Raw genomic sequence first — 69,274 nt, 5'->3', positions numbered from 1 at the left:
TAGACAGAGAACCTAGTGGAGTAGGGCAGCACGGTAGCACAGTGGTTAGGCAACAGTTGCTACACAGTCCAGGGTTCCAGGTTCAATTCCCGGTTTGGGTCACTGTCTGTGTGGGGTCTGCAGGTTCTCCCCATGTCTCTTGTGTTTCCTCGGTGCTCGGTTTCCTCCCACAGTCCAAAGATGTGCAGGTTAGGTGGTTTGGCCGTGATAAATTGCCTTAGTGTCCAAAAAGGTTAGATGGGGGTGACGGGGTTATTGGGTGGAGGCCCTGGGGTGGTCGAGGACAGGGCACTCCCCCTGACATCTGGGCTCAGGTGGTACTGCCGAGATGCCGGGGCAATGCCAGTGGTTGGGCCAGGGGTGTTCCTTGCAAGGCAGAGGAGGGCGAGGGGTGTGGGAGGTTCCCAGGATCTTCCCAAGGTTTGGGAGGGGGGGGCCAAAATCGTGGGGTGGAACCTAAAAGGGGACTGCAGAAAGATTGGAGCTGACGGATAAAATGCGCCCGATCTGCAATCCTTTAAGTGCGGCCTCGGCGGTTAAAACCACCCCACACTGAGGCCAATAGAAAATGCAAAGGGGCCCGTTGGATAACGGGATGTTTCTCAGCACTGCACAGGCACCGGAGTACGGTGACTAAGTAACTTCATTGCAGTGTTAATGTAAGCTATACTTGTGGACAATAAAGATTATTATTATTATATTAAATTGGCCCTAAAGGGCAGCATGGAGCAGGTGGGTAGCATACATGCTTCACAGCTCAGGGTCCCAAGGTTCGATTCCCGGCTGGGTCACTGTCGTGTGGAGTCTGCACGTCCTCCCGTGTGTGCGTGGGTTCTCCTCCGGGTGCTCCGGTTTCTCCCACAGTCCAAAGATGTGCGGGGTTAGGTGGATTGGCCATGCTAAATTGCCCGTAGTGTCCTAAAAAGTAAGGTTAAGGGGGGGGGTGTTGGGTTACGGGTATAGGGTGGATACGTGGGTTTGAGTAGGGTGATCATTGCTCGGCACAACATCGAGGGCCGAAGGGCCTTTTCTGTGCTGTACTGTTCTATGTTCTATAACGACAAACAATGAAATGCAACAAAATAACCCATAATAGCTGTACCACCCCCAGACCGTATCGACGCATGTATCCCATCCCCCAGCCCCCCCCCCCCCCCAACCCCAATGAACAACAAAAGAACTTAAAATAAATTTAAATTAAATAAACAAACATAGTCATTGTTCCCCCCCCCCCCCCCCACATTTTCCCTCCCCCTTCCGCCCCTCCCCCCCGGGTTGCTGCTGCTACTGTCCCCGTACCCTATCGTTGAGCCAGAAAGTCGAGAAATGGTTGCCACCGCCTAAAGACCCCTTGTACCGACCCTCTCAGGGCGAATTTGACCTTCTCTAGCTTAATGAAACCCGCCATGTCATTGATCCAGGTCTCCACGCTTGGGGGCCTCGCATCCTTCCATTGTAGCAAGATCCTTCGCCGGGCTACTAGGGACGCAAAGGCCAGCACACCGGCCTCTTTCGCCTCCTGCACTCCCGGCTCCACCCCAACCCCAAAATCACGAGTCCCCATCCTAGCTTGACCCGGATTCCACCACCCTCGACACTGTCCTCGCCACCCCCTTCCAGAACTCCTCCAGCGCCGGGCATGCCCAGAACATATGGGCATGGTTCGCTGGACTCCCCGAGCACCTGACACACCTGTCTTCACCCCCAAAGAATCTACTCATCCTCGTCCCAGTCATGTGGGCCCGGTGCAGCACCTTGAATTGGATGAGGCTAAGCCGCGCACACGAGGAGGAAGAATTAACCCTCTCCAGGGCATCAGCCCATGTCCCGTCTTCGATCTGTTCCCTCAGTTCCCCCTCCCACTTAGCTTTCAGCTCCTCTACTGACGCCTCCTCCGCCTCCTGCATAACCTTGTAGATATCAGATATCTTCCCCTCTCCGACCCAGACCCCCGAAAGCACCCTGTCGCTCACCCCCCTCGCGGGAAGCGAAGGGAATCCCTCCACCTGCCGCCTAGCAAATGCCTTTACCTGCAGATACCTGAACATGTTCCCCGGGGGAGCCAAAATTTCTCCTCCAACTCCCCCAGGCTCGCAAACCTCCCATCAATAAACAGTCCCTCAGCTGTCTGATGCCCGCTCTGTACCAACCCTGAAATCCCCCATCAATGTTCCCCGGGACAAACCTATGGTTCCCCCTTAACGGAGCCTCCATCGGGCCCCCCACTTCTCCCCTATGTCGCCTCCACTGCCCCCAAATCTTGAGGGTAGCCGCCACCACCGGACCCGTGGTATACCTTGTAGGAGGGAGCGGCCACGGCGCCGTTACCAGGGCCCCCGGGCTTGTATCTCCACAGGACGCCCTCTCCATCCGTTTCCATGCTTCCCCCTCCCCCTCCATTACCCACTTGCACACCATCGACACATTGGCCGCCCAATAATACCCCGAGAGATTGGGTAACGCCAGCCCCCCCCCCCCCCCATCTCTACCCCGCTCCAAGAAGACCCTCTTCACCCCCGGGGTCCCATGCGCCCAAAGGAAGCTCATGATGCTGCTAGTAACCCTTCTAAAAAAGGCCCTAGGGATAAAGATGGGCAAACACTGAGAATGGAACAAGAACCTCGGGAGACCTGTCATTTTGACGGACTGCACTACCCGCCAACGATAGCGGCACCATGTCCCACCTTTTAAATTCCTCCTCCATCTGTTCCACCAGCCTGGTAAAATTAAGCTTATGGAGAGTCCCCCAACTCCTGGCCACCTGCACCCCCAGGTATCTGAAACTCTTCACTGCCCTCTTAAATGGGAGTCTCCCAATTCCCTCCTCCTGATCACCCGGGTGTACTACAAATACCTCACTCTTGCCTAAATTTAACTTATAGCCCGAGAAACCCCCAAATTCCGCTAACAGCTCCATCACCCCCGGCATTCCCCCTTCTGGATCCGCCACATACAACAGCAGGTTGTCCGCATACAGCGATACACGATGTTCCTCCCCACCCCGCACCAGACCCCTCCATCTCCCTGACTCCCTCAACGCCATAGCCAAAGGTTCAATCGCCAGTGCAAAGAGCAAGGGGGACAGGGGGCACCCCTGCCTGGTCCCACGGTAGAGCCTAAAGTACTCCGATCTCCTTCCATTGGTAACTACACTTGCCATCGGAGCCGCGTAGAGCAGCCTCACCCATTTGATGAATCCCTCTCCGAATCCGAACCGCGCCAGCACCTCCCACAGGTACCCCCACTCTATCAAACGCTTTCTCCGCCTCCCCCTCCACTGCCGGCATCATAATAACATTTAGCAGTCTCCGCACATTCGTGTTGAGCTGCCGTCCCTTGACAAATCCTGTCTGATCCTCGTGTATCACCCCGGGCACACAGTCCTCTATCCTGGTGGCCAGGATCTTCGCCAGCAACTTAGCGTCAACATTGAGGAGCGAGATAGGCCTGTATGATCCACACTGCAAGGGGTCCTTATCCCGCTCAGAGAGATCAGTGCCCGCGACATCTATGCCTCATTGAAAGCTCGCACAAACATGGGGCCCACCAGATCCGCATACTTTTTATAAAATTCCACCGGGAACCCGTCCGGCCCCGGCGCCTTACCTGACTGCATTTGTCCAATCCCCCTGACTAGCTCCTCCAACTCTATCGGCGCCCCCAGCCCCTCTACCAGCTCCTCTTGAACCCTTGGGAACCATAGCCTGTTCATGAAGCTCTCCATCCCCCCTCTCCCCATCGGAGGTTCTGACCGGTACAGTTCCTCGTAGAAGTCCCTAAAGACCCTATTTACTTCTGTCCCCTTCTGCACTACATTCCCACCCCTATCCGTCACTCCACCAATTTCCCTAGCCGCATCTCGCCTGCGGAGCTGATGCGCCAACATCCTGCTTGCCTTCTCCCCATACTCATATACCGTGCCCTGCGACCTCCTCCATTGTGTCTCCGGCTTTCTGGTGGTCAACAAGTCAAATTTGGCCTGCAAACTACGCCGTTCCCCCAGCAACTCCTCCTCCGGTGCCTCCGCGTATCTCCTGTCCACATCCAGGAGCTCCCCCACCAGTCTCTCCCTCTACTTCCTCTCCCTCCTTTCCCTATGGGCCAGGATGGAGATCAGCTCCCCCGGATCACTGCTTTCAGAGCCTCCCAGACCATCCCCAACCGGACCTCCCCCGTTTCGTTGGTATCAAGATACCCCTCAATACTTCCCCGGACCCTCCTACACACCTCCTCATCAGCCAGCAGCCCCACATCCAGGCGCCAGAGCGGGCACTGGTCCCGCGCCTCCCCCATCTCCAGATCAACCCAGTGCGGAGCATGGTCTGAAATCGCTATGGCCGAATACTCTGCATCCTGCACCTTCGGGATCAATCCCCTGCTCAGGATGAAAAAATCTATTCGGGAATAGACCCTATGGACATGGGAGAAAAAGGAATACTCCCGCGCTCTCGGCCTCCCAAACCTCCAGGGATCCACCCCTCCCATCTGGTCCATAAACCCCCTCAGCACTCTGGCCGCCGCTGGTCTCCTACCCATCCTTGAACTGGACCGGTCCAGTGGGGGATCCAGCACTGTGTTAAAGTCTCCCCCCATGATCAGGCCCCCTGCCTCCAGGTCCGGAATGCGACCCAACAAGCGCCTCATGAAGCCGGCATCATCCCAATTCGGGGCATATACATTAACCAGCACCACCTTCTCTCCCTGCAGCCTACCCTTCACCATAATATATCTGCCGTCCTTGTCCGACACCACCTCAGCCACCTCGAACGCCACCCTCTTCCCCACCAGGATCGCCACCTCCCGGTTCTTCGCGTCCAATCCTGAGTGAAAAACCTGCCCCACCCACCCCTTCCTCAGACGAACCTTGTCCGCCACCTACAAGTGGGTCTCCTGGAGCATAGCCACATCTGCCTTCAGCCCCTTCAGATGAGAAAATACCCTAGTTCTCTTAACCGGCCCATTCGGCCCCCTCACGTTCCAGGTAATCAGCCGAATCAGAGGGCAACCTGCCCCTCTCCCCCGCCGGCTAGCCATAGCTTATCGACTGCTCGCCACAGGCCAGCTCGCCCCGCCTGACCCGTTCCCCATGGCGATAACGCCTCTCCTCTACCCCCCCCGGCCCACGCCAGCTCCTTCCTGGCCATTCCAGCAGCAACCCGGTATCCCCCCCACCCCCCCAGGCTAGGACCCCTCCTAGCCGCGACGCACCCTCCATGGTACTTCCGTGAGTCAGCTGACTTCTGCTGACCCGGCAGCTCCTGCCAAAACCCATCTCCTCCCGGCATGGGGTCATCCCCCTCTTGCCACACCTCCTTGGCACCGCTTCAGCGCGGGAAAGAAAACCAGTAGAGGCCACGCCCCCACCTCCAGCTCCGCCCCCCCTGCCCCGCTGCGCGGACAACCAGAGGAAATCCCGCGCTTTCACACTGCCACACCCCACCCTTCTGACGCAGCTCCTCAAAATCCAGTTTCACCCCAAACCCCGGCCCCGTACAGAAGAGAACAATAAAGCACATACCCCCAACGTTCCCCACATACCCCACACCCATACCCAACAGACAAACCCACCTGGAAACAGAGCAAAAAGAAAAGCAGCATAAAAAAAACATGTGTCAAAATTGAAGAACAGCAACAGCGAAAACAGCAACGGCCATAGTGTGTCCCCAGATCCTAGTTCGAGTCCAGTTTCTACGCCTGTACAAAGGCCCATGCCTCTTCCGGGGACTCGAAGTAGTGGTGCCAGTCCTTATATGTCACCCACAGACGCGCAGGCTGCAGCATTCCAAATCTGACCTGCTTGGCATGCAGCACCGCCTTCGTCCGGTTGAACCCGGCCCTCCGCTTTGCCACCGCACTCCAGTCCTGGTAGATTCGCACTACCGAATTCTCCCACTTGCTGTTCCTCTCTTTCTTGGCCCAGCGCAGCACATACTCCCGGTCACTAAATCGATGGAACCGCACCAGCACCGCCCGCGGGGGTTCATTTGCCTTAGGCCTCCTGGCCAGCACTCTGTGGGCTCCCTCAAGCTCCAGGGGCAAATGGAAGGACCCCGCTCCCATCAACGAGCTCAACATCGTGGTCACGTACGACGGGAGATCTGACCCCTCCAGCCCCTCCGCCAGGCCCAGGATCCTCAAATTCTTTCGCCTCGTGCGAACGTCCAGCTCCTCCAAGCGGTCTTGCCACTTTTTGTGAAGTGCCTCGTGCAACTCCACTTTCCCCACGAGGACCACAGCCTCCTCCTCCCGCTCAGCGGCCTGCTGCTGCAAGTCCCGGATAGACACCTCCTGGGCCGCCTGAGCCCCAAGCAGCTTGTTGGTAGTCGCATTCAGGGAGTCCAGCAACTCAGCCTTCAGCTCCGCAAAACAGCGCAGAAGAGAGGCCTGCTGCTCCTGCGCCCACTTCCACCAGTCCTCGGGTGTTCCGCCGGCCGCCATTTTGTCCTTCTTCCCCCGCTTTTCTTGGGGAGCTGCTGCAGCTTTTTCCTTTGCCCCACTCCGGGTGAGCACCATAAATTATGGGGAATGCTCCTCTAGACACCTTCCCCCACCGGGATTCGTCGAGACAGCGCCGTTTGGGGCCCTCAAATCGGCCCAAAAGTCCTTAAGTAGCGGGAGCTGCGGTGCGGCTTAGCCGCAACTGCAAAGCCGATTTTCTGACCGCTCCACTCCTAGTCCAGGCCATCCACCGGTGGAGAATCTGAGAAGGAGTGTTCCCACACGGGGAAAAGTCCAAACAGCACTACTATGAGCCCTTAAAAGAGCCCCAAAGTCCGAAAATAGTGGGAGCCACTGAACGTGCGGCTTAGCTCCGCATCACCGCTACCAGAAGTCCGTCTCCGCTTCTTCAATGGCCTTGGTGAGATCTTTTCACAGTTCTTCCCTCTGCTGCTAGAATTCAGCTTTCATAAACGCCCTCAGGTCAGCTTGAGATCTATAAGCTGGCCCTTCCCCTGGTAGCATGCTTGCAGAGGCTTTTGTTTGCTGCTGCTTCAGACAAATCTTGCACTGTTTCTGAGGGTCTGATAACCAAGAAACATCCTATTCCTGGGGGAAAATACTCCTTGAACATTCACCCAAGCCTTTTCATCGAAATTCCAACACGTGCTGCCCAAAAAAGAGCTCTTTTCTGCAACCTTAGGCAGGAGCTGCCTCTGTGTGATCACTCACTCCATGATGCACACCGGAAATGCGTTCTGTAAAGTTTTTGATAAATTTTATGAATAAAGTATATTTTTTGAGGGGTGGGGTTGTAATGGGACAAGCAAAAGGAACCAAGAAAACAAAAAAAAAGTATTTGGAAAGTTGGGAGGAAGTGATATCTGTGAATGGCAGACATGCATCATCATCGGGGAAAAGGCATGCAAAGTAATTGAGAGAGGTAGAAAAAAATCAGTCAGAAGAAGGACATGAAATAAACATTCCAGAATGGAGGTGCAGGAAACAGACAAAGTAGAAATGAAGAGAAAATAACTTGGTAGAAAATAACGCCGGTACAGTCAAGAGTCAACGTCTGAGCTATGACCACTGCTGCACCCCGACCCCCAGGCTGGGGAGTGCGAAACACTGTCCGAGTCACAGTGAGGAAGTCGGAAGGGAAGTCGCCTGTGGATCGGATCTTCTTCGTGAAGCGGGTACTGATCGACTGCTGCGGGTTTCAAGCAACAGATATCTTCTGCTTGCAAGATTTCCCCAACAATGGTTATTTCGATGTCACCTTCAGGAATGTTGCTGATTGCATCAAGTTCTTGGATGTGTTTAAAGAAAAAGGCAACCAGAGCCCCCTGTCTATCCTGACTGTGTTCACGCTACCATCGCAGAGAAACCGGGTTGTTACGCTGCACACGTACAACCCCCACGTCCCCGTGTCTGATGTGCTTACGTTCCTCGCCAGGTACGTCGACTTGAAAAGTGACAGCATGCAACTAAAGGACACCTTTGGCATCTGGACAAGCGAGCACCAGGTCAAGGTAACCCTGAGAACGAACGCCAATGGAACCATCTTGCACCCACCCTCCAGTTTCGCCATTGGAGGAAACCGAGGCTACCTCTACTACGGGGGGCAGCCACGAGTATGTCACACCTGTGGCAAAGCGGGGCACCAGGCCGCCAACTGCAACGTCACCTTCTGCAAAAACTGCAAGCAGGAGGGGCACATGACAAAGGACTGTAAGCAAGACAAGAACTGCAACCTGTGTGGGGAGGCCGGCCATCTCTACAGGGACTGCCCAAAACGTGGGGCAACCTATGCGCAAATCATCAGCGGTGGAGTCAAAAAGGCAACCACACAGGAGGTTCAGGCACCCTCCATCGACAAAGACACCACACCACAGAATGCCGAAATTCTACAGAAAGGCCCTCAACAGAATGTGGATGCCCCAGCACAGCCTGACAAAATAACCCCACTCCCATCTGGCGAGGAACACGAGACAGCCGAGGATGGAACAAAGAGTGAAGAGCGCTGGGAAACGGCAGGCACAAGAAAAGCAAAGAGGAAAATGAAAAATGAAACAAAGAAACCCCTGACGGGGAATGGTAAAAAGCGGCAACTCAACAGCGCCGTCAACTCCTGCGATGAAGGCGAGCAATCTAAGAATAGGCCTCAATTAAAGAGGCAAAGCACCAATGTGGGAGGGGATGCACAGTACCCCCAGACCACAGACAGGAAGGAAAACAAAACTCGACCAGAGCACCAACCTCTGGACGATGGGAATCGGCCTACAACCCCAACACCCGCTGCCACGCCGGGCACAACGGCTACACCCCTACCCCCTCTACAATGCACATCCATCAGGTTCAAGGCCACACTGAGGACAATGGCAGCTTCCTAAACCATGAAACGGTGAAGCATTTTGAGAACACCACCGACATGACGGGGAACTTTGAACAGGTGGAACAACCAACTGGAATGGACTCTGAAATCTGAGACTGGTAAATCTACTCTTTTTAAAACGGGTTTTAAAATTGCATCAATTAATGTGCGAAGTATTAAAGATACTTCGCGGTGTGTAGCCACACTCGGCTACTTAGAAAATGTAAGAGGGGGCAGCACGGTGGCCTAGTGGTTAGCACAACCGCCTCACGGCGCTGAGGTCCCAGGTTCGATCCCGGCTCTGGGTCACTGTCCGTGTGGAGTTTGCACATTCTCCCCGTGTCTGCTTGGGTTTCGCCCCCACAACCCAAAAATGTGCAGAGTAGGTGGATTGGCCACACTAAATTGCCCCTCAATTGGAAAAAATAATTGGGTAATCTAAATTTATAAAAAAAAAAAAGAAAAAAAAGAAAATGTAAGAGCCGACCTACTGTTCCTGCAGGAGTGTGGAATTCCACACCTCAGCAACTACAGGCGCTGGTCGAGCTGGTGGTCCCATGGGCCATCCATCTGGTCAGGAGGAAACGACTGTCGTTCCTCCGGCCTGGGTATTCTGCTACGGGGAGGCAATTTCACCATCTCCGACGTTAAGGAGGTGGTGGGGGGACGCCTCCTAGTAGCAGACGTCAAATACAAAAACACCCCTATCAGACTTATTAACGTGTATGCCCCAGCCGTAAAAACTGAGAGACTGGCTGTCCTTCAGCAACTACCACTGCTGTTGGCCACCTCCAAGCCGGTCATCCTGGGCGGTGACTTCAACTGCATCATCGATGCGGATGGACGATCCGGCAGAGCTGACAGCAAACTAGACGCTACGTCCAGACTCCTGATGGAAACGGTAAAAGATGCAAAGCTGCTCGACGTCTTCAGCAACCCTGCAGACGGAGCGCAGCGTAGATACACATGGTCACGGCCAGATGGGTCCGTCCGTTCCAGAATAGATTTCTTTTTTGTGTCCCGTGCTTTCACGGTCAGGCCCACCGACATCAAGCCGGTGTTCTTCTCTGACCACTGCCTCCTACTGGCTGACTGCCACCTGCAGGAAAACCAGGGGGTGGGCAGGGGGACATGGAAGCTAAATGTAAAGCTGTTGACCCCAGAGAACCTCCAAGAACTCAAAAGGGATTACAAAGGTTGGAGAACCGTGAAACCCCTCTTTGAGTCTCCACATCTCTGGTGGGAAGCAGTCAAGGGGAACATCAAAAGGTTCTTCATCCTCAAGGGCGTACAAAGGGTGAGAGAGAGACGAGGGGTCACAACCAGGCTCCAGAAAAGCATGCAAAACTTGCTCCAGCTGCAGTCGATGGGGGTTGATGTCAAGGAGGATCTCCAAGAGGTGAAGAGCCAGCAAGCCTCGTTCTACACCTCGGAGACCTCCAAGGTTATCATCCGCTCCAGAGTCCGCTCTGTGGAGCAGGATGAAAAGTCCTCACACTTCTTCTTCCAGAAGGTACACAGGGACACCTCTGTGATCAGCAGCCTGAAGGAAGAAGATGGCTCTGTAAAGACATCGCAGTCTGACATACTGAGGATCAGTCAATCCTTCTGTGCCAGACTGTATGATCTGAAGCCAACAGACAGCACTGTTGCTCAGGCCTTCCTGTCGTCTATCACGGAGGTCTTGGATGACAATGAGGGAGAAAACCTGGACAAACCATTAACTCTGGACGAGCTGACAAAGGCCGTCAAGTCCTTTGAGACGAGTAAAACTCCCGGAAGCGACGGCTTACCGGCTGAGTTGTATTTGGCTCTGTGGGACTGGATGGGCCCAGACCTGCTGGAAGTGTACAAGAGTATGCTTTTGGAAGGCAGCATGTCAGAATCCATGAGAAAAGGCATCATCACCCTCATCTACAAGCAGAAGGGTGAAAGGGAAGAAATTGGAAATTGGCGACCCATTTCACTGTTAAATGTGGATTACAAAATCCTAGCCAAAGTCATCGCCAATCGGGTGAGGTCTGCTCTGGAGTCGGTGATCCACCCTGACCAGACCTGTGCTGTACCCGGCAGGAAGATCTCTGACAGCCTCGCGCTGCTCAGGGATACGATCGCCTACGTGCAGGACAGGAGGGTGGACACCTGCCTCATCAGCCTTGATCAGGAGAAGGCTTTTGACAGAATATCGCACACCTACATGATGGATGTGTCTGCAGGATTGCTGAAGACGTCGAGCAGCTTGTCGTCTTTTACCGTTTCCATCAGGAGTCTGCACGTAGCGTCTAGTTTGCTGTTGGCTCTGCCAGATCATCCAGCTGCATCGATGATCCAGTTGAAGTCACCACCCAGAATGACCGGCTTGGAAGTGGCCAACAGCAGTGGGAGTTGCTGAAGTACTGCCAGCCGCTCACTCTTTACGGCCGGGGCATACACATTAATGAGTCTGAGTGGGGCGTTTTTGTAGTTGATGTCTTCTACGAGGAGGCGTCCGCCCACCACCTCCTTAACACCGGAGATGGTGAAGTTGCCTCCCGCAGCAGACTACCCAGGCCAGAGGAACGACAATCGTTTCCTCCTGACCAGCTGGATGGCCCATGGGACTACCAGCTCAACCAGCGCCTGTAGTTGCTGAGGTGTAGAATCCCACACTCCTGCAGGAACAGTAGGTCGGCTCTCACATTTGCTAAGTAGCCGAGTGTGGCGACACACCGCAAAGTATCTTTAATGCTTCGCAGATTAATGGCTGCAATTTAAAATCCCATTTTAAAAAGGTAGATTTACCCGTCTCAGAGTCCAGAGTCTATACAGATGGGTGTTTGAGGTGTTCAATGTTCGCCAGCATGCGGTGGTGCTCGCAAACTTTTGCACAGTTGCAGGGCTGAGGAAGCTGTCCTGGTCCGCAGTGTGCCCGTGAACTTGATGGATTTGAATTGGGGGGGGGGGGGGGGGGGGGTATTGTAACCCTGCTGACCGTCGTGGCAGTCAGTGTGTGTTGGGGTTGCAGGCCGGATTCCGCTTGTGTTGTTGCTGCTTCTTTGTTTCTTTGGCTGGACTGTGACCTTGTTTTCAATACGCGGCATTTGGTGGCCGTTGGTGACATTGCTATTCCCATCGATGAGAGGTTGGAAGAAATTGTGGACAGGCGAGTGTGGTTGCGACTTGTTGAGTGTAAGTGGGACTGTGATTGTCAGTTGGTGGCCTGGTGGTGGGGATGCCGCTGCAGCCATAGGTGAAAGGTTGAGCATAAAGTATACTGGCGTTAGGCGTAAAGCAGAAGCTGAGAGCAGCATAGAGATGCAGCAATGGGAGCATAAGTGAAAAAAGACAAAGTTGCAACTGATATGTGCAATCTATTTTTTGAGTTTGAAATTCCCCATGGAGGGGTGGTGTGCACCATTCATGGAGGTACTGCAATACCAGGTTGATGCGTGGAATGGACAGAGCAAGCCCCTATTCCATTTCCCTGCTCTAAAAATCAATTTAATATATGGTCGCCAGATTAGGGACGTTCCAGATATTAAACTGAAAAGAACAGAACCTACACTTGATCTTAGCCAAAAGGCCGAGAAGCGATGCCCTATAGTTTTGAGTTGCCCAAGTGCCGTATGCCTTCCCTCTTTTACAGCAGGCTGACACCATTCAAAGCCTTTTCGATGTAAAAACTGACACTTTCATTCTTGAATTATTGCTCTTGGCCGTTCTTATTGGGACAGGAGATTCACATTGACAGAACTTGCCTCTCTCCCCCTTTTTTAGCCGACTGCATGACAGTTATGTAGATGACCAGGTCGCCACCAATCAGATGGGAGAGGGCGGAGCCTATCCACAGGCACGTCACTGTCACAGGCGGTTGCTGCTGAGCAAGCTTTTGAAAACACTTGCCTGCAGCAGCAGCAACTAACTCGCCTGGTGCCACTCGCCCTGCCTTTTCCCATAGCCCTGCAAATATTTTCCCTTCTGATAATTATCCCATTGTCTTTTGAAAGGCCGGCTTGAAACTCTCTTTCATGACGTGGAGAGGCGGGCGTTGAACCGGGGTGAGCACAGTAAGAAGTATTACAACACCAGGTTCAAATCCAATAGGTTTGTTTCAAACCACGAGCTTTCGGAGCATCTTAGGAAGGAGCAGTGTTCCGAAAGCTAGTCATTTGAAACAAACCTGTTGGACTTTAACCTGGTGTTGGAAGACTTCTTATTGTTGAAACTCTCAGGCAGTGCATTGCAGATTCTAACCACTCGTGCTGTGCTCTTAAAAATAGGAGTGCTGGGGATGTATTTGGCAGTCCTGCCAGCTCCTGGAAGGAGGAATGGAGGTATAGGGACACTGCAGAGTGTGGGTTGTTTTGTTCCTTTTGCGTCTGCTGTGTTTTTCCAGCATTTTCTCTGATCATTCAGAATTCTACCAAGTTATTTTCTCTTCATTTCTACTTTGTCTGTTTCCTGCACCTCCATTCTGGAATGTTTATTTCATGTCCTTCTTCTGACTGATTTTTTTCTACCTCTCTCAATTACTTTGCATGCCTTTTCCCCGATGATGATGCGTGCCTGCCATTCACAAATATCACTTCCTCCCAACTTTTCAAAATACATTTTTTGTGTTTTCTTGGTTCCCTTTACTTGTCCCAATACAACCCCACCCCTCTCCCACAGTGCTCTCACTGAGCACTGACCTCTGTTCTCCTATTAATACATTCTGATATCTCTCACCTTTGTACAGATAAAACACTTCCCCAGTCCTCGATGGCACCATGAACACCCCACTTGTCTCATGACCATGACATCTTTGTCAATCTCTCCTTAGCTCTGGCCTACCCCTGACCTTCCATTCTGCCCCACCCACCTCTGCAACTATATAATTATTACATTTCTATCCCTCGCCAGTTCTGTAGAAGGGTCATATGAACTTCAATTCTTCATACAGTCCGGCAGAAAATAATTTGCTGATCCTCAGGATGCCAGACTGCCGATGACTTTACAGAGCCATCTTCTTCCTTCAGGCTGCTGATCACAGAGGTCTCTCTGTGCACCTTTTGGAAAAAGAAGAGCAAGCGCGGAGCAGACTCTGGAACGGAAGATAACCTTGCAGGCCTCTGAGGTATAGAGCGAGGCTCGCTGGCTCTTAACCTCTTGGAGATCTTCCTTGACATCAACCCCCATCGACTGCAGCGGAGAAAATTCTCCATACCTTTCTTTCAGTTCCTCGAGGTTCTCTGGAGTCAACAGTTTCACATTAAGCTTCCATGTCCCCCTGACCGCGCCTGACTTTTCTGCAGGTGGCAGTCGGCCAGTAGGAGACAGTGGTCAGAGAAGAACACCGGCTTGACATCGGTGGACCTGACCGTGAAAGCACAGGACACAAAGAAGAAGTCTACCCTTGAGCGGACGGACCCGTCTGGCGTGACCACGTGTATCTACGCTGCGCTCCGTCTGCAGGATTGCTGAAGACGTCGAGCAGCTTGTCGTCTTTTACCGTTTCCATCAGGAGTCTGCACGTAGCGTCTAGTTTGCTGTTGGCTCTGCCAGATCATCCAGCTGCATCGATGATCCAGTTGAAGTCACCACCCAGAATGACCGGCTTTTAAGTGGCCAACAGCAGTGGGAGTTGCTGAAGTACTGCCAGCCGCTCACTCTTTACGGCCGGGGCATACACATTAATGAGTCTGAGTGGGGCGTATTTGTAGTTGATGTCTTCTACGAGGAGGCGTCCGCCCACTACCTCCTTAACGCCGGAGATGGTGAAGTTGCCTCCCGCAGCAGACTACCCAGGCCAGAGGAACGACAATCATTTCCTCCTGACCAGCTGGATGGCCCATGGGACTACCAGCTCAACCAGCGCCTGTAGTTGCTGAGGTGTAGAATCCCACACTCCTGCAGGAACAGTAGGTCGGCTCTCACATTTGCTAAGTAGCCGAGTGTGGCTACACACCGCAAAGTATCTTTAATGCTTCGCAGATTAATGGCTGCAATTTAAAATCCCATTTTAAAAAGGTAGATTTACCAGTCTCAGAGTCCAGAGTCTATACAGTTGGGTGTTCGAGCTGTTCAATGTTCGCCAGCATGCGGTGGTGCTCGCAAACTTTTGCACAGTTGCAGGGCTGAGGAAGCTGTCCTGGTGCGCAGTGTGCCCGTGAACTTGATGGATTTGAATTGGGGGGGGGGGGGTATTGTAACCCTGCTGACCGTCGTGGCGGTCAGTGGGTGTTGGGGTTGCAGGCCGGTTTCCACTTGTGTTGTTGCTGCTTCTTTGTTTCTTTGGCTGGACTGTGACCTTGTTTTCAATACGCGGCATTTGGTGGCCGTTGGTGACATTGCTATTCCCATCGATGAGAGGTTGGAAGAAATTGTGGACAGGCGAGTGTGGTTGCGACTTGTTGAGTGTAAGTGGGACTGTGATTGTCAGTTGGTGGCCTGGTGGTGGGGAAGCCGCTGCAGCCATAGGTGAAAGGTTGAGCGTAAAGTATATTAGGCGTAAAGCAGAAGCTGAGAGCAGCATAGAGATGCAGCAATGGGAGCATAAGTGAAAAAAGACAAAGTTGCAACTGATATGTGCAATCTATTTTTTGAGTTTGAAATTCCCCATGGAGGGGTGGTGTGCACCATTCATGGAGGTACTGCAATACCAGGTTGATGCGTGGAATGGACAGAGCAAGCCCCTATTCCATTTCCCTGCTCTAAAAATCAATTTAATATATGGTCCCCATATCAGGGACGTTCCAGATATTGAAAAGAACAGAAACTACACTTGATCTTAGCTAAAAGGCCGAGAAGCGATGCCCTATAGTTTTGAGTTGCGCAAGTGCCATATGCCTTCCCTCTTTTACAGCAGGCTGACACCATTCAAAGCCTTTTCGATGTAAAAACTGACACTTTCATTCTTGAATTATTGCTCTTAGCCGTTCTTATTGGGACAGGAGATTCACATTGACAGAACTTGCCTCTCTCCCCCTTTTTTAGCCGACTGCATGACAGTTATGTAGATGACCAGGTCGCCACCAAACAGATGGGAGAGGGCGGAGCCTATCCACAGGCACGTCACTGTCACAGGCGGTTGCTGCTGAGCAAGCTTTTGAAAACACTTGCCTGCAGCAGCAGCAACCAACTCGCCTGGTGCCACTCGCCCTGCCTTTTCCCATAGCCCTGCAAATATTTTCCCTTCTGATAATTATCCCATTGTCTTTTGAAAGGCCGGCTTGAAACTCTCTCTCATGACGTGGAGATGCGGGCGTTGAACCGGGGTGAGCACAGTAAGAAGTATTACAACACCAGGTTCAAATCCAATAGGTTTGTTTCAAACCACGAGCTTTCGGAGCATCTTAGGAAGGAGCAGTGTTCCGAAAGCTAGTCATTTGAAACAAACCTGTTGGACTTTAACCTGGTGTTGGAAGACTTCTTATTGTTGAAACTCTCAGGCAGTGCATTGCAGATTCTAACCACTCGTGCTGTGCTCTTAAAAATAGGAGTGCTGGGGATGTATTTGGCAGTCCTGCCAGCTTCTGGAAGGAGGAATGGAGGTATAGGGACACTGCAGAGTGTGGGTTGTTTTGTTCCTTTTGCGTCTGCTGTGTTTTTCCAGCATTTTCTCTGATCATTCAGAATTCTACCAAGTTATTTTCTCTTTATTTCTACTTTGTCTGTTTCCTGCACCTCCATTCTGGAATGTTTATTTCATGTCCTTCTTCTGACTGATTTTTTTCTACCTCTCTCAATTACTTTGCATGCCTTTTCCCTGATGATGATGCGTGCCTGCCATTCACAAATATCACTTCCTCCCAACTTTTCAAAATACATTTTTTGTGTTTTCTTGGTTCCCTTTACTTGTCCCAATACAACCCCACCCCTCTCCCACAGTGCTCTCACTGAGCACTGACCTCTGTTCTCCTATTAATACATTCTGATATCTCTCACCTTTGTACAGCTAAAACACTTCCCCAGTCCTCGATGACACCATGAACACCCCACTTGTCTCATGACCATGACATCTTTGTCAATCTCTCCTTAGCTCTGGCCTACCCCTGACCTCCCATTCTGCCCCACCCACCTCTGCAACTATATAATTATTACTTTTCTATCCCTCGCCAGTTCTGTAGAAGGGTCACATGAACTCCAATTGTTCGTACAGTCCGGCAGAAAATAATTTGCTGATCCTCAGGATGCCAGACTGCCGATGACTTTACAGAGCCATCTTCTTCCTTCAGGCTTTACCATGGCGGAGGCGGAAGAGACCCCCTCCCCTGCGCATGCACCGGGATGACGTCAGCAGCCGCTGATGATCCGGCGCATGCACGGTCTTATGCCGGCCGGCGAAGTCCTGTTGGCCCCGGCTGGCATGGCGCCAAAGGCCGTTCACGCCAGCCGACGGAACGGCAACCACTCCGGCGCGGGCCTCGCCCCTCAATGTGAGGGCTTGGCCCCTAAAGGTGCGGAGGCTTCCGCACCTTTGGGGCGGCCCGACACCGGAGTGGTTCATGCCACTCCAACATGCCGGGACCCCCCGCCCCGCCGGGTAGGGGAGAATCCCGGTCCAGGTACTTTTCCAGTCTCCTGTGAAAATGGTCGCTTCTGGTGCCCAATTGTGGGAGTGTGGGCCCAGGCCGCTTGAAGGGAGGAAACAATGTGTGCAACCACCATTGGAGTCAAAAGTAGGTTTATATTAACACTGCAATGAAGTTACTGTGAAAATCCCCCTAGTCGCCACACTACGGCACCTGTTCGGGTACACTGGGGGAGAATTCAGAATGTCCAAATTACCTAACATCACGTCTTTCGGGATTTGTGGGAGGAAACCAGAGCACCCAAAGTAAATCCACGCAGACGCGGGGAGAATGTGCAGACTCCACACAGACAGAATATTTTTGTTGCATTCAAGAAAAATTGTTTTACATATAGGAGTTTGTCATTAAGCGTAAACAATCTTCAATCCTTAAATACTATTTTTTGATCTTTCTAAGAAACAGCCTGACTTGTGAAACCTGACTCCACTGTACTTCCCTCTGACCTACTATTTATTTAGATTTCCTAACACGTGACAAAAACTTCTACAGATATGCCAGTGAGAGCATCCTATCCGGCTGCATCACAGCTTCATATGGCAACTGCTTGGCCCAAGATCGCAAGAACCAGCAGAGTGTGGTGAACTCAGCCCAATGCATCACACAAGCTTGCCATCCTCCCATTGATTCTGTCTATACCTCCCGCTGCCTCAGGAAGGCAGTCAGCATTATCATAGACCCTTCCCACCCAGGCTTTGCCCTCTTCCAGATCTTCCTGATCTTCCATCAGGCAGAAGATACAGAAGTTTGAAGACCTGCACATCCAGACATAGGAACAGCTTCTCCCCCACAGCTACTGGACTCCTCAACGACTCTCCCTTGGACTGATTTGTTCCCTGTAAAAACACTATTCATGATGTTCTGTGCTGCTCTTGCTCATGTATTTGCTTTGTTTGGCCCCTTGTTCCACACTGTAACCAAACACTGTTGTTAATGTACCATTTGTCAATGTACTCTGTTGATTATTCTTTTTTTGCCTACTATATACGTACTGTATACATTCCCTTGGCTGCAGAAAAATACTTTTCACTGTACAATGGTACATGTGAGAATAAATAAAATAAAATCAATGATCCAAGCAGGAATCAAACCCTGTCCTTGGGGATGTGAAGCAGCAGTGCTAACCACTGCACCACAGTGCCCCCCCCCCCCCCCCCCCCGCCCAAGACCATCAACTTCACAGATGCTGACTGGTTTGCCAAGTACCTCCAGGAGTTTCTGTTCTTAAATCGGCAGAGCTCCCAGGTTCAATCTGTGCAGTGGCAGCAGACATGTTTTTAGGTAGTGGGCAGCATTGTGGCACAGTGGTTAGCACCACTGCCTATGCCGAGGACCGGGTTCGCTCCCGGCCCTGGATCACGTCCGTGTGAAGTTTGCACATTCTCCCCGTGTCTGCGTGGGTCTCATCTCCGCAACCCAAAGATGTGCCATTGGAAATGTTTTTGTAATGTAAGTGTTGAGGTAGCATAGGTGCTACGATTGGCTCCTCAGGTTTTGGAGTTTAAAAACAAAAGTTGAGTGATTCATGCTGTAAAAAGGCCTTTGTGGACGGACATCGGGTGAGAACCGTACTGGACTCTGAATGCCCCCTCTCCCACTGCCGTAAAAATATCTACCAATTCTCAAAGATGTCAAAGCTCACACATAAATAATGGCAACCGAATTAAGGTCCTGGAGGGTGACTGCTCTTTCCTGAACTGTACCCAATAAGGGTTCTGTACCTTCAGAGAGAAGAGTATAGAAAACAATCAGTGGCCCTTCACATTTGATGCCAGAAACAAACCCACAAGAGGTTGGCTTATGCAGTAATTAGCATTCATCAGAGAGAGTATTGAGAGCAAGAGCACATGTAACTTGGTAAGCTATATAGAAGAATGTGAAGAAATGTATATCAAAAATAGCTTGACTTAAGAATTGCAGTGCAATAAACTGTCTTTTAACAGTCATTAATTTTCAACTATGTTTCTCATTTTGATGAGCGTTGCTCTTTTTAACCTCGTCAGGTTTCGGATGCTGGCGTTATTGGATTGGTGAATGGAGTGTGTTCCCATAACTTAAAAGTAAGTTCTGCATGACTATTGCTGAGATCCAATCCTTGTTTGAATCCAATTCTGAGTTCTTCCTATCCCATAATTGACATTGTGGTGGCTCGAGACATACACCATGGAGGCTTCCAGCAGTAAACAAAGGGGTTAATTGATGAAAGGCAAAGGTAGTTAGATAACTGGTACGCAGCAGTATATGATAGGTCTTTACACTTCACCACCCTGCTCCACACTGTCCCAGGTCCTGCTTCCATCGCCCCACGCAAACTCCACACTTGGCTGCGATTCGTGTGCTCCTGCGCAATTCACCCCAAGCCGGTCACATGGTCTGTGGAGCCCGCCCTCTTAAAGGGGTCACACTACCAAGACATCTGTGTTTGAACAATTGTATAGAGTATGTACAACAATCTCTTGTGTTGTGACTGGTGGTGTAAGGGGATGGACAGGATGAGAGCAAAGTGAGGGAAATGGGGCAGTCATGGTCGAGGGCCATCCACCATGGTGAAGGTCATTCTGAGGTTGAGGGAAGAGAGAGCCTATCGGAAGGAGTGATATGAAAGGTGGCATTATTAGAACAGATGAGATGGAGACAGAGGAGCTGAGATAATGGAGCGAGAGCCCTGGGAGTCAGTGTGCTCATAGTGGATGTTGGTCAATAGCTTATCCCAAATATAGAGACACAAGCAGAGAGAAGAGAAAAGTTCAAGATGGACCATGATGGAAAGGAAGATGAGGAAATTAGAACAAAGTTGATGAACTGTTCCAGTTCACGACGAGAGCAGAGAAACCGGAGCTTTCCAACATATCCTTACACGCCTTGCAATATTTCCAATCTCAATCACGGCATCCTTTGGATCTTATCTCCAGGGTATGCTACCTGAATTGGACAGATGATGGCACCATGTACACCCATGGTAATATTTGCAAAACAGGACATTTCTCGACCAACATTCCTCCCACAGCCAACTCCACTAAAAAGAGAAGCCACAATCTGATTATTCATCCCATTGCAGTTTGTTAAATCGTGCTTTGTGCTAAATTAGCTGCTGTATATGTCAATGTAACACTAACCATTACACTCAAGGTGCTTTCCATGAAGTACTTTGAGATGTTGCTGAGGAAATGACCAGGTGTTAGACTAATGCAAGTAATAAGACCTCACCTTTTCGCAAGTAGTTTAACATCCAGATACCTTTTCATCAGGAGATTCACATGGATCGCTGCGTGAACCTAACAGATGAAGCAGTGGAAAGTGTTCTCATTTTCTGCCCCCATGTTTTCATTCTACTTTTTCACGGCTGCCCACTTATCACAGGTGAGTCAGTGTGTGCAAAAACTATTCGTTTTACTTGTGAATTTAATTTTGCTGCTGTTGTAAAGTCAAAATTGAATAAGAAGTAAGAATTGAAGGGCTTTGAGGGGACATGTTATGCTGCAAGCAAGGTTCTTTGCAGGAAGGCTTGGCTCCTGTTCTGTGCTGAGATGGCAGGTCATCAAATCTCGGGTGCCACCTTCTGATTACTATCCAACACTTCTGCTGGAAATTATATGTTGGAAATTATTTTTTAGAAATTAGATGTATTCACGGTGTCGAGGACCCGGGTTCGTTTCCGGTCCTGGGTCACTGTCCATGTGGAGCTTGCCACATTTTCCCCATGTCTGCATGGGTCTCATCCCCACAACCCAAAGATGTGCAGGGTTGGTGAATTGGCATCACTAAATTGCCCCTTAATTGGGGAAAAAAATAATTGGGTACTTGTAATTTCTTTTTAAAATAAATTTAATGTATGGAGGTGGGAGTAAGCACAGGACGAGACCCCACTATTCATTCATGGGATATGGGTGACATTGGTCAGCATTTATTGCCCATTCCCTAGAACTGACAGCAGCCAGCCATTGGATACCGGCAGGGGCTGAGCCTATCGGGAGGTGAGTGGTAAGTTTAAATTACTTACCTTTGCAGGGGTTGCAGTCAGTTGGATTTCGGCGGGAGCTGGGATACTTCAGCTGGTGAGTAGATTTGTCAATTTCAATTGCAGCAGCCAGCCATTGGATACCGGCAGGGGCTGAGCCTATCGGGAGGTGAGTGGTAAGTTTAAATTACTTACCTTTGCAGGGGTTGCAGTCAGTTGGATTTCGGCGGGAGCTGGGATACTTCAGCTGGTGAGTAGATTTGTCAATTTCAATTGCAGCAGCCAGCCATTGGATACCGGCAGGGGCTGAGCCTATCGGGAGGTGAGTGGTAAGTTTAAATTACTTACTTTTGCAGGGGTTGCAGTCAGTTGGATTTCGGCGGGAGCTGGGATACTTCAGCTGGTGAGTAGATTTGTCAATTTCAATTGAAGCAGCCAGCCATTGGATACCGGCAGGGGCTGAGCCTATCGGGAGGTGAGTGGTAAGTTTAAATTACTTACCTTTGCAGGGGTTGCAGTCAGTTGGATTTCGGCGGGAGCTGGGATACTTCAGCTGGTGAGTAGATTTGTCAATTTCAATTGCAGCAGCCAGCCATTGGATACCGGCAGGGGCTGAGCCTATCGGGAGGTGAGTGGTAAGTTTAAATTACTTACCTTTGCAGGGGTTGCAGTCAGTTGGATTTCGGCGGGAGCTGGGATACTTCAGCTGGTGAGTAGATTTGTCAATTTCAATTGCAGCAGCCAGCCATTGGATACCGGCAGGGGCTGAGCCTATCGGGAGGTGAGTGGTAAGTTTAAATTACTTACCTTTGCAGGGGTTGCAGTCAGTTGGATTTTGGCGGGAGCTGGGATACTTCAGCTGGTGAGTAGATTTGTCAATTTCAATTGCAGCAGCCAGCCATTGGATACCGGCAGGGGCTGAGCCTATCGGGAGGTGAGTGGTAAGTTTAAATTACTTACCTTTGCAGGGAACAGGAAGTTTGTCCCGTGGACTTCTGGGAAGGTTTACCTGAGGCAGTCACACCTGGGAGATTAAGTAATTCACATTCAGTAACTGATCAGGGACATCAGAGTGTGACTGTAAGTGAGGCAGGCAGAGGGAACCTGAGTTCAGGAGTGCAGGAGCCTCAGCCCTTGACCTTGTCCAACAGGTATGAGACTCTTGCTCCCTGTATGGATGAGGAAAGAGGCTCTAGACAGGATGAGCCAACTGACCACGATACCATGGTGCAGAAGGCCATTCAAGAGGGGGGAGTAAAAAGACAAGTAGTTGTTATAGGGGATTCTATAATTAGGGAGACAGATAGTATCCTATGCAAGCCGGATCGGGAGTCTCGCATGGTGTGTTGCCTGCCCGGTGCCAGGGTGCGGGACATCTCTGACCGGCTTGAAAGGATACTGGAGCGGGAGGGGGAGGATCCAGTTGTTGTGGTCCACGTTGGGACTAACAACATAGGTAAAGCTAGGGTGGAGGACCTGTTCGGGGACTATCAAGCACTAGGAAGAAAATTGAAGTACAGGTCCTCAAGGGTCATAATCTCTGGATTACTGCCCGAGCCACGTGCCAATTGGCATAGGGATAGGAAAATTAGGGAAGTAAACACGTGGCTAAGGGATTGGTGTGGGAAAGAGGGATTCCACTTCATGGGACATTGGCATCAGTTTTGGAACCGGGGGGATCTGTACCGTTGGGACGGTCTCCACCTGAACCGATCTGGAACCAGTGTTCTAGCGAAGAGGATAAATAGGGTGGTCAGTAGGACTTTAAACTTCTGAGTTGGGGGGAAGGGAAAGTGAAATCGACAGGGAGCAGGGAGTTAAATGGCAAGATACGCAGGAGGATAACATGTAGGCAGGTGGATTTAAGCTTGAGGCAGACTAGGAATGCAACAAAAAGGAAGGATAACTTTGGACATCTTAGGACTTCCAATATCTGTACTGATAAGAAAGTTAACATTAAGGCACTTTACCTGAATGCTCGTAGTATTTGTAACAAAGTAGATGAACTAATGGCACAGATCATCGTGAATGATTATGATGTGGTAGGCATCACAGAGACATGGCTGCAGGGGGTTCAGGACTGGCAGTTAAACATCCAAGGATATACAACCTATCGAAAAGACAGGGAGATGGGCCGAGGGGGTGGGGTTGCCTTGTTAGTTAAGAACAAAATTAAATCTATGGCACTAAACGACATAGGGTCGGATGATGTGGAGTCTGTGTGGGTAGAATTGAGGAACCACAAAGGCAAAAAAACCATAATGGGAGTTATGTACAGACCGCCTAACAGTGGTCAGGACCAGGGGCGCAACATGTACCGGGAAATAGAAAAGGCATGTCAGAAAGGCAAGGTCACAGTGATCATGGGGGACTTCAATATGCAGGTGGATTGGGTAAATAATGTAGCCAGTGGATCCAAAGAAAAGGAATTCATGGAATGCTTACAAGATGGCTTTTTGGAACAGCTTGTCATGGAGCCCACAAGGGAGCAGGCTATTCTGGACCTAGTGCTATGTAATGAACCAGACTTTATTAAAGATCTTAAAGTAAGGGAACACTTAGGAAGCAGCGATCATAATATGGTTGAGTTCAGTCTGCAGTTTGAAAGAGAGAAGGCAAAATCGGATGTAATGGTGTTACAGTTAAATAAAGGTAATTACGAGGGCATGAGAGAGGAACTGGTGAAAATCAACTGGAAGCAGACCCTAGCAGGGAAGACAGTAGAGCAAAAATGGCAGGAGTTTGTATGCATAATTGAGGACACTGTACAGAGGTTCATCCCCAAGAAAAGAAAGATTATCCAGGGAGGGATTAGACAGCCATGGCTGACAAAGGAGGTCAGGAAATGTATCAAAGAAAAAGAGAGATCCTATAAAGTGGCCAAAAGCACCGGGAAATCAGAAGATTGGGAAGGCTACAAAAACAAACAGAGGTTAACAAAGAGACAAATAAGGAAGGAGAGGATCAAATATGAAGGCAGGCTAGCCAGTAATATAAGAAATGATAGTAAAAGTTTCTTTCAATACATAAGAAACAAACGTCAGGCCAAAGTAGACATTGGGCCAATTCAAACTGATTCTGGAAGGCTAGTGATGGGAGATGAGGAAATGGCTGGAGAACTTAATAAGTACTTTGCGTCTGTCTTCACAGTGGAAGACGTTAGTAATATCCCAAAAATTATAAAGGGTCAGGGGGCTGAGTTGAGTATGGTTGCCATTACAAAAGAGATGGTGCTAAAAAAGCTAAAAGGTCTTAAAATTGACAAATCTCCTGGCCCCGATGGGCTACATCCTAGAGTTCTGAGGGAGGTGGCTGAAGAAATAGCGGAAGCGTTGGTTGAGATCTTTCAAAAATCACTGGAGTCAGGGAAAGTCCCGGACGATTGGAAGATCGCTGTTGTAACCCCCTTGTTCAAGAAAGGATCAAGACAAAAGATGGAAAATTATAGGCCAATTAGCCTAACCTCGGTTGTTGGTAAAATTCTAGAATCGATCGTTAAGGATGAGATTTCTAATTTCTTGGAAGAGCAGGGTCGGATTAGAACAAGTCAACATGGATTTAGTAAGGGGAGGTCGTGCCTGACGAACCTGTTAGAATTCTTTGAGGAGGTGACAAGTAGGTTAGACCAGGGAAACCCAGTGGATGTGGTCTATCTGGATTTCCAAAAGGCCTTTGATAAGGTGCCACACAGGAGGCTGCTGAGTAAGGTGAGGGCCCATGGTGTTCGAGGTGAGCTACTGGCATGGGTTGAGGATTGGCTGTCTGACAGAAGGCAGAGAGTTGGGATAAAAGGTTCTTTTTCGGAATGGCAGCCGGTGACCACCGGTGTCCCACAGGGTTCAGTGTTGGGGCCGCAGCTGTTCACCATATATATTAATGATCTGGATGAAGGGACTGGGGGCATTCTAGCGAAGTTTGCTGATGATACGAAGTTAGGTGGTCAGGCAGGTAGTGCTGAGGAAGTGGGGAGGCTGCAGAAGGATCTAGACAGTTTGGGAGAGTGGTGCAGGAAATGGCTGATGCATTTCAACGTGAGAAAATGTGAGGTCTTGCACTTTGGAAAAAAGAATCCAAGCATAGACTACTTTCTAAACGGTGAGAAAATTCATAATGCCAAAGTACAAAGGGATCTGGGAGTGCTAGTCGAGGATTCCCTAAAGGTAAACATGCAGGTTGAATCCGTGATTAAGAAAGCGAATGCTATGTTGTCATTTATCTCAAGAGGGTTGGAATATAAAAGCAGCGATGTGCTACTGAGCCTTTATAAGGCTCTGGTTAGGCCCCATTTGGAGTACTGTGTCCAGTTTTGGGCCCCACATCTCAGGAAGGACATACTGGCACTGGAGCGTGTCCAGCGGAGATTCTCACGGATGATCCCTGGAATGGCGGGTCTAGCATATGAGGAACGGCTGGCGTTCCTGGGATTGTATTCATTGGAGTTCAGAAGGTTAAGGGGAGATCTAATAGAAACTTACAAGATAATACATGGCTTAGAAAGGATGGACGCAAAGAAACTGTTTCCGTTAGGCGAGGAGTCGAGGACCCGTGGGCACAGCCTTAGAATTAGAGGGGGTAAATTCAAAACAGAAATGCGGAGACATTTCTTCAGCCAGAGAGTGGTGGGCCTGTGGAATTCATTGCCGCAGAGTGCAGTGGAGGCCGGGACGCTAAATGGCTTCAAGGCAGAGATAGATAAATTCTTGATGTCGCGAGGAATTAAGGGCTATGGGGAGAATGCTGGGAGGTGGAGTTGAAATGCCCATCAGCCATGATTGAATGGCGGAGTGGACTCGATGGGCCGAATGGCCTTACTTCCACTCCTATGTCTTATGGTCTTATGGTCTTATGAATGGCTTGCTAGGACATTTCCGATCGGGAGTTGCATGTAGGTGACCAGGTAAGGATGGTAGATTTCCTTCCCCAAAGGGACATTAGTAAACCAGGTGGGTTTTTAATGACTGATATTTAATAACGTGGTCATCATTAGACTTTTTAATTCAAGATTTTTATTGAATTCATATTTCACTCACTGTCCTGAGTTTGCACATTCTCCCCCCCCCATGTTTGCGTGGGTTTCACCCCCACAACCCAAAGATGTGCAGGCTAGATGGATTGGCCACACTAAATTGCCCCTTAATTGGAAAAATTTAATTGGGTACTCTAAATTTATAAAAATAAAAAAAACCCCAAAGAATTCACATTTCGTATCTGTTGTGGTGGAATCTGCTCCCGAGTGCCCCGGGGCATTATCCTGGGTCTCAAGATTATTAGCTCAGTGACAATACCAGCACCTCCCCTTCTTCAAGTGGTTGTTCTTCCTGTGTGATGGGAGGGGAATAGGTGAGGGGTTATTGGATTACAGTGATAGGGTGGAAGTGAGGGCTTTGGGTCGGTGCAGACACGATGGGCCGAATAGCCTCCTGAACTGTATGTTCTCTGTGTGAGCAAACGTTGATAGGTTAATCTGCCACGGGGAAATTGCAGTTTGCTCTCAACTGATGCTCAGACATACATGAGCGTGCCTATTGTCACTGGATAGAAATTGAGACCGGAAAACCTTGCTGATGTTTCATGCACCTGAAGCGAGAACATAATCGAGTGTGATTGTGCCTTCCAAGATCAATGAGCCTGCTAGCGCTCGTAGCACAGATACTGGTTCCCTATGTGAGCTACTGAAGGGCTTACTGGCAGCTGTTGAATCAATTTGTCAAGACTTTGCATCTCTTCAAGAGAGGAGGAAAATTCAGACAACGATTAAAGCTCTGGCAAATATTCGCTTCAACATAATTCTGTTTTATTTCTGCTTCTAGATCGTTCAAGCAACAGTTAGCTTGCCCCAACCAAATGAAACAAGTAACGTAGACCGTTTACTGAATTTACATTTTCCCCCAGCATTTAATATTTGTTTTTTTTTAAAACAACCAGCGTTCTGTAATTTTCATACATTAGCAACAGTTAATTCTAAGCATTCAGCAATGAAATGTATGTGACCAAGTAATTATCAATTAAATGTTTATTTTGATTCAATGGAATTATTGAGTACAGTATGCAGGATATGTGCAGTGTAGCACATGGTAATGTATGATATATTAGTACCATTCCCATTATGTTTTGCTGTGATGTACAAATAAATGTTGGTACAAATGAATTTGAGTCTGCTGCTGGGTTCAACTATTAGTAATTTGCTTTTAAGAGCAAGGCGGGATGTAGTCATGTTGTTGTTACGGTACTGGAGAAAGTGTTCAAGTCCCACTGCAGTAAACGTGTGGGTTTACATCGGAAAAGAAAGAAAGAGATCATATCTGGTCTGCCTTACGTGCAACTCGAGCAAACCACGGCTATGGTAAAGGTTGCATGTTTTTTAAGGCCCTAGTTTCAATTCCAGGTCATGGTGAATTAAAGGCATCTCTCATTCCCACTCCGGTCCAGTCACATCCCAGTTATGTCCTATGGCAAAAATCTCCACACGGTGCTGGAAGTCAATCCATAATTCTCCTTTTGGTAGTCTCCGTGAGCTCATACTCGATGACCTTCTGCAGCCCATTCTGCGCAGTGTAACTTGTGAACTGTGCTCTTCCTGGGTCACCAATCAGAATCTCTGATCCATGAAACCTCTTGTATTCCGTCAGCCAATTGTGAAGATCAGCAACGAGTTCTTCATCATAAAACATGTCGCCCAAGAGAATGACATCCCATTTTTCTTCCATGTTTCCAATTAAACTTACCGTCACCACTGGCAGGGGGGCTATGTTGTTAAGTTCGCAGTTCATTCCTATGGAGACTGCTGCAACTGGTAGGAGAGCGATATAAAACAAGTTAAACCAAACCACTGAAATACATTCCTATGCAGCCCAATACTATCCCAGTTTTGAATGTGTTCCCAGATGCATGACAGCTCTGAATATTTTTTCACTCCCTGTATTCAATACAAGAAAAAGCCATCATCTCACTGATTCCTCACCAGCCTCTAAGATCACTCTGTCAATTGCAGCCATTCTTAATTTTACTTGGATTTATTTTTTTTTCTTTTATAAATTTTGAGTGCCCAATTCATTTTTTCCAATTAAGGGGCAATTTACGTGGCCAATCCACCTCGCCTGCACCTCTTTTTCGGTTGTGGGGGCGAAACCCACGCATACACGGGGGAGAACGTGCAAACTCCACACGGACAGTGACCCAGAGCCGGGATCGAACCTGGGTCCTCAGCGCTGCAGTCCCAGTGCTAACCACTTAGCAATGGTTGAAAAATGCTGGAAACACACAGCGGCAGAGTGAAAAAGGTGACCACAGAGGAGGTTCATGCACCCTCCATCGACAAAGGCACCACACACAGCACAGGATGCTGGAAATCAACAGAAGGCCCCTCAACAAAAAGTGGAGGCCCCAGCTCACCCTGATAACACAACCCCAACTACATTGGAAGAGGAAGGCTCAATGGACCAGGATGGAATGGAGAATAAAGCGTGCTGGGAAATGGCGAATAGGGACAAACGAAAGAGGAAACAGAAAAATAAACCGAAGAAATCACTGATGGTGAATGGCAAAAGGTGGCAGCTTCCAGCCAACAGCCTTAGCGCCGACACCTCCTCCGATGTGGAAGAACAAGCTAAGGATCAGCCTCAAATTAAGAGGCCAAGCACCAATGTGGCACCGGATGTACAGAACCCCCAGACCACAGACAGCAAAGACAATCAAACACGCCCGATCATCAACCTCTGGTCGATGGGAACAGCAATGTGACCAACGCCCACCAGACGCCGGATATTAAAAACAGGGTTACAGACCAGCTCCAGAAGTTCAGGAGCAGCAACAACCCAGGCGAAGACTGGCCTGCAACCCCAACACCCACTAACTGCAACGACGGATGCCAGGGCTACAGTACTCCCCCCCCCCCCCCCCCCCCCCCCCCCCCCCCCCCCCCAATGCATCCCCGTCGAGTTCACGGTCCCAGTACAGGCCAGGGCATCCTTCTCAGCCCCACAATTGTGCAACAGTTTCTGAGCACCACCGGTATGCTGGTGAACATTCAACAGCTGGAACAACCAACTGTATAGACCCTGGACTCAGACTGGTAAATCTACCTTTTTAAAAATCGGGTTTATAATTGCATGAATTAATGTGCGAAGCATTAAAGACACTTCACGATGTGTAGCCACACTCAGTTACCTGGCCAACGTGAAAGCCGACCTACTGTTTGTCATAAGATACATCTACGTATACAATGGAGTGCAGACAGGCAGTGATTGACACACAGGATGACCAGTAAGCACACAGAACAGAGCAGCCAATCACCAGACAGGACACTACCACTATAAAGCCAGAGGGCACCAGTTTTCCCACTCTCTCGGGATCCAGCCTCTGAGACAGTCAGAGCTCGTGAGCATAGCCAGTGCAAACACCATATGATAGTCAGTAAGACTGGTCAGGCTAGCATCAGGTCTCCAGTCAAGTCAGCATAGTGTCAACCCACAGTTGACCATGTAAAATAGTTAGATGTTAAATAAAATCGTGTTGCATCTCATCAGGTGTTGGAAGTCTGTCTCTCGCTACACTGCATCAAGCGCAGTCCACATAGACCCAGCCTGCCCAGCACATCATGGTACTAAGTAGTGATGCTGAAAATTGACGGACTTACCTTGAGTGAATCAGCGTTGACCAGCAAGCAGCCATCCGGTGACATGGAAAACGTCCGCCCTCCTCCGCAGCTCAGCATCGCCAGCAACCTCGGTGCAAATTGGAAGATCTTCAAACAAAAGTTCCAACTCTATCTCGAAGCCACTGACCTCGAGGCCGCATCAGATGCCAGGAAGATTGCACTATTCCTCTCCACAGCCGGGGACCACGCCACCCAACCGTGATGTCTCACCTCACACACTGCTTCCTCCGGACGCGCCCTGCCACAAGGCCATCAATCTACCAGCAGTCCTGCCGACCTCTGAGACCACCGCATTGGCGGCAATCCCGCCTATCCAACTGCAGGCGGCACCTGATCCACCCTTGAGGCGGTCAACTAGAATTCGTCGCCCGTCACAGAGACTAAACTTATAGACTGAATGTTTGTACAATTTTGTTAACTCATCGTTTTGACCTCTGTAAATATCGTTTTTTACTGTTTCATCTGCCCTATATCTGCACTAGCAACACCATCCTATGTATATAAGTCCATTTTAGCACATTCTGTATATAGTCAGGCACATATAGACATCCACACGCACATGCACCTTAATATATTTTTATTTTTTTAATAAATGTTTGTTATTGAGTTTTCATATTTTATATATGACAAATTACAAATTATTAGAGAGAAAAAAAGAAAACACAAAAATTTAACATGAATATTTACAGGTAAGCATCTTCATAACAACAATTGTGGCCGCCCCCTTTAGCCAGCATACATATTTTACATTCCCTAATATGGCCGAGGCACATGTTTATAGGCATTTATTTATAGTTTGGTTTTGGGCCTTAGCTTGCCATCAAACCCCCAGAACGAGCCCGTAACCCCCCCCCCCCATCCCCCCCGGCTACCTTCCCCCGATTCCCGTCCATTTTCCCCTGATTCTTGGCCACCCGTCTATTCTTCCTCTTGTACGTTGGCCACAAACAGGTCCCGGAACAGTTGCATGAATGGCTCCCACGTTCTGTGGAAGCCGTCGTCTGACCCTCGGATAGCGAATTTGATTTTCTCCATTTGGAGAGATTCCGAGAGGTCGGACAGCCAGTCTGCAGCTCTGGGCGGTGCTGCTGACCGCCAGCCAAACAGGATTCTACGGCGGGCGATCAGGGAGGCAAAGGCAAGGGCGTCCGCCCTCCTCCCCAGGAATAGATCTGGCTGGTCTGAAACCCCGAAGACCGCCACTATCGGGCATGGCTCCACCCTCACCCCCACCACTTTGGACATAGCCTCGAAGAAGGCTGTCCAGTACTCCACAAGTCTGGGGCAAGACCAGAACATATGGGCGTGGTTGGCCGGGCCTCTTTGGCACCGCTCACATCTGTCCTCCACCTCCGGGAAGAACCTACTCATACGGTTTCTCGTTAAGTGGGCTCTATGTACCACTTTTAGTTGCGTCAGGCTGAGCCTTGCGCATGTGGAGGTGGAGTTGACCCTATGCAGTGCTTCGCTCCAGAGTCCCCACCCTATCTCCATCCCCAGGTCGTCCTCCCATTTCCTTCTTGTTGCGTCCAGTACGGTGTCATCCCTATCCACCAGTCGGTCATACATGTCACTACAGTTCCCTTTCTCTAGGATACTTGCGTCCAGTAGGTCTTCCAGTAGTGTCTGTCGTGGCGGTTGTGGGTACGTCCTTGTCTCCTTTCGTAGGAAGTTTTTGAGCTGCAGGTACCGTAGCTCGTTCCCCCCAGCTAGCTGAAATTTCTCTGTCAGTTCGTCCAGTGTTGCGATCCTGTCGTCCGTGTATAGGTCCCTGACTGTCAGTGTCCCCCCGTCCTGCCTCCACCTTTTGAAGGTGGCGTCAGTCAGTGCTGGTTTGAACCTATGGTTGTTGCAGATGGGAGCCTTGTCCGACATTTTGTACAGGCCAAATTGCTGCCGCAGTTGGTTCCAGGATTGGAGGGTGGCTGTCACCACTGGGCTGCTGGAGTGTTTTTTGGGTGGGGATGGGAGTGCTGCCGTGGCGAGGGCCCGGAGGGAGGTTCCCATGCAGGAGGCCTCCTCCGCACGCACCCACTCGGCTTCTGGCTCCTGGATCCATCCCCTTACTCGCTCGGCTGTTGCCGCCCAGTGGTAGAATTGTAGATTCGGGAGGGCTAGCCCCCCCCTGGATTTTGTTTTTTGTAGGACCTTCTTTGGGATCCTAGCATTTTTACCCCCCCATACGAACGCCATGATAGGTTTGTCCAGCGCTTTGAAAAAGGCCTTGGGGATGTAGATCGGAATGGATCTAAACAGGAAGAGGAACCTGGGCAGTACGTTCATTTTGATCGTCTGGACTCTCCCCGCGAGGGAGAGCGGGAGTGTGTTCCATCTTTGCAGGTCCTTTTTAACTTCCTCCGTCAGGCTGGTGAGGTTCCATTTGTGGATCCCTTTCCAGTCATGGGCTATTTAGATCCCCAGGTAGCGGAATTTATGTCGGGCTTGTTTGAACGGCAGCCCCTTTAGTGCTGCCCCCCCCCCTTGCGGGTGTACTGGGAAGATCTCATTTTTGCTCATGTTGAGTTTGTAGCCCGAGAAGGCTCCAAACTCTTTCAGGAGCGTGATGATTCCGTCCATGCTGCTTTGTGGGTCCGAGATATAGAGGAGCAGATCATCCGCATAGAGTGAGACTCTGTGCTCTCTACCTCCCCTTCGGATCCCCCTCCAATTTTTTGCTGCCCTGAGCGCGATTGCTAGCGGTTCGATTGCTAGTGCGAACAGCAGCGGGGACAGTGGGCATCCTTGTCTGGTGCCCCTGTGCAGCTGGAAGTATTGGGAGTTGGTATTGTTGGTCCGTACAATCGCCATGGGAGCGTTGTATAGGAGCTTTACCCAAGCGGTGAACCCTGTTCCAAGCCCGAGCCGCTCCAGTACCTCTATGAGGTATTTCCATTCGACTCTGTCGAAGGCCTTTTCTGCGTCCAGGGAGACGATCACCTCTTGTGTTCTCTCCCCGGAGGGGGTCATTATTACGTTCAGCAGGCGCCTGATGTTCGCGGTAAGCTGTCTACCTTTGACGAAGCCCGTCTGGTCCTCTGTGACCACCTCAGGTACACAGTCTTCTAGCCTTTTGGCTAGGATTTTGGCCAGTGCACCTTAATATTTATGATCTGAACACATACTACAAAAAAAAAGGGGGGGGGGGGGAGATGTCATAATATACATCCAGGTATATGATGGAGTGCAGACAGGCAGTGATTGACACACAAGATGACCAGTGAGCACACAGAACACAGCAGCCAATCACCAGACAGGACACGACCACTATAAAGCCAGAGGGCACCAGTTTTCCCGCTCTCTCGGGATCCAGCCTCTGAGACAGTCAGAGCTCGTGAGCATAGCCACTGCTAACACCATGTGGTAGTCAGTAACACTGGTCAGGCTATTACTCGGTCTCCAGTCAAGTCAGCATAGTGTCAACCCACAGTTGAACATATAAAATAGTTAGATGTTAAATAAAATCATGTTGCATCTCACCAAGTGTTGGAAGTCTGTCTCTCGCTACACTGCATCAAGCGCAGTCCACATAGACCCAGCCTGCCCAACACATCACTGTTCCTGCAGGAGTGTGGGATTCCACACCTCAGCAACAACAGGTGCCGGTCGAGCTGGTGGTCCCACGGGCCATCCATCTGGTCAGGAGGAAACAACTGTCGTTCCTCCGGCCTGGGTATTCTACTGTGGGGAGGCAGCATCACCATATCCAATGTTAAGGAGGTGGTGGGCGGACGCCTCCTTGTAGCAGACGTCAAATACTAAAACACCCCTATCAGACTTATTAACGCGTATGCCCCGGCCGTAAAAACTGAGCGGCTGGCTGTCCTTCAGCAACTACCACTGCTGTTGGCCACTTCCAAGCCGGTCATTCGGGGCGGTGACTTCAACTGGATCATCGATGCGGCTGGACGATCCGGCAGAGCCGGCAGCAAACTAGACGCTACGTGCAGACTCCTGATGGAAATGGTAATAAAAGAGGACAAGCTGCCCGATGTCTTCAGCAACCCTGCAGATGGAGCGCAGCGTAGATACACATGGTCACGGCCAGATGGGTCCGTCCGCTCCAGGGTAGACTTCTTCTTTGTGTCCTGTGATTTCACGGTTGGTCCACCGACGTTAAGCCGGAGTTCTTCTCTGACCATTGTCTCCTACTGGCCGACTGCCACCTGCAGGAAAACCAGGGGGTGGGCAGGGGGACATGGAAGCTGAATGTAAAACTGGTGACTCCAGAGAATGTCGAGGAACTTAAAAGGGATTACAAAGGTTGGAGGACCGTGAAACCCCTCTTTGAGTCTCCACATCTCTGGTGGGTAGCAATCAAGGGGAACATCAAAATGTTTTTCATCCTCAAATGCGTTCAAAAGGTGAGGGAGAGACGAGGGGCCATGCCCAGGCTCCAGAAAAGCATGCAGAATTTGCTCCAGCTGCAGTCAATGGGGGTTGATGTCAAGGAGGATCTCCAAGAGGTGAAGAGCCAGTAAGCCTCGCTCTACACCTCGGTGGCCTCCAAGGTTATCTTCCGCTCCCGGGGTTGCTCCGTGGAGCAGGATGAAAAGTGCTCACGCTTCTTCTTCCAGAAGGTACACAGAGAGACCTTTGTGATCAGCAGCCTGAAGGAAGAAGATGGCTCTGTAAAGACATCGCAGTCTGACATCCTGAGGATCAGTCAATCCTTTTATGCCGGACTGTATGATCTGAAGCCAACAGATAGCACTGTTTCCCAGACCTTCCTGTCGTCTATCACGGAAGCGAGCGGAAAAACCTGGACAAACCGCTAACTCTGGACGAGCTGACAAAGGCAGTCAGGTCCTTTGAGACGAGTAAAACTCCCGGAAGCGAACGCTTACCGGCTGAGTTGTATTCGGCTCTGTGGGACTCTATGGACTGTTTCCAGGGACACACACCGAGACAAACATCAACTGCTGCTGGAGGGTTATCAACTCGGTGAAAGACGCTCTTTGGTCTGCCCGAAACTTGCTGATCTTCCAGTGCAAAGAATTGTCCTCGACCGAGTGCTGCAGACTGGCACATTCCAAGGTCCAGGACTACGTGCTGTGGGACGCACTCAAGCTTGGGGCAGCTGCCGCCAAGGCGCAATGGGGGAAGACCACAGTGTAAGGTCTTACCACCAAATGTACACCGAGGGGTTGGTAACAGTGTAAAACCCCTCGGTCTGGGTCTTCAATACTCCAATGTATAAAAGAAACAAAGCAATGTAAATATTTAAGAACAAATTGTAACTTAAAGGATATGTGTGTAATGTCATCCCAATTGAATTGAAGAAAGACAAGTGAATGTGTAACTTTGGAAATGTACAGTCAAGACAATTTGAAATGTTCTGTAAGGTTTTAAAATAAATTTTATGAATAAAGTATATTGTTTGGAAAAAAAAATTCTGTTGTTTTCAGTTTAATATCTGGAACGTCCCTGATCTGGGGACCATATATTAAATTGATTTTTAGAGCAGGGAAATGGAATAGGGGCTTGCTCCGTCCATTCCACGCATCAACCCGGTATTGCAGTACCTCCTCGAATGGTGCACACCACCCCTTCATGGGGAATTTCAAACTCAAAAAATAGATTGCACATACAAATCTGCACTTCATATCCTTTTCTTTTCATCCTCTTCACTCATTCAGTCACAAAACAAAATTACTGCCCACTCTCCACATACCACACACTAAATTACCTCCACTGCCTCACCACTCTGTTAGCTTCGACAAAGAATCATCAGACTCGAAAAGTTAGCTCTTTTCTCTCCCTATAGATGCTGCCAGACTTGCTGAGATTTTCCAGCATTTTCTCTTTCGTTTCTGCCTTACCACTTTGCTTTGCACAACACCTTGCCTACATCCCCTGCTGCCTTGCCAGTGCTGTTGTATTTATGCCTGTTCAGATACTTCAACCAGCTCCTGAATTAAACTTTTCCCAGGTGTCTTTACTTATGAGTAGAACAAAGTACGGAGACAAATGAAATGCAACACACTTTATTAAATATAGTTAACCCATAAATTACGCACTATACATACAAGAAACACCCAGGATTCGACTATGCTACCCGCAAAGGTGGTTTGGTAAGCTGTAGATCTGAGTCCCTCTGGTTCCAATTTGCAAATGTGATTCTCGCTGGCTGTTGCTTGCTTGCTTCCTTCTGGTCAGGTCAAGGTCATCTCACACACCAAGCTCCGAGTCTTTATTTTGAGTGGTTTGCTTCGAGTCGTTGTTCCGAGATGTATGGAATGCTTATTTTTATCCCCTTGTTGCCACCCACCTCCTTTCTTCACCTGCCTTTGGCCTTCAGCCAATGGAGTGAATGGAGCCAATGTGAAGATGAGGCGTGAAGTTTCAGTTGGGGTGCTTGATAGTTACAAGGAAGCGAGGAAGGATCTAAAGAGAGAGCTGAGACGAGCAAGGAGGGGACATGAGAAGTCTTTGGCAGGTAGGATCAAGGAAAACCCAAAAGCTTTCTATAGGTATGTCAGGAATAAAAGAATGACTAGGGTAAGAGTAGGGCCAGTCAAGGACAGTGGTGGGAAGTTGTGTGTGGAGGCTGAGGAGATAAGCGAGATACTAAATGAATACTTTTCGTCAGTATTCACTCAAGAAAAAGATAATATTGGGGAGGAGAATGCTGAGACCCAGGCTATTAGAATAGATAGCATTGAGGTGTGTAGGGAAGAAGTGTTGGCAATTCTGGACAAGGTGAAAATAGGTAAGTCCCCGGGGCCTGATGGGATTTATCCTAGGATTCTCTGGGAAGCCAGGGAAGAGATTGCTGAGCCTTTGGCTTTGATTTTTAGGTCATCATTGGCTACAGGAATAGTGCCAGAGGACTGGAGGATAGCAAATGTGGTCCCTTTGTTCAAGAAGGGGAGTAGATATAACCCCGGTAACTATAGGCCGGTGAGCCTAACATCTGTGGTGGGTAAAGTCTTGGAGAGGATTATAAAAGATACGATTTATAATCACCTAGATAGGAATAATATGATTAGGGATAGTCAGCATGGTTTTGTGAAGGGTAGGTCATGCCTCACAAACCTTATCGAGTTCTTTGAGAAGGTGACTGAACAGGTAGACGAGGGTAGAGCAGTTGATGTGGTGTATATGGATTTCAGTAGAGCGTTTGATAAGGTTCCCCACGGTCGGCTATTGCAGAAAATACAGAGGCTGGGGATTGAGGGTGATTTAGAGATGTGGATCAGAAATTGGCTAGTTGAAAGAAGACAGAGAGTGGTAATTGATGGGAAATGTTCAGAATGGAGTTCAGTTACGAGTGGCGTACCACAAGGATCTGTTCTGGGGCTGTTGCTGTTTGTCATTTTTATAAATGACCTAGAGGAGGGCGCAGAAGGATGGGTGAGTAAATTTGCAGACGACACTAAAGTCGGTGGAGTTGTAGACAGTGCGGAAGGATGTTGCAGGTTACAGAGGGACATAGATAAGCTGCAGAGCTGGGCTGAGAGGTGGCAAATGGAGTTTAATGTGGAGAAGTGTGAGGTGATTCACTTTGGAAAGAATAACAGGAATGCGGAATATTTGGCTAATGGTAAAATTCTTGGTAGTGTGGATGAGCAGAGGGATCTCGGTGTCCATGTACATAGATCCCTGAAAGTTGCCACCCAGGTTGATAGGGTTGTGAAGAAGGCCTATGGTATGTTGGCCTTTATTGGTAGAGGGATTGAGTTCCGGAGCCATGAGGTCATGTTGCAGTTGTACAAAACTCTAGTACGGCCGCATTTGGAGTATTGCGTACAGTTCTGGTCGCCTCATTATAGGAAGGACGTGGAAGCTTTGGAACGGGTGCAGAGGAGATTTACCAGGATGTTGCCTGGTATGGAGGGAAAATCTTATGAGGAAAGGCTGATGGATTTGAGGTTGTTTTCGTTAGAGAGAAGGTTAAGAGGTGACTTAATAGAGGCATACAAAATGATCAGAGGGTTAGATAGGGTGGACAGCGAGAGCCTTCTCCCGCGGATGGAGGTGGCTAGCACGAGGGGACATAGCCTTAAATTGAGGGGTAATAGATATAGGACAGAGGTCAGAGGTGGGTTTTTTACGCAAAGAGTGGTGAGGCCGTGGAATGCCCTACCTGCAACAGTAGTGAACTCGCCAACATTGAGGGCATTTAAAAGTTTATTGGATAAGCATATGGATGATAAGGGCATAGTGTAGGTTAGATGGCCTTTAGTTTTTTTTCCATGTCGGTGCAACATCGAGGGCCGAAGGGCCTGTACTGCGCTGTATCGTTCTATGTTCTATGTTCTATGAGTCTCAGGAGGCAGGGTCCCAGTGCCCAATGGTCTGGATGATGACCTGTTGACAGGGCACAGCAGGCCACTCTGGGAGGAGCGATGGATCATCAGGAACTGTGGACAATGGGCCAATGCATCTCAAGTAGGAGCGATAATTACTTGATGGGTTATCAGGGGCTGCTCCAGATATACCCCCGGCAGCTTGTCTGAGTATATTCGGATTCTGCAGGCTTCTGCAGACTGTGGTTTTTAAAGTGCCCAATTCTTTAATTTAAGATATCCCATTTAATCAACCTTAAAACTAGGCCCTGTGTATATTACTACAGAGCCCAGCATTATCAGACACCACTCCCTCCCACCCGGCCCACCTATTCACTCTTGCAAAGTCTTCCATTGCCCACCACATACAGCAGTCTGACAACACCCACTAACACCTTCAAAAATACCTTCTTCCCCCTCCCCCCCGCTCGAACCACACTCCTAAACCACCCTCCAACGTATGTCCATACGTTCCCCAACCAGAAATCATCGCTTAGTTACCACATTGACTCCCTACTCAAGGCCAGGTCTGAGGCGCTCAAGTCACGCCACCCTGACCTATACAAGAAATCCAGCTACCACCTCCGCAAAGCCATATGGCATGCCAATAGACAATATCACACCAAGCTGCAGTCACAGACTAGCGTTACAGACTCTCGGCGGTTGTGGCAAGGCCTAAACAACATAAAGGGCTACAAAGCGAAGTCGAGCAGTATTTCCAGCAGTAGCGCACCCCTGCCCGATGAACTCAATGCGTTCTATGCTCGGTTCGAGCAGGAAACCATCAATCTGCCGCAGCAGCCCCGGACACACCCATATCCACCCTCACAGCTTCCGAAGTCAGATCGCCCTTCCTGAAAGTGAACCCTCGGAAGGCGACGGGTCCGGACGAATCCCTGGTCGTGCACCCATAGCCTGCGCAGACCAGCTGGCAGATGTGTCCGCGGACACCTTCAACCTCTCCCTATTCCATTCCGAGGTCCCTATCTGCTTCAAGAAGACCACCATCATAACGGTGCCAAAGAAGAACCAGGCAACGTGCCTCAGTGACTACCGTCCGGTGGCTCTGACATCGATCGTAATGAAGTGCTTTGAGAGGTTAGTCATGAGGCACATCAACTCCATACTCCAAGGATGCCTAGATCCACTGCAATTCGCATACCGCTGCAACCGGTCCACAGCAGATGCCATCTCCCTGGCCCTACACTCATCCCCAGAGCATCTCGGCAACAAGGACTAATACATCAGACTCTTCTTTATTGACTACAACTCCGTCTTCAACACCATAATCCCAGCCAAATTCATATCAAAGCTCCAAAACCTAGGACTTGGCTTCTCACTCTGCAACTGGATCCTCAACTTTCTGACCCATAGACCACAATCAGTAAGAATAAACAACAACACCTCCTCCACGAAAGTTCTCAATACCGGGGCCCCGCAAGGCTGCATACTTAGCCCCCAACTATACTCCCTATACACACACGACTGCATGGCAAAATTTGGCTCCAACTCCATTGACAAGTTTGCTGACGACACAACCGTAGTATCGGATCTCGAAAAAGGATGAGTCAGAATTCAGGAGGGAGACAGAGAACCTAGTGGAGAGGGGCAGCACGGTAGCACAGTGGTTAGCACAGTTGCTACACAGCTCCAGGGTTCCAGGTTCAATTCCCGGTTTGGGTCACTGTCTGTGTGGGGTCTGCAGGTTCTCCCCGTGTCTGCTTGTGTTTCCTCCGGGTGCTCCGGTTTCCTCCCACAGTCCAAAGATGTGCAGGTTAGGTGGTTTGGCAATAATAAATTGCCCTTAGTGTCCAAAAAGGTTAGGTGGGGTGACGGGGTTATTGGGTGGAGGCCCTGGGGTGGTCAAGGACAGGGCACTCCCCCTGACATCTGGGCCCAGGTGGTACTGCCGAGATGCCGGGCAATGCCAGTGGTTGGGCCAGGGGTGTTCCTTGCAAGGCAGAGGTGGGTGAGGGGTGTGGGAGGTTCCCAGGACCTTCCCAAGGTTTGGGGGGGGGGGGGGGGGGGGGGGGGGGGGGGGGTCAAAACCGTGGGGTGGAACCTAAAAGGGGACTGCGGAAAGATTGGAGCTGCCGGATAAAATGACGCCCGATCTGCAATCCCTTTAAGTGCGGCCTCGGCAGTTAGAACCACCCCCACCCGAGGCCAATAGAAAATGGCAAAGTTGGATAACGGGATGTTTCTCAGCACTGCACAGGCACCGGAGTGCGGTGACTAAGTAACTTCATTGCAGTGTTAATGTAAGTCTACTTGTGACAATAAAGATTATTTGCTATTATATTAAATTGGCCCTAAATAGCCCTGTTTAGCACAGGGCTAAATCGCTGGCTTTGAAAGCAGACCAAGCAGGCCAGCAGTAACAGCCTCCCCGAACAGGCGCAGGAATGTGGCGACTAGGGGCTTTTCACAGTAACTTCATTGAAGCCTACTCGTGACAATAAGCGATTTTCATTTTCATTTCAATTGTAATCCCAGACAGTAAGTGTTCATTGGCTAAAAGAGGATCAGAGAAGTATTGGGGCGGAGGGGGGGGGGGGGGGGGGGGGGGGGGGGGGGGTCCTAGGAATTGAGCCATCCAACTATTCCAGCTGTCGGACGTATGGAGTGGACCTGCAAAGTAATTAGATTGAGAGGAGATGGTGTGTGACCCCAGCTGCAGCACAAAAAAAAAACACCAACCATACTGCTTGCAAGAAAACTCTCAATTAGTTTAAGGGTTAGAGAAACCAGAGCTATTTCACAGGGGAATGATGAATTATTGAAGAGAGAAGAGGATGAGTGCTATGGCAAATACTTGTCAATATTAAGATTCTCAGGCAGCACGGTGGTCTAATGGTTAGCGCGCTGAGGTCCCAGGTTCGATCCCGGCCCTGGGTCACTGTCCGTGTGGAGTTTGCACATTCTCCCCGTGTCTGCGTGGGTTTCGCCCCCACAACCCAAAAATGTGCACATTAGGTGGATTGGCCACGCTAAATTACCCCTTAATTGGAAAAAATAATTGGGTAATCTAAATTTAAAAAAAATATATATTAAGATTCTCCAGAAATGCATCATCCAAAATGTAGGCCCACCTGAGATTGTGCACGTCCGCGGATCCTAGCTGCCCATTCGCTCCCCTGGTCGTCCATGAGGCCCCCTCTGGTGCTCAATCCCCCCCCCCCCCCCCCCCCCCCCCCTCACCAGTACGGCCAAGGACTGAGTCCACAGCCGCCACCTGAGGTCCCCGACCTGGTTAGAACGACGCCGTCGGGAACTCGGCCAGTTTTGAGCGGAGAATCGTGGGGGGGGCCTCTGTCAATGGCCCCCTGGGCCGCGACGTGTAGATCGCGCGCGAGGGATTCCGGGCCGGTCCCGATTTCCTCGTAAACGGCCATTCTCCGCCCCGGCGGCAAACGCGACTTCTGCGCGGGGCTGCGGAGAATCCAGCCCCTCGTCTTTCCCACATATCTGAATCACACATTTCAGAAACACAAAACAGCTACTGTAACAAACATCACAGGAGCCCTGCAGTCACGCAATGAATGAAACAGCAGAGACTTACTTTGTTTCGGAGTTAAGAATCTAAGTTATGTGAAAATTGTTCCTGGATTCCTGCCAAGAATGTAATTGTCATTTTGCTTTTCAAATTCCTTTAGTTCCCAAATGGCCTCATACTCACATCACCACTTGCCTCGTGCCGTACAGAATTCAGGCTCCTACAGTGCTTTCATACTTCTCATGTTGCTGTTAATAAGAAATTGTTTTATTTCTAATGATGCCCTACTGCCCACATTTACTTTGTTTCGCAAGGCTAAGAGAACGAAAGCAGTCTATAAGTTTGCTTTAATGCTGTATTTTTGAAAGCCTTGAGGCGGCACAGTGGCTCAGTGGTTAGCACTGCTGCCTCACGGCGCCGAGGACCCAGGATCTATCCCGACCTTCGGTCACTGTTCGTGTGGAGTTTGCACATTCTCCCCGTGTCTGCGTGCCCCCCCCCCATCCCAAAAATGTGAAGGGTCAGTGGATTGGCCACACACTAAATTGCCCCTTAAAAAAAAATAATTGAGCACTTTAAATTTTAAAAATAATAAATTTGAAAGACTTCAGCACTGACTAAATCTGTCCTTTTGCATTGTGCTGAGCCACTAATACCATGGGTTCAATTTCTGATCTTTGTTAGGTTAGCTGAGTTCAGATTTGACAGCAGTTCAGGTGCTGCACTTCACTCTTGAGCTCGTGAAAGGGTAGTTAAAAAACAATCACGCTGGTCCCTATTACGAGACTACTGACCACTGGATAGAACCAGGCTTGAAGCTGATGCCTGACACGTTGAAACATTCTGCTAACAGTCACTGACCAGGTGCACATGTGAAGGTTTGACTGAAGGATTGCGAAATAGGGAGCAGTTGCCATTTGTAAACCCACCTCACAATTCTTCGGAATACAGGAGCTGGAGCTCAGCTCCTCAAGTTTCTTTCACCTTTCATTTCATTCACAGCTAATCTGTACTTCAGTTCACTTTACTCACCTTTTCTCCAAATCCCTTCATACTCATGATCTTATTGAATGGTGGAGCAGGCTCGAGGGGCCGAGTGGCCTACTCCTGCTCCTAATTTGTACGTACCCTCGAGGAACAAAAATCTATCGGTCTCAGACTTGAAGGTTTCAATTGACCCAGCATTGGAAACTGAACCCAAGGTTTTCTGTACTCTGTACGTCTGAGTCAGTTCCGATAGAGGCCCAATTGCAAGGCAGTTTTTTCCCCCCAGTTCATTTCTGCTTACCTGGGTCAATATCATTGGCAAGGACACATGTGGCTCCACTCATAAAAGCTGCAATGGCAGAGGCACCACAGCCACTTCCTAAGTCCAGCACCTTCTTTGACTTTGTGACTGTCGCATTATCCAGGAGGTATCTAAGAACAATGTTCAGAACAAGTGAGTTAGGACACTTGGGGCTCCTGGTATCTCTGCACCACCATATCACCACAAGATCATTTTCTCCCATTGCCACCTCGCCTTTTCCGATGGTGTATTTAGAATATCTTCTGCGGCTGCTGCTGGCTCTTGAGACCTTTTCCTACTATCTTTAATGTCTATCAGCAATGAGAGGCTATTCGATTGTCAACTTGCCATTGGGTCACTGGCAAAGAATCAGGAGCCAAGGCTCTTATCTCCTGCACAGTCCAGGATCACTGAAGCCTGAAGTTCACTGATTCAGTGACCACAGAGCAATCCACAATGAGAGGTGCAAAGAAACTTGTTCTTATTCATAAACAACTATTTACACAATACACTTCAGGTCCCAGTGGGACTAGCCCGCTCGGCTCCCATTCAGGCCGAGCTTTTATTACCAGAGTCCATTAGTCTGCTGATAGGCTCCCGCCCCTCAGCGGGGCAGCTCGCATTCCTTTTTTTTTGTTATAAATTGAGAAGCAGCACGGTGGCGCAGTGGATAGCACTGCTGCCTCACAGCGCCAAGGTCCCAGGTTCGATCCCGGCCCTGGGTCACTGTCCGTGTGGAGTTTGCACATTCTCCCCGTGTCTGCGTGGGTTTCGTCCCCACAGCCCAAAGATGTGCAGGGTAGGTGGAATGGCCACGCTAAATTGCCCCTTAATTGGAAAAAATTAATTGAGTACTCTAAATTTAAAAAAAAAAGTTTAGAGTACCCAATTCTTTTTTTCCAATTGAAGGGCAATTTAGCATGGCCAATTCACATCTTTTAGGTTGTGGGGGTGAGGCCAATGCAGACCTGGGGAGAATGTGCAAACTCCACACGGACAGTGACCCGGGGCCGGGATCAAACCCGGGTCTTCAGCGCCGTGAGGCAGCAGTGCTTACCACTGCAGCACCGTGCTGCCCCCGGGAGCTCATATTCCACAAGGCTGTTTTTGTTTTTTAAAATAAATTTAGAGTACCCAATTCTTTTTTATCCCCCAATTAAGGGGCAATTTAGCATGGCCCCGGGTCACTGTCCGTGTGGAGTTTGTACATTCTCCCCGTGTCTGCATGGGTCTCACCCCCGCAACCCAAAAAAAATGTGCAGGGTAGGTGAATTGGCCACACAAAAATTACCCCTCAATTGGAAAAAAAGAATTGGATACTCTAAATTTGTGAAAAAAAGAATCAATTATTTTAGTCTCAACATTGCAGGTTTTCAAAAAAAAAGACAAGCTACACTCAGACGAGGATCCTCCTGCTACAGACTGATAACCACACACACAATTTCAGGCAAGGCAGGGTCAGTTATATTGACAATCTAGGGAGTACCTGATACTGATGGAGTCCTGCACTTGGAACAGAATCAAAGTGAAGCTGTATCAGAACGCTCAGGTGAACATTAAAAAAAATCCCTTGGGAGACCAGAGGAGTTCTCCCAGCGTGCAAGTCAATATTGATTTTGCGTATCAGCCGTAGCTCAGTTGGTAGAACCCTCACCCGAGTCAAGAAGGTTGCACCTACAAGCCCCATTCCAGAATTTGGGCCTAAAGTCAGGGCTGACATTCTGGCGCAGTACTGAGGGAGTGCTGCACTGCTGGAGATGCTATTTCTCAGATATAGAACATAGAACATGGAACATACAGTGCAGAAGGCCATTTGGCCCATCCAGTCTGCTCCGGCCCATTTAATCCCTCACTTCCACCCCATCCCCATAACCCAATAACCCCTCCTAACCTTTTTGGATACCAAGGGCAATTTAGCATGGCCTAGCCACCTAACCTGCACATCTTTGGACTGTGGGAGGAAACCGGAGCATCCGGAGGAAACCCACGCAGACACGGGGAGAACGTGCAGACTCCGCACAGACAGTGGCCCAGCGGGGAATTGAACCTGGGACCCTGGCGCTGTGAAGCCACAGTGCTATCTACTTGTGCTACCGTGCTGCCCTATGCGATGTTAAACCGAGGCCCAGTCGGCCCTCTCAGGTGGTAGTAAAGGACCCCCATGACATTATTTCAAAGACTTGTCAGGAGTTATCCCCAATGTGCTGATCAATGTTTATCCCTCAAACAACATCACAAAAACAGATCATCTAGAACACACAGTCCAGAAGGAGGCCATTCGGCCCATAGAGTCTGCACCGACCCACTTAAGCCTCTGGTCATTATCATATCCCTGTTTGTGGGATCTTGCTTTGTGCAAACTAACTGCTCTGTTTCCTACATTACAACAATGATTACACTTCAAAGATATTTCTTTGGCTGTGAAAGTGTATTTCTGTGGCTGCAGACATTTCACCGGGATGATCTGATGCCTCCCTGATACCAGGAACAAGGATGTCACTGAACGGCCGTAGAACATTCTGAAGGGAGAGTGTGAAGAGTCAGAGGTTAAGGTTCGTATTGGTACCAACGACATTGATAAGAAGAGGGACGAGGGGACTTCCGGTGACGGTGGGCGGAGGGCAGCCGCGCGTTGGAGGGCTCCCGTTCGGGAACGGCATTGTCGGGGGTTAACGTCCGGTCCTAGGGGCAGCGAAGGCAGTAAATGTCGGGAGAAAGCACAGGGAAGGGAAATGTCGAGGATCAGTAAAAAAACATCCGTGAAAAAAGCAGCTGAAAGTTCGTCGGGGAGTGGAAAGGTCACCACGGGGTCAGTAAAGAAAATGAAGGCTGGAGCACCAGAGGAGGCCGCATTGCTTACGGCTGAAGAAATAACTAAGGTGATGGCCGTGGAATTCGAAAGACATTTCACAAAACACATGGAGGCGATGAGGAAGGAGATGGGGGCGGTTTTGAAAGTGCTGGTGGAGGAGGCGATTACCCCGGTGAGGACGGCGGTGGTGGGCGCAGTGACGGAGGTGCGGGAGCAAGGCGAGGCGCTGAAGGAAGTGGAAGAAACATTATTACAGCATAGTGATCAACTTACCTCGATGGGGAAGGAGATGCGGAAGGTGATAGAGATCAACAAGGATTTGCGAGGCAAAATGGAAGACCTGGAAAACAGATCCAGGCGACAGAATTTGAGGATTGTGGGGCTGCCCGAAGGTGTTGAAGGACCGAGGCCGACTGAGTTTTTTGCCACAATGTTGGCGAAGCTATTGGGGGAGGGGGAGGATCCCTCCCGATATGAACTGGATCAGGGTCATCGGTCGTGGAGGCCTGTACCAAAGGCAAGTGAGCCACCAAGAGTAGTGACTGTGCTTCTGTAGGTACAGTGAAGGAGAAGGTCCTGTGCTGGGCCAAGCAGAAGCGGGTGGTGCAGTGGGCTGGAGCTGGTATACGCGTATACCAGGACTTTATGGCGGAGCTGGCGAGGAGGCGGGCTGCCTTCAACCGGGTGAAGAGGGCACTGTACATTAGCACGGTGCAGCGCGGCATTGTATATCCAGCGAAGCTGAGGGTGACCTACAAGTTCAAGGACTTTTATTTTGGGACGGCGGAAGCAGCGGAGGAGTTTGCAAAGGCAGAAGGACTGTGGCAGAATTGAGAAATGGTCATGTACCAATGTCGCCTCATGACTGTATTTTTCTTTTTTGTTTCCCTGCGTGCTGGTGTATTGGCTGCAGGAGCCAACGTATATATTTGGACAAGGGAAGAAATGGGACTTCTTCTTCAGTTGTAATGAGGGTTCTTTGGGGTGTGGATGTGTATGTGGGCTGGTTTAGCTCACTGAGCTAAATCGCTGGCTTTTTAAAGCAGACCAAGCAGGCCAGCCGCACGGTTCGATTCCCGTACCAGCCTCCCCGGACAGGTGCCGGAATGTAACTTCATTGAAGCTTACTTGTGACAATAAGCGATTTTCATTTTAATTTTTTTTTCATGTGGGGGGTTGGGGGGAGCAGTTTTACAAGAGGAAGTGGAGGGGAGGAGTTGGAGAGGGGGAGGGTGTTTACAACTCTTGGGTGTCATTTACGGTACTCTTTCGGAGGCTATTCCGGACTCCTTTTTCTTTTTCTCCTTTGTTTTTTTTCCCACCGTGGGAGGGTTTGTTTTATTTGATGCTTATATTGTATTGATAGGTGGGCCGTTGGTTGGGGTGGTGGGCGGATGGGATCGTTGTTGATGTTAAGGGTATTGACTTTGTATCTGTTACCGTTTACTGCTTGTTGGGAGGGGGGGGGGGGGTGTAAATTTTGAAGGAAAATGTGAAAATGGAGAATAAAAATTTTTTTTTTTTTTAAAAAGAGGGACGAAGTCCTGAAAGCAGAATATAGGGAGCTAGGAAATAAATCAAAAAGCAGGACCTCAAAGGTAGTAACCACAGGATTGCCGTGTGCTAGCGAGAACAGCAATAGGAAAATAGACCAGCGGGACAGGAGATGGTGTAGGAGGGAGGGATTTGGATTCCTGAGGCATTGGGACCGATTCTGGGAAAGATGGGACCTGTACAAGCTGGAAGGGTTGCACCCCTGCAGGACAGAGGCCAATATCCTTGAAAAGCTATTTGCTAGAGCTGTTGGGGAGAGTTTAAACTGGAGTGGGGGGGGGGGGGGGGGGGGGGGGGGGGGGGGTAGGAACCCGAGTGGGGAGAGACGAGGGGGAAACACAAATAGAAGTGGAAGATGGAAAAGCAGAAAGCAAAAATGGAAGGCAAGGGCTAACAGCAAATAGAGGAACAGTACAAAAAGCTATGTGTAAAAATGTTTAAAAGATAAGTTTGGAGGTACTTTATCCAAATGCATGGAGCATTCGCAAGAACTTCGATGAATTAGTAGCGCAAATATAACCTGCTATTTGAAAAAGGAGGGAAAGAAAAACAGGGAATAACCGACTGGTTAGGCTAACATCAGTAACAGGTAAAAGCTAAGATAGGTAAGTATTATAAAGGGTGTGATAACAGAATACTGAGAAAATATCAACGGGATTAGACAGAGTCAACGTGGATTTATGAAAGGGAAATCATATTTGACAAACCTACTGAAGTTTTTGGAGGATGTAACTAGCAGAATAGACAAGGGAGAACCAGTGGACATGGTGTATTTGGATTTTCTGAAAGCTTTTGATAAAGTCCAACATAAGAGGTTAATGTGCAAAATTAAAGCACATGGCATTGGGTGTACTACTTTGGCATTGATTGAGAACTGGTGAGCAGACAGAAAACAGGAAATAAGAATAAATGTGTCTTTTTCGAAGTGACAGACAGTGACTAGTGGGGTCCCACAGTCCACAGTGATGCAGTATAAGTGGATAAATGTGAAGTTATCTACTTTGGAATGAGGAACAGAGCGGCAGAGTATTATTTAAATGGTGATAGATTGGGAAATGTTGAACTGAGTGGCCGAGTACATCAGTCACTAAAAGCAAGCATGCCGGTACAGCACAAATGGAGGGGTGCCATGGTGGTGAAATGGTTAGCATTGCTGCCTCCCAGCACCGATCCCCAGGGTTTGATCCCAGCCCCGGGTCACTGTCCGTGTGGAGTTTGCACATTCCCCCTTCGTCTGCGCGAGTCTCACCCCCACAACTCAACTTTTCTTTTCAACAATCACTTCTCGAAAGGGCAGGCCTTGTGGAATGTGCCTTGGCCAAGAGTCGAGAGAGAAGTGCAGTGGTATTTGTCAATGTTCATCCTGAGCAGCTCCATGACTCTGTCCTCTACGGGCTGTTACCCAGGGACACATACGGAGACAAACACCAACTGTTGCTGGAGGACCATCAACTCGGTGAAAGACGCTCTTTAGTCTGCCCGAAACCTGTTGATCTTCCAGTGCAAAGGTTGCAGACGGGCACATTCCAGGGTCCGGGACTACGGGCTGAGGGACACACTCCAGCTTGGGGCAGCCGCAATGGGGAAAGGTCATTGTGAAAGGCCTTTCACTCAATGTACACCGAGGGGCTGGTAAAAGCGTTAAATACTTTGGTTAGGACGGCAGCGTGGTGCAGTAGTTAGCACTGCTGCCTCACTGTCCTGAGAACGCAGATTCGATCCCGGCCCCGTGTGGAGTTTGCACATTCTCCCCCTGACTGCGTGGGTATCACCCCCATAACACAAAGATGTTTAGGGTAGGTGGATTGGCCCCTTAATTGGAAAAAAAGAATTGGATACTTTAAATTTATAAAAAAGAAGAAAAAAATGTTTTTTTTAAATGCCTCAGTCTGTGAGCTTAATGCTAACTGTATGTAACTGTATTGAAGCATTACAGGATGCAACATGACCGATGTACAGAGTTGAAAAGAATTGGATTCTATGTAGTGAAAATATTGAAATGTTTGTAATGTTCTCATTACTGAACTGAAGCACCTCAGAGTGCATCTTCATCTCTGGAGAAAATGTGAGAAATCATTCCACTTTACTGCTATAACAATTTCAAATGTTTATGTGTTGCTTCTTCCAGATATTTTAGGAATAAAGTATATTTTTTTGCAAAAACAAACTTCATAAGAGGGCAGACAGAAGCTCTGACAGTGCAGCACTCCGTCAGTAGGGGGCTACAGCTGTCCAAATTGGTTTATGCGCTCAGATCGTGGCAGTAAGACCGAACCGAGAACCTTCCTATCTCATTCATAAGTCTTGGAGAAAATGTTCTTCCCAGTAAAATATTCTAATATGCTTAAAACAGATTCAAAACAGTCCCAATTTGATTCCAGGCATTAACATATTCTATTTGTTTGTTTGTCACTTGAATCTTTTAAAAACTGTCTGATGTTTTATAATTTCAAAATGAGTCCAAATTCAAATAGCAATATCATTAGAATCACAGAGTGCCAGGGCAGCACGGTGGTGCACTGGTTGGCACTGATGCCTCATGGCACTGAGGACCCGGGTTGAGTCTTGGCCCTGGGTCACTGTCCGTGTGGAGTTTGCACATTGTCTGTGTGGGTCTCACCCCCAGATCCCAAAGATGTGCAGGGTAGGTGGATTGGCCAGGCTAAATTGCCCCTCAATTGTAAATTTTTCTTTAAAAAGGAAGACAAAGGTATGTTGGCCTTCACGGAAGAGGACTTGAGTACAGGAGCAAGGATGTCTTACTGCAGCTGTACAGGGCTTTGGTCAGACCACACCTGGAGTATTGTAAGAAGTCTCACAACATTAGGTTAAAGTCCAACATGTTTGTTTGAAAACACTAGCTTTCGGAGCACTGCTCCTTCCTCAGGTGAAGGAAGGAGCTGCGTTCCAAAAGCTAGTGGTTTGAAACAAACCTGTTGGACTTTAACCTGGTGTTGTCAGACTTCTTGCTGTCCTCACCCCAGTCCAACGCCGGCATCTCCACATCATGGCTACCTGGAGAACTGTGTGCAGTCTTAGTTTCCTTACCTAAGAAAGAACATATTTGCCATAGAGGGAGTGCGGCCAAAGTTCATTAGCGTGAGTCCTGGAATGGCAGGATTGTCGGCGGAGAGGGTCGACTGGGCCTGTAATCACTGGAGTTTAGAAGAATGAGAGGGGATCTGATTGAAATGTACAAAAACGTCTGACTGGACTGGACAGACAGGATGCAGAGATAGTGGGCTAGATTCTCCGATTCTGGGGCTATGTCCTCACGCCAGCGTGTGAACGGTGGTGTTTTACACCAGAAAGAATGGCTTAAAACAGCCACTGATTCCCCGTTTTGCTGGGGGCTAGTGTGCCGGCAGCGTAGAGCACCTGGCTCTAGCTGCCGATATGGCCTGGAGAATTGCCGGGACCGTGGCCGCGCATGCGCAAGGCGGTGGCCTACAGCGGCTGCACCGTGCTACAAGGCGGAGGCAGCTCGCGGACCCGGCCCGTGAAATAGTGCCCCCCTTTGGCCGACTCGCGTCGCCCGGACCACCCCTTCCTGCCCCCAGTGTCCCCAGCCCCTAATAAATTCCTCACCCTGCCCCTGGATCGGTCCTCCCCCGACTGTGGCGGCACTGGACGGAGTCTCTCCACGCCGAGTTCCCGACTGATGAGACCACAAACGACCGATGCCATCAGGAGCTCGGCCGGTCGGGGGCGGAGCATCGGGAGGGGTGGGGGGCCCTCAAGCAATGGCCTGAGACCGTTGATACGTGGCGCAGCATAATCGCTCGCTGTGGAGGGGGCGGAGCATCACAAAAAAAGGCACCGATCCCGATTTGGTCGGTTACTGTGACACTCCGGCCGATCGCTGAATGCAATTTCGGCGTCGGCAACCGGAGAATATTTATTTATTCTTTCATGGGATGTGGGGGCTGGCAAGGTCAGCATTTATTGCCCATCCCTAATTGCCCTCGAGTAGGTGGTGGTGAGCCACCTTATTGAACTGCTACAGTCCATATTGTACCAGTACACCCACAATGCTGCTGGGGAGGAAGTTGCAGGATTGTGACCCAGTGGTAGTGACGGAACGGCAATAACTCGGCTGGTCTGTGGCTTGGAATATAACATACAGGAGGTGATGTTCCATTACATTTGCTGTCCTTGTCCTTCTAGGTGCTAGAGGTTGGGAGTTTGGAAGGTGCTATGGAAGGAGTTTGATGAGATCCTGCAGTGCACCTTGTAGATGGAACACACTGCTACCACCTGTCTGTCAGTAGTGGAGAGAGTGAATGTTTAAGCAGGTGGATGAGGTGTCGATCAAGCGGATGTCCTGGATGGTGCTGAGCTTCTTGAGTGTTGTTGGAGCTGCTCTCATCCAGGCAAGTGGAGAGCATTCCATCACACTCCTGGCTTGTGCCTTGTAGATGATGAACGGACTTTGGGGAATCTAGAGGTGGGTTACTTGCCTCACAATGCTCAGTCTCTGGCTTGCTCTTGTAGCCACAGTATTTAAATAGGTGGTCCAGTTCAGTTTCTAGTCAATGGTAACCCCCAGGATGTTGCTGATGGGGTATTTAGCAATGACAATGCCATTAAGTGCCAAGAGGTTTGCTTGTTGGAGACAGTGATTACCTGGCACTGGTGTGGCATGAGTACCCTCTAGGGCAACCACTCTCCAGCTCTGCAATATTCTCCTTAATCGTTAGAGCAACTCCTTCCTTTTTCTCCCTATTATACCTGAACATTTCTGATCCAAGAATAGTCAGCACCCAGCCCTGCCCTCTGTTAACTCAGTTGCAGCAATCCAACCGTTAGGTATTCTTGTTGTCCTTTGCGTCCCTGATGTTGGTAATGATGCTTTCAACTTGGAAAATCAGAAACCTTTATCCTTAACTCACCACACTACCGCACAAGGACCAAGTTAAACTAGTTTTGTTCCACATCACATCAGCCTGTAGTGCAGCTGTGAAACGTGGCCCAGGAACACTTGCACATGGCTATTAGTTCCTAGTTAATTAGTTCCTAATTCTTTTTTTAATATGAATTTAGAATACCCAATTCATTTTTTCCAATTAAGGGGCAAGTTAGCGTGGCCAATCCACCTACCCTGCACATCTTTAGGGTGTGGGGGCGAAACACACGTAAACACGGGGAGAATGTGCAAACTCCACACGGACAGTGACCCAGGGCCGGGATCGAGCCTGGAGCCTCGGCACCGTGAGGTAGCAGTGCTAACCACTGCGCCACCTTGCTGCCCTAGTTCCTAACTCTTAACCGATATTTACAGATAATATAACAATAAGATCCCGGCCCTGGGTCACTGTCCATGTGGAGTTTGCACATTCTCCCCATGTTTGCGTGGGTCTCACCCCACAACCCAAAGATGTGCAGGGTAGGTGGATTGGCCACGCTAAATTGCCACCTAATTGGACAAAAATAAAGGGTACTCTAAATTTATAACAAAAAAAGATGGCAAATGAGGGTGGCTCAAACTGCTGACTGGGTGAACCTGCCACACCGTAGGAGCAGGGGAGGTTTTATCGATGACCACTTGTGCTTACACCGTGCCTTTACGGGAACAAAATGTGCCAAGGTGCTTCACACTTGGTATTGTGAAACAGAATATGACCTGGGTTCAATCCCGAGGTGGTGATGAGTTATCTTGCGTCTGAAGAGAAGAGAAAATGGAACTTCAGTGTGTTAGCCAGTGCTCCGTTTGAGAAAGTGCCCAGAGTGTGTACACTGTTAGCATTGAAAATTGCATTGAAGTGCCTCACCAGGGAGCATGTTATGTGGAGAAATATTAAAATTCTATTGCATTATAATATTGAATTTGAAATGTTTTGCCCTCTGGGCTGTATGCCTGACATGGAATATATATTCTGACTATCAAGAGCATTACAATTGTATTGAGGCACCTGGTACCTTCAGAGTGGAACATGTTGTATTGAGAAAAGTTGGATTTATTGCATTATGTCATTTTCAAATCAAAATGTTTTGTAAATATACTTTAACAAATTTTATGAATAAAGTATACTTTTGTGAAATAGAATGTTGAGTATCAAAAGGGGCTGAAAGCTGTCTAAACTCCCTATATGCTCTAATGTATACTCATTCATAATGTGGAGATGCCGGCGTTAGACTGGGGTGAGCACAGTAAGAAGTCTTACAACACCAGGTTAAAGTCCAACAGGTTTGTTTCAAACACGAGCTTTCGGAGCACTGCTCCTTCCTCAGGTGAATGAAGAGGTATGTTCCAGAAACATTTATACAGACAAAGTCAGAGATGCCAGACAATGCTTGGAATGCGAGCATTTGCGGGTAATCAAATCATTACAGATCCAGAGACAGGGGTAACCCCAGGTTAAAGAGGTGTGAATTGTCTCAAGCCAGGACATTTGGTAGGATTTTGCAAGTCCAGGCCAGATGGTGGGGTATGAATGTAATACGACATGAATCCAAGATCCCGGTTGAGGCCGCACTCATGCGTGCGGAACTTAGCTGTAAGTTTTTGCTCGGCAATTCTGCGTTGTCGCGTGTCCTGAAGGCCGCCTTGGAGAACGCTTACCCGGAGATCAGAGGCTGAATGCCCTTGACTGCTGAAGTGTTCCCCGACTGGAAGGGAACATGCCTGCCATTCATAGGTTGTGGGCATCATATCTAAGCCAGCAATTATTCGATATCCCCAGCCACATTGCTGGGTTGAGAGTCTAATGTAGGACAGGCCAAAGAAAGACAGCAGATTTCCTTACCCAAAAGGACATCCTTGAGTCTTTTTACAACATGCATTTCATGGACGTTATTTGACTTTTGATTCTACATATTTATTGAATTGAAATTTGATCCTCCACCAGTGGGATTTGAACCTGGGTCTCCCAATTACTAGGGCAGTGACAATGCTATACCACCACCACTTCTCCCCGTGCCACGGAATGTAAAAGTATCCTTTAAATATAACCTTAGGCCAGTGTAGTCGAGTACTTCACGTACTGCATTGAAAGAAACTGAGCACTTTATGCATTGTCAAAGCTGAATGTAATGTTCTTTTGCAAACATTATAAATTTATTTTTTTTGGGGTGGTTGCTGGGAGGGGTGTGTGTTTGGCAGGAACAGCTTGCGCAACCATTGCAGAGTACAATTGCCAGCTGACACTCGGGGAACTGTACCCCTTACCCCACTTTCAGGAGATGTCTCCACGACATCTTGGTCAATCCTCCCTAGCCTCCATCTATCGCTGACCATCCAGCCCATTTCTCGTTCTATCTAGCTTTGACCAGGAGTCATACAGACTTAAAACATTAGCTCTGTTCTCTCTCCACAGATGATCCAATCCAATAGAATCCCGGCAGTGGGGTAGGCCAGGGAGCACACCCTGGAAAAAAGAATCCTACCCAGGCCTGCTTACCCCCCTCCCCCCCCCCTCCACCCCTGGCCTAACCCCGTAACCCCAATCCACCTAACCTGCACATCTTTGGACTGTGGGAGGAAACCGGAAAACCCAGAGGAAACTCCCACGACACGGGGAGAACGTGCAGACTCTGCACAGTGACCCAAGCTGGGATTCGAATCTGGGACTCTGGCGCTGTGAAGCAACTGCGCTAACCACCGTGCTACCATGTTGCCCACATCTTTGGGAGGAAACCGGAGCACCCGGAGGAAACCCACACAGACACGGGGGGAATGTGCAAACTCCGCACTGATGCTCATCCAAGGCCGGAATCGAACCCGGATCCCTGGTCTAACCGCTGTGCCACCGTGTCGCCCACACAGGCATGCTGAGATTTTCCAGCATCTTCTCTTTTCGTTGTTGAAGAAGGGTGGGAATTTGGGCTTGTACCAAAGTTTCAGCTGAAGCATCAGGAGCTTAAGAGAATCTGGGATTCAGATGCTCCATATTTTGAATCCTCAGGCCGCCCCAAAGTGACATTGTGTTCCTTCTGAAGTGTAATCATCGCTATGCAGGCAGACAGGAGCCTTTGTGGTGGAGGGAGACCCACAGGCAGTGAGTGTGGGGGAGGGAGAGCCACAAGCAGTGAGTGTGGGGGAGGGAGACCCACGGGCAGTGAGAGTGGGGGAGGGAGACCCACAGGCAGTGAGTGTGGGGGAGGGAGAGCCACAAGCAGTGAGTGTGGGGGAGGGAGACCCACGGGCAGTGAGAGTGGGGGAGGGAGACCCACAGGCAGTGAGTGTGGGGCAGGGAGACCCACAGGCAGTGAGTGTGGGGGAAGGAGACCCACAGGCAGTGAGTGTGGGGCAGGGAGACCCACAGGCAGTGAGTGTGGGGTAGGGAGACCCACAGGCAGTGAGAGTGGGGGAGGGAGACCCACAGGCAGAGTGTGGGGCAGGGAGACCCACAGGCAGTGAGTGTGGGGCAGGGAGACCCACAGGCAGTGAGAGTGGGGGAGGGAGACCCACAGGCAGAGTGTGGGGGAGGGAGACCCACAGGCAGTGAGTGTGGGGGAGGGAGACCCACAGGCAGTGTGTGGAGGAGGGAGACCCACAGGCAGTGAGAGTGGGGGAGGGAGACCCACAGGCAGTGAGTGTGGGGGAGGGAGACCCACAGGCAGTGAGTGTGGGTTGACACTCACCTGGACAGTGCCTGTCCTCCCGGCCAGTAGATGGCCCAGTAGGGGTCGCTGAAGGGCCACTGTTGGGCTGGCTGGCTCCAGAAGGGGCATCGCGGGGTGAGGAGCCGCAGGCCGATCTCCGGGGTGAGGTGCTCCCTCACCGGCTCTGTGTTGCGGGCGATGAAGGTCCTCAGGTCCGGCGCGGCAGGTCCGCTGAGCTGCTGGGGGAAGCGCAGGTTAATGAGACGGAGGCAGCTCCACACTGCGGGGCTGGACAGCCTGTCAAGGAGCATGTCTGCCGCTAGAGTGAGTGCTGATCTCCCAGGCTGCAGTGTTACACCCCACAGCTGCTGCTGGAGTGAGTGCTGATCTCCCAGGCTGCAGTGTTACACCCCACAGCTGCTGCTGGAGTGAGTGCTGATCTCCCAGGCTGCAGTGTTACACCTCACAGCTGCTGCTGGAGTGAGTGCTGATCCCCCAGGCTGCAGTGTTACACCCCACAGCTGCTGCTGGAGTGAGTGCTGATCTCCCAGGCTGCTGTGTTATACCCACAGCTGCTGCTGGAGTGAGTGCTGATCTCCCAGGCTGCAGTGTTACACCCCACAGCTGCTGCTGGAGTGAGTGCTGATCTCCCAGGCTGCTGTGTTATACCCACAGCTGCTGCTGGAGTGAGTGCTGATCTCCCAGGCTGCAGTGTTACACCCTACAGCTGCTGCTACAGAGTGCTGATCTCCCAGGCTGCAGTGTTATACCCACAGCTGCTGCTGGAGTGAGTGCTGATCTCCCAGGCTGCAGTGTTATACCCACAGCTGCTGCTGAAGTGAGTGCTGATCTCCCAGGCTGCAGTGTTACACCCCACAGCTGCTGCTACAGAGTGCTGATCTCCAAGGCTGCAGTGTTACACCCCACAGCTGCTGCTGGAGTGAGTGCTGATTTCCCAGGCTGCAGTGTTATACCAACAGCTGCTGCTGGAGTGAGTGCTGATCTCCCAGGCTGCAGTGTTACACCCCACAGCTGCTGCTCGAGTGAGTGCTGATCTCCCAGGCTGCAGTGTTATACCCACAGCTGCTGCTGGAGTGAGTGCTGATCTCCCAGGCTGCAGTGTTACACCCCACAGCTGCTGCTGGAGTGAGGGCTGATCTCCAAGGCTGCAGTGTTATACCCACAGCTGCTGCTGGAGTGAGTGCTGATCTCCCAGGCTGCTGTGTTACACCCCACAGCTGCTGCTGGAGTGAGTGCTGATCTCCCAGGCTGCAGTGTTATACCCCACAGCTGCTGCTGGTGTGAGTGCTGATCTCCCAGGCTGCTGTGTTATACCCACAGCTGCTGCTGCTGGAGTGAGTGCTGATCTCCCAGGCTGCAGTGTTATACCCCACAGCAGCTGCTGGAGTGAGTGCTGATCCCCCAGGCTGCAGTGTTATACCCACAGCTGCTGCTGGAGTGAGTGCTGATCTCCCAGGCTGCAGTGTTACACCCCACAGCTGCTGCTGCAGTGAGTGCTGATCTCCCAGGCTGCAGTGTTACACCCCACAGCTGCTGCTGGAGTGAGTGCTGATCTCCCAGGCTGCAGTGTTACACCCCACAGCTGCTGCTGGAGTGAGTGCTGATCTCCCAGGCTGCTGTGTTATACCCACAGCTGCTGGTGGAGTAAGTTCTGATATCCCACATCTGCTGCTGGAGGCACTTTCTCTACACACACACACAACCAAACCAACCAAACAGCTGCAAATACTCTTTTTAAAAAATAAATTGGGTACTCAAGTCATTTTTTCCATTTACGCCCCTGTGGGGGCAAATCCCACGCAAACAGGGGAGAATGTGCAAACCCCACACGGACAGTGACCCAGAGCCGGGATCGAACCTGGAACTCGGCACCGTGAGACAACCGGGCTAACCCACTGCGCCACCATGCTCCCCAATACCACTCTCTTAACCTTTACACTGCAAAGAAACTCCTTCTGCAACAACCCATTGCTGCATCCATAGAACCATAGAATTCCTAAAGTGCAGAAGGAGGCCATTCGGCTCATCATGTCTGCACTGATCCTCTGAAAAAGCACTCTACCGAGGTCCATTTCCCCGATCTATCCCCGTAATCGCATCTAACCTAAACATCTTTGGACACTAAGGGGCAACTTAGCATGGCTAATTCACCCAACCTGCACATCTTTGGATTGTGGGAGGAAACCAGAGCATCCGGAGGAAACCCACACAGACCCTGGGAGAAATTGAAAACTCCACACAGTCACCCGGAATCGAATCTGGTGCCCTGGCGCCATGAGGCAGCAATGCTAACCACTGTGCCACCGCTCTGAACAGGGGACAGAACTAAACCATTGTGTGCGCATAACTTCTGTGTCCAACCACATTGATTCTCCCCACTGCCTACCAACGCTTCACACAGTTGTTCTCATTTGGTCCCCATTGCCAAGTGCTTTGGCAGGGCACAGCCTCAGATGCCTGAATTTGTACCTTGCCTCTTGCCCCAGGCTGTCATGCCAGTTGCTCGGGAATCTTACACCACAGAATTGTTACAGTGCAGAAGGAGCCCATTTGGCCATTCGCCTGCCCGCCTGCTCTCCGCACGAACAATCCACTTGGTGCACACTTTCTTTCTTAAATAACAGTCTAATTCCCTTTTGAATGTGTCGAGACACCCTGGGCTAGTGAGCGGTCAATTCCAGCCCCTCTTGACCCAGAGTCACAACAAGTCAAAATTAGATGTTATTTTAAAATGCCCGAGATCCTCGGCTGAGCCCAATATACTGCAAACACCCGGGGCGAAATTCTCCGACCCCACGCAGGGTCGGAGAATCGCCCGGGGCCGCTGAAAATCCCGCCCCCGCCGTGAGAGATTCTCCGCCACCCGGGAATTGGCGGGGGCGGGAATCGCGGCACGTCGAGCAGGAGGCCCATGCGGCGATTCTCCGGCTCGCAATGGGCCGAAGTCCCGCCGCTGGGAGGCCTCTCCCGCCGCTGAGTTTTGAACCACCTCTGGTGGCGGCGGGATCGGCGGGGCGATCGGACCCCGGGGGGTGCCCCCACGGTGGCCAGGCCCGCGATCGGGGCCCACCAATCGGTGGGCGGGCCAGTGCCGTGGGGGCACTCTTTCTCTTCTGCCGCTGCTGACGTCACCACAGGCGCATGCGCGAACCGGTGAAGGCCTTTCGGCTAGCCCCGGCGCCGGGCGGCGGGCCTGAAAAGCCGCTGGTGCCGGTATTCGCGCCAGTCGACGTGGTGCCAACCGCTCCGGCGCGGGCCTAGCCCCCAATGGTGCAGAGAATTCCGCACCTTTGGGGAGGCCCGACGCCGGAGTGGTTGGCGCCACTCCCCTACGTCGGGACCCCCCGCCCCGCTGGGTAGGGGAGAATGCCGCCCCAGGTTTGTAAAATTTTAACGTAAGTGACCTTTTATTATGTACAGTTTTATAATTAAACTGACAAAAATGAAACTGTATAGTACCCCTTTCCCAAACCCCCACCTTTTCTAACTACCCCACACTCTCTACACACTCAGGGTTGTGGCGAGGAAAGAAAATATTAATGAAAATAAAAGGATAAAGGAGCTTTTTATACACTGGGATGACTTCCAGTTAATGTCTTTATGGAGTTCAAGCGTTAGTTTTGGTATTTCCTCTTTCTTGGCTCCTTCAGTCATGGCATTTTACTTCTCAAATATTTTGCAGTGTTAGCTAATGTTGAAGGAAAGATGAGCATAAATATTAAACTTTTCACAATTCTGTGATAATTCTGGATGGCATGCAGCAAAGTTGAAGGTACCTTTCTTAAGGTTACTGTAATAACACCCACGAGGCCCATGGGAATACCCTGATTGATTTCCCCGTGAGACTTGTGAAATATGAGCTTCCCCACTAGGGGGTGGATCCCGCCCAGCTGGGACTCATAAGAATCCAGTATAAAGGCCGGCCCGAACAGGGACCGGTATGTTGGCTGTCCCAACGGGACTGGACTCTGTAAATATATTTGCTGCTTTGGGCAGACCTTTTGTGACCAACATCCACCTTACTGCCAGCGTCCTCTGTCTTAATACTGGCGACAAGGGGCAGCACAGTGGTTAGCACTACAGCCTCACGGCGCCGAGGTCCCAGGTTCGAATCCCGGCTCTGGGTCACTGTCCATGTGGAGTTTGTAAATTCTCCCCATGTTTGTGTGGGTTTCGCCCCCACAACCCAAAGATGTGCAGGGTAGGTAGATTGGCCACGCTAACATTTCCCCTTAATTGGGAAAATGAATTAGGTACTCTAAATTTAAAAAAAAAATACTGGCAACAAGGTCAAAGAAATTTTAACTCTGATTCTGGATGTGCCAGCCACACCGGTAGATTGCAATGTATGGGACTGACTTTTAAATATGCTGCTTTTCGGCAAATTGGAAGCCTTCAATGCAGGCCTCAAAGATTGGGCTCAGTAGGCAGAGGGAATGAGGTACTCTTTCCAGGCCAACAGCATCGCTGGAGAGGACTGACAGAAGGTAATCCTCCTGACTGCCTGCGGGACCCCAACTTTTGGCATAATTAAAAAGCCTCACTTACCCAGCTGCTCTGGATTCAAAATTGTTTGATGAATTGGTAGAGCTGGTGTCCAACCATTTTGACCCGAAATCGTCAGTAATCATGCAATGTTTGGGCTCCAAGGGAATCAGTTACAGATTTCTTGATTTGACTCCGACAGCTGGCAGAACATTGCGATTTTGGGGCGTCCCTTTCCGATATACCAAGGGATCGGCTGGTGTGCGGAATTACTAACATGGCCACAGAGAGGAGGCTGTTGGCGGAGCCGACGCTGGATTTAAAAAGAGCCGATGAGCTCTTTCCACAAAAATATGGAAAAGGGGGGTTCAGGAAAAAGGGGCAAGGTTCCATGGACTACTCGTGTCCATAGTGTTGCTTAACCTCCACACCGGATTCCAGTAGTATCCCAGGGTCAGTGCTCGAATGGTCAGATCACCTCCAAAATGACAACTAAGGCTACAACACCACATTTGGGCTCAATGGTCAGGGCCCACCACAGACTAGTGGGCAGCATGGTAGCATTGCGGATAGCACAATCGCTTCACAGCTCCAGGGTCCCAGGTTCGATTCCGGCTTGGGTCACTGTCTGTGCGGAGTCTGCACATCCTCCCCGTGTGTGCGTGGGTTTCCTCCGGGTGCTCCGGTTTCCTCCCACAGTCCAAAGATGTGCAGGTTAGGTGGATTGGCCATGATAAATTGTCCTTAGTGTCCAAAATTGCCCTTAGTGTTGGGTGGGGTTACTGGGTTATGGGGATAGGGTGGAGGTGTTAACCTTGGGTAGGGTGCTCTTTCCAAGAGCCGGTGCAGACTCGATGGGCCGAATGGCCTCCTTCTGCACTGGAAATTCTATCTTCCCTGAGGTTGAGGGAGAGTTCCAGCAACATTGGGCATAAAACACATGGCAACCAAGACCACCAGAATTGGCGGAGAGAGCGGCATCCTGGACAGACCATATGGTCACCTCGAGCCAGGGGCCTTGCAGGTGACCCCTCTTGAGGACGAAAACATTTTCTTTTTAAATTTAGAGTACCCAAATCTAATTAAGGGGCAATTTAGCGTGGCTAATCCACCTAGCCTGCACATCTTTGGGTTGTGGGAGCGAAGCCCACGCAAACACGGGGAGAACGTGGAAATTCCAAACGGATAGTGACCCAGAGCCGGGATCGAACCTGGAACCTGGGACAGCAGTGCTAACCACTGCGCCGCCGTGATGCCCCGAAAAACATGACGCAATTGAATTGGATCACGGGCCTAAAAGTAGCGCTGGTTTAAGTTAAACTACAGTTAAATGGACACCCCCTAGCAATGGAGGGCCTCACAAGGGTGGCCATCTCCATGCTTTGCACGGGAATCCTGCCATTGGATCTGCGCAACACCAAGGCCAGATTGACGACGTATACTGGGGAACCATTACACATCATGAGAACAATGGCGACCCTGGTGACCCATGGCCAGCAGTCAGGCTGCCTTTGGTCGTGGTGCAAAGGCCGGCACCCAACCTGTTGGGTCGTGTTTGGCTGTGAATACACCACTTCGATTGACAGCAGAATTTCCAGATGGGCACCGGGAACCTGTACGAGATCCTTGGAAAGTATTCCAAGGTATTGCAGGAGGGTCTGCACAAGATAAAAGGAGCCAAGGCACATACTTACTTATGTGGGCCCATAGAGCGCAGCCCAGATATTTCAGGGGACGACCAGTCCCCTGCATCTTTCTCACAGAGGTGCAGGTTGAGATGCAGCGTCTGGAGAGTTTGGAAACATAGGTCCTATGTGATTTACAGAATGGGTGGCACCCGTGGTTCCAGTGATGAAGCCGCACAAATCTCTTCGGTTCTATGGGGATTATAAACTGACTGTAAACAGTGCATCCCACCTGGACTATTACCTTAAGCCTCACGGGGAGGATTTGTGTGCAAAACTGGGTGGGGGATGCTCATTCACCAAGCTGGATATGAGCCAGGCATATTTTCAGTTTGAATTGGACACCATATCACATAAGTATACAACTATAAATACCCACAAGGGCTGTTCAAATACACTCACCTCCTTGCGCAATTTTTCTAAGGGTGATGGAGGGCATACTCCAGGGGCTACCCAATGTGACGATATATTCAGACAATGTTATGCCCTGCATGGGACAATTGCCTGGCAACACTAACAGTCTACTTGGCTGGAACATTGGACCATCAAACCATACCGCAGGTAGGTGTCAATACCTTGCAAGGAGATTGGGGGGTGGGTTTGGAGCAAGGATTCCAGTGAAATAGGTCTCTCACCTCTTCTGGCAGAGGTTGTGGGTTTGCATGTCCCTATGGAGATTTGAACCTACATTTGAGGTTGACATTGTAATGCAGGATTGAAGGAGTGCTGCGCTGCTGGGCAAGTTGGTTGTTCAGATTGTTCAGATAAACTGAGCACCTGTTTCGTCACTCTCGAGAAGACATAAGTGACCCCCTAACACTTGCGAAGAAGAGCTGGGGAATCGCCTAGGCCGATAATTCTCATCCAAACAGCCACTGAAACAGATGGCACAGTCATTGTCACATTGCGGACTGTGTGATCTTGCTGTGCACGATTTGGCGGCCATTTGTCCCCAGGTCACGCCAGTCACTTCAAAAGGTGCCGAATTGGCTCCGAAGCTGGTTGGAATCAGGAAAGGCACTACATAAATGCAGGATGTTCCACCCATCCCGCTCGCACACAAGGAATGGTCACTTGGCCAAGTCATGAGGAAAAGCACCAATTACCGGAGTGAATATGAACAAGCAGTCATTGTTTTAATGAATAACGGGTGCAGAGGAAGAAAATAGGAGGAGGGATTAAAAACCAGGGCAAAGTCCATACGGTCATCCAGCAGTATTAAGGAGCACACTCGGTCAGCAAGTAAACTGAAACTTGCATCTGTAACCTGCATATTTAAATAATACTCAGCAGACTTAATGGACAACGAATGTAAAAACAGCAAGATAGTTTTGTTTCCTGTAAAATGTGTGCAGCATTGTCTTTTCAATAACATTTGCACCATCTGGTTGCTTTTTTTAGTGCAACTGTTTTTGTAAATTGTCCTACATGCAAATTATTTTGGTTTGCACTCAGGCATTATACACACAACCGGTGCAAATTGGCTTTCCAATGCAAATATAGTAGTGCAATAGGATGGCTGCACTTGATCAGCGTTGATTCCTGTTATCAGCGACAGGGGTTTAATGAGATGATTATCTGAACCCTCACCCTCCCGATGTCAACGCTGACCCTCGACCTCGACCGGCAGCTGTAGTTTTAACGTACATGAGAGCTCTTCCCTCTTGGCAGGGTGAAAGTCACCCCATCTGTTGCCACTCTCCACATCTTTGGTGGCAATCTGTTCCAAACGGTGCATAATGATCTGCTGATTTATGTTTCTCACTCTCAAACTGCTTACTCAACAACACATGGCTGTATTTCTATAGCATCTTGGGTATAATAAAATGATCCAAAGGCACTTCACAGGAACATGGTCAAACAAGATTTGACTCTGGGCGGCAGAAGGAGATATTAGGCCAGGTGACCAAACACTTGGGCAAAAAGGGAGAATCTCAAAGGAGGAAGGTAGAGAGAGAGAGGCAGAGAGGTTGTAGGGAGGGAATTACAGAGCTTAGGCCCGAGGCAGCTGATTCATAGCCACAGGGAGGCAGTAGGGTACTGATATTGTCACTGGACGAGTAATCCAGAGACCCTGGCTAATGTTCTGGGGACTTTGGTTTGAATCCTGCCAGGGCAGATGGTAGAATTTGAATTCAATGAAAATCTGGAATTAAAAGTCAAATGACAAGGGTGGCAGGGTGGCGTAGTGGTTAGCACTGCTGCCTATGGCACTGAGTACCCGGGTTCAATCCCGGACCCGGGATACTGACTGTCTGGAGTTTGCACATTCTCCCTGTGTTTGCGTGGGTTTCACCCCTATAACCCAAGGGTAGGTTTGGCCATGCTAAATTGCCCCTTCATTGGAAAAAAATAATTGGGTACTCTAAATTTAATTTAAAAGTCTAATGGCGACCATGAATCCATTGTCGATTGTTGTAAAAATCCATCTGGTTCACTAATGTCCTTGAGGGCAGGAAATCTGCCATCCTTACCTGGTCTGGCCTACATGTGACTTCAGATCCGCAGCAATGTGTTTGACTCTTAAATGCCCTCAGGGATGGGCAACAAATGCTGACCTGGCCAGCGACGCCCACATCCCTTGCACGAATGAAGCAAAAAAACAAACAGCTGATGAAGAATTGAGAATGCTCAAGAGGCCAGAATTAGATAAATACATATCTCGGAGAGATACACACAGGGGAAGATTTTTCTATCTATTCCTTCATGGGATATGGGTGTTGCTGGTTAGTCCAGCATTTATTGCCCATTCCTAATAACCCTTTAAGGTGGAGGTGAGCAGCTTTCTTGAACCGCTGCAGTTTATGTGGAGTCAGAACATCCACCACGCCGATAAGGAGGGAGTTCCAGGATTTTGACCCAGTCACAGTGAAGGAACAGCAATATGTTTCCCTGTTGCTTTGTGAATGTTTTTATTAGAGTTTTTCATTTTATACAATGCAAAATAAATAAAACTGTACAAACTATTTACAATTTACAAAAGCCAAACATTAGAAATAACCCCCAAAACCCAAACCCTCTCACCCCCCCCCTGACCCCTTCCCCTTTTTAAAATTATATTTCCCTATTCAATCCCCAGCTTTTCCTCCCACTTTTCTGTCGTCTCGTCCAGTGGGGAGCGTGCCTTCCCCAACAGTCCATTGTCCAAGTTCCCACAGTTTCCCCTCCCTACGTTGCCCGCGTCCAATAGTTCTGGAACTGATATATTTCCAACTCAGGGTGGTGTGTGACTTGGAGGACTGATGGGGTGGTTATTGGCCGGGTTGGATTTGTCCTGCTTTTTTTTACAGGATACACCTGGGCAATTTTTCACATTGCCAGGTAGATTCCAGGGTGGTACTGGAAAAGCTTGGCTAAGGGCACGGCATGTTCTGGGGCACATGTCTTCAGTACTATTGCCGGAATGTGGGTCATGGCCCATAGCCTTTATGATATCCATTGCCTTCAGCTGTTTCTTGATATCATGTGGAGTGAACCGTATTGGCTGACTGACATCTGTGATGCTGGGGACATCCGGAAGAGGCAGAGATGTTGCTTCACAGCGCCAGGGTCCCAGGTTTGGTTCCCGGTTTGGCTCACTGTCTGTGTGGAGTTTGCACGTTCTCCCCATGTCTGTGTGGGTTTCCGCCGGGTGCTCCTGTTTCCTTCCTCATGTCCCAAAAGATGTGCTGTTAGGTAAATTGGACATTCTGAATTCTCCCTCAGTGTACCCAAACAGGCGCCGGAGTGTGGCGACTAGGGGTTTGTCACAGTAACTTAATTGCAGTGTGAATGTAAGCCTACTTGTGACAATAAAGATGTTATATCTAGATGGATCATCCACTCGACACTTCTGGCTGAGGATCGTTGTAAATGCCTCAGTCTTGTCTTTCGCTCTGATGTGCTGTACCTCCCCACCATTATTCTGTTTGACATGCCAATAGTCCTGTGACGTAGATTTGCCAGGTAATAGTTACAAGGATATAGTTGTCAAGAGTTGATTTTATGAGGGGGCAGATATAAAGGAGAGGGTTGGAACCTGAGAGAGAGATAAACTACCACATTCTTTACAAGATCTACAATTGCAAAATGACATTGTTCATGGTGGCCAAAGTATTGGTTTTTAAAAGGGCAACTCAACACGGGGATAACGAATGTCTCTCAGGGAAATTGAGATGGAGAGTCAATTTTGTCACACGGGAAGAGGGCATCTTAATTACAAGTAAAAAACTGGAGCAACCGGGACTATTAACCTGGAATTGAGGAATCTGAGAGCTGGTCTTGTGGCAATAGAGGTTTCAATGGAAGTTTTAATGGGCGGCACGGTACCACAGTGGTTAGCACTGTCACTTCACAGCTCCAGGGTCCAAGGTTCAATTCCCGGCTTGGTTCATTGTCTGCGTGGGGGCTACATGTACGTTCTCCCCGGGTCTGCGTGGGTTTCCTCCGGGTGCTCCGGTTTCCTCCCACAGTCCAAAGGTGTAGAGGTTAGGTGGAGTGGCCATGCCAAATTGCCCAAAAGGGTCGGGTGGGGTTGCTGGGTTGCAGGGATGGGGTGGAGGTATGGGTTTAAATGGGGTGCTCTTTCCAAGGGCTGGTGCACACTTGATGGGCCAAATGGACTCCTTCTGCACTGGAAATTCTATGATAATCAGGGAAATGAGAAGGCAAATATTTAAATTAAATTTCAAGAGTGGTAGAAGTGGACTAAGGTTCAAATTAGTGCCATAGAAGAACATTTTAGGACAGGCGTTGGCAAGTTCTTCCCATAAGTGAAGTGGCCTGGACAGCACGGTGGCCTAGCGATTAGCACAGCTGCTTCACGGCGCTGAGGTCCCAGGTTCGATCCCGGCTCTGGGTCACTGTCCGTGTGGAGTTTGCACATTCTCCCCGTGTCTGCGTGGGTTTCGCCCCCACAACCCAAAAATGTGCAGGGTCGTTGGATTGAACAAAGAACAAAGAACAAAGAACATTACAGCACAGGAACAGGCCCTTTGGCCCTCCCAGCCTGCGCCGATCCAGATCCTTTATCTAAACCTGTCTCCTATTTTCCAAGGTCTACTTCCCTCTGTTCCCGCCCATTCATATACCTGTCTAGATGCTTCTTAAATGATGCTATCGTGCCCGCCTCTACCACCTCCGCTGGTAAAGCGTTCCAGGCACCTACCACCCTCTGCGTAAAAAACTTTCCACGCACATCTCCCTTAAACTTTCCCCCTCTCACTTTGAAATCGTGACCCCTTGTAACTGACACCCCCACTCTTGGAAAAAGCTTGTTGCTATCCACCCTGTCCATACCTCTCATAATTTTGTAGACCTCAATCAGGTCCCCCCTCAACCTCCGTCTTTCCAACGAAAACAATCCTAATCTACTCAACCTTTCTTCATAGCTAGCACCCTCCATACCAGGCAACATCCTGGTGAACCTCCTCTGCACCCTCTCCAAGGCATCCACATCCTTCTGGTAATGTGGCGACCAGAACTGGACGCAGTATTCCAAATGTGGCCGAACCAAAGTCATATACAACTATAACATGACCTGCCAACTCTTGTACTCAATACCCCGTCCGACGAAGGCAAGCATGCTGTATGCCTTCTTGACCACTCTATCAACCTGCGTTGCCACCTTCAGGGTACAATGGACCTGAACTCCCAGATCACTCTGCACATCAATTTTCCCCAAGACCGGGCAGCACGGTGGCACAGTGGTTAGCATTGCTGCCTATGGCGCTGAGGACACGGGTTCGAATCCCGGCCCTGGCTCACTGTCCATGAGGAGTTTGCACATTCTCCCCGTGTCTGCGTGGGTTTCACCCCCACAACCCAAAAGATGTGCAGGATAGGTGGATTGGCCATGTTAAATTGCCCCTTAATTGGAAAAAATAATTGGGTACTCTAAATTTATTAAAAAAAAAAAAAAATTTTCCCCAAGACCCTTCCATTGACCATATAGTCCGCTCTTGAATTTGATCTTCCAAAATGCATCACCTCGCATTTGCCTGGATTGAACTCCATCTGCCATTTCTCTGCCCAACTCTCCAATCTACCTATATTTTGTTGTATTCTCTGACAGTCCTCCTCGCTATCTGCAACTCCACCAATCTTAGTATCATCTGCAAACTTGCTAATCAGACCACCGATACCTTCCTCCAGGTCATTTATGTAGATCACAAACAACAGTGGTCCCAGCACGGATCCCTGTGGAACACCACTAGTCACCCTTCTCCATTTTGAGACACTCCCTTCCACCACTACTCTCTGTCTCCTGTTGCCCAGGCAGTTCTTTATCCATCTAGCTAGTACACCCTGAACCCCATACGACTTCACTTTTTCCAACAACCTGCCATGGGAAACTTTATCAAATGCCTTACTAAAGTCCATGTGTATGACATCTACAGCCCTTCCCTCATCAATTAACTTTGTCACTTCCTCAAAGAATTCTATTAGGTTTGTAAGACATGACCTTCCCTGCACAAAACTATGCTGCATATCACTGATAAGTCTATTTTCTTCCAGATGTGAATAGATCCTATCCCTCAGTATCTTCTCCAACAGTTTGCCTACCACTGACGTCAAGCTCACAGGTCTATAATTCCCTGGATTATCCCTGCTACCCTTCTTAAACAAAGGGACAACATTAGCAATTCTCCAGTCCTCCGGGACTTCACCCGTGCTCAAGGACGCGGCAAAGATATCTGTTAAGGCCCCAGCTATTTCGACCCTCGCTTCCCTCAGTAACTTGGGATAGATCCCATCCGGTCCTGGGGACTTGTCCACCTTAATGTCTTTTAGAATACCCAAAACTTCCCCCTTCCGTATGACAACTTGACCGAGAGTATTTAAACATCCATGCCTAGCCTCAACATCCGTCTTGTCCCTCTCCTTTGTGAATACCGATGCAAAGTACTCATTTAGAATCTGACCCATTTCCTCTGAGTCCACGCATAAATTCCCTCTTTTGTCTTTGAGTGGGCCAATCCTTTCTCTAGTTACCCTCTTGCTCCTTACATACGAATAAAAGGCTTTGGGATTTTCCTTAACCCTGTTAGCCAAAGATATTTCATGACCCCTTTTAGCCCTCTTTATTGCGCGTTTGAGATTCGTCCTACTTTCCCAATATTCCTCCAAAGCTTCATCAGTTTTGAGT

General features: G+C 49.6%; 1 protein-coding gene and 3 non-coding genes across 4 annotated transcripts; 1 reads left to right on the top strand and 3 right to left on the bottom strand.

Annotated features, from left to right (window-relative positions):
- Nucleotides 1–12,195: 12,195 nt before the first annotated feature.
- On the bottom strand, nucleotides 12,196–12,386 carry LOC119955345. The gene has a single exon (XR_005458447.1). It is a non-coding gene; the product is annotated as a U2 spliceosomal RNA (small nuclear RNA).
- Nucleotides 12,387–15,398: 3,012 nt separating this feature from the next.
- On the bottom strand, nucleotides 15,399–15,584 carry LOC119955347. Its single transcript, XR_005458449.1, has one exon. It is a non-coding gene; the product is annotated as a U2 spliceosomal RNA (small nuclear RNA).
- Nucleotides 15,585–27,091: 11,507 nt separating this feature from the next.
- On the bottom strand, nucleotides 27,092–56,393 carry etfbkmt (electron transfer flavoprotein subunit beta lysine methyltransferase). Its single transcript, XM_038781169.1, is given in 4 exon segments — nucleotides 27,092–27,816; nucleotides 27,819–28,109; nucleotides 43,048–43,178; nucleotides 55,997–56,393. Coding segments are annotated over 4 exon segments (744 nt in total). The 5' UTR covers nucleotides 56,269–56,393; the 3' UTR covers nucleotides 27,092–27,766.
- On the top strand, nucleotides 35,326–35,519 carry LOC119955355. The gene has a single exon (XR_005458451.1). It is a non-coding gene; the product is annotated as a U2 spliceosomal RNA (small nuclear RNA).
- Nucleotides 56,394–69,274: the final 12,881 nt, after the last annotated feature.

Source organism: Scyliorhinus canicula, chromosome 20, assembly GCF_902713615.1.
Source record: "Scyliorhinus canicula chromosome 20, sScyCan1.1, whole genome shotgun sequence".
Lineage (NCBI taxonomy): Eukaryota > Metazoa > Chordata > Chondrichthyes > Carcharhiniformes > Scyliorhinidae > Scyliorhinus > Scyliorhinus canicula.
The sequence above is the reverse complement of the archived record's forward strand: the minus strand, read 5'-3'. Positions and strand labels throughout refer to the sequence as shown.